General features: G+C 34.3%; 7 protein-coding genes across 11 annotated transcripts in view; 2 read left to right on the top strand and 5 right to left on the bottom strand.

The window, feature by feature from the left end:
- Positions 1–2,326, bottom strand: part of LOC145313243 (guided entry of tail-anchored proteins factor 1-like) — a 24,957-nt gene extending 22,631 nt beyond the window's left edge. For both annotated transcript variants that reach the window (XR_013877287.1, XM_080152554.1), the window contains exons 1-3: positions 2,239–2,326; positions 1,650–1,717; positions 1,441–1,509 (exon numbers count right to left, since the gene is read on the bottom strand). Coding sequence is in view for 1 of the 2 variants with exons in the window: in XM_080152554.1 (XP_080008680.1) it covers positions 1,441–1,509; positions 1,650–1,717; positions 2,239–2,311 (210 nt within the window). In the remaining variant the exon portion in view is untranslated. The remainder of the gene's footprint in view (positions 1–1,440; positions 1,510–1,649; positions 1,718–2,238) is intronic.
- Positions 2,327–12,284: 9,958 nt separating this feature from the next.
- Positions 12,285–18,647, bottom strand: LOC145313241 (uncharacterized). The gene is made up of 8 exons (XM_080152552.1): positions 18,559–18,647; positions 16,903–17,011; positions 16,514–16,604; positions 15,835–16,031; positions 14,635–14,767; positions 13,624–13,770; positions 12,869–12,929; positions 12,285–12,627 (listed from the first exon to the last, which is right to left on the bottom strand). The coding sequence occupies exons 1-8, from the start codon at positions 18,603–18,605 to the stop codon at positions 12,450–12,452; spliced, it is 963 nt and encodes a 320-aa protein (XP_080008678.1). The 5' UTR covers positions 18,606–18,647; the 3' UTR covers positions 12,285–12,449.
- Positions 18,648–18,650: 3 nt separating this feature from the next.
- mRpS17 (mitochondrial ribosomal protein S17) lies at positions 18,651–23,897 on the bottom strand. The gene is made up of 7 exons (XM_080152553.1): positions 23,780–23,897; positions 22,944–23,020; positions 22,125–22,176; positions 21,616–21,672; positions 21,168–21,227; positions 19,618–19,721; positions 18,651–19,050 (listed from the first exon to the last, which is right to left on the bottom strand). Exons 1-7 carry the CDS (start codon positions 23,870–23,872, stop codon positions 19,002–19,004), a joined length of 492 nt encoding a protein of 163 aa, XP_080008679.1. The 5' UTR covers positions 23,873–23,897; the 3' UTR covers positions 18,651–19,001.
- A 3,161-nt stretch (positions 23,898–27,058) lies between these two features.
- Duba (Deubiquitinating enzyme A) lies at positions 27,059–32,885 on the bottom strand. The gene is made up of 8 exons (XM_080152551.1): positions 32,636–32,885; positions 31,327–31,968; positions 30,309–30,465; positions 29,677–29,799; positions 29,197–29,357; positions 28,443–28,504; positions 27,596–28,247; positions 27,059–27,207 (listed from the first exon to the last, which is right to left on the bottom strand). The coding sequence occupies exons 1-8, from the start codon at positions 32,738–32,740 to the stop codon at positions 27,190–27,192; spliced, it is 1,920 nt and encodes a 639-aa protein (XP_080008677.1). The 5' UTR covers positions 32,741–32,885; the 3' UTR covers positions 27,059–27,189.
- Positions 32,886–34,590: 1,705 nt separating this feature from the next.
- LOC145313238 (aminopeptidase O-like) lies at positions 34,591–36,716 on the top strand. Its single transcript, XM_080152549.1, has one exon. It carries the CDS (start codon positions 34,621–34,623, stop codon positions 36,589–36,591), a length of 1,971 nt encoding a protein of 656 aa, XP_080008675.1. The 5' UTR covers positions 34,591–34,620; the 3' UTR covers positions 36,592–36,716.
- Positions 36,717–36,753: 37 nt separating this feature from the next.
- Positions 36,754–46,741, top strand: Wdfy2 (WD repeat and FYVE domain containing 2). Its single transcript, XM_080152550.1, has 15 exons — positions 36,754–36,938; positions 37,272–37,410; positions 37,740–37,805; positions 38,508–38,604; positions 39,452–39,485; positions 40,109–40,189; positions 40,643–40,810; positions 41,123–41,204; positions 41,554–41,661; positions 43,063–43,131; positions 43,501–43,560; positions 43,976–44,068; positions 44,435–44,537; positions 45,304–45,998; positions 46,497–46,741. Exons 1-14 carry the CDS (start codon positions 36,842–36,844, stop codon positions 45,325–45,327), a joined length of 1,221 nt encoding a protein of 406 aa, XP_080008676.1. The 5' UTR covers positions 36,754–36,841; the 3' UTR covers positions 45,328–45,998; positions 46,497–46,741.
- Positions 46,742–48,172: 1,431 nt separating this feature from the next.
- Positions 48,173–65,884, bottom strand: LOC145313245 (uncharacterized). 4 transcript variants are annotated; one of them, XM_080152561.1, is made up of 14 exons: positions 65,704–65,884; positions 60,588–60,677; positions 59,948–59,996; positions 56,581–56,692; positions 55,119–55,249; positions 54,498–54,604; positions 53,764–53,840; positions 52,578–52,659; positions 51,614–51,735; positions 51,157–51,303; positions 50,123–50,190; positions 49,501–49,591; positions 49,004–49,111; positions 48,173–48,499 (listed from the first exon to the last, which is right to left on the bottom strand). In XM_080152561.1, the coding sequence occupies exons 1-14, from the start codon at positions 65,741–65,743 to the stop codon at positions 48,464–48,466; spliced, it is 1,260 nt and encodes a 419-aa protein (XP_080008687.1). In that variant the 5' UTR covers positions 65,744–65,884; the 3' UTR covers positions 48,173–48,463. The 4 variants fall into 4 exon arrangements, with proteins under 4 accessions (XP_080008687.1, XP_080008686.1, XP_080008689.1 ...); XM_080152560.1 differs by having other exon boundaries at positions 60,582–60,677; positions 65,704–65,882; XM_080152563.1 differs by lacking the exons at positions 59,948–59,996; positions 60,588–60,677; positions 65,704–65,884 and adding an exon at positions 57,548–57,610.
- Positions 65,885–70,486: the final 4,602 nt, after the last annotated feature.

The raw sequence follows: 70,486 nt of genomic DNA, 5'->3' as shown, positions 1-70,486 counted from the left end.
ATTTAAAATGTACACGTTTTTGCACACCCTATACTTTAATCTTTTATGATTTACTTGCAAGTCAAGTATTAAGTCAGATGGGACATTCTACCATGTAGCTCCTAGACTTTACGTAGCACATGAAACGTTTGTATATTTCCAGAAAATAGACATCATACCGGTTCTAACGGTATGCATAACGTTTTTCTACTACTAACATAAGCCGCGCAATTTTAATTTTAAAAAGGTACGTATTTTTTTTGTATACTTTAATTATTAATGATTTACTCGCAAGTCAGGTTTTAAGCCAGTTGGGGCATTTTAACACGTAGCTCCTAAACTATAGCACAGGATTCGTTTTTATATTTCTAAAAAATAGAGTTCATAACGGTTCTAACGATATGCATAACATTTTTCTACTATTAACACAAGACGCGCAATTTTAATTTTAAAAAGGTACGCATTTTTTTTTGCTCACTCTTTATATAAAAGTGTAAGTAAATTTGGTAAAAACTGCTGAAATACAAGATATTGTTTAAGGACATACTTACATTTTTAGGACTTGGTTATAGGAATGCTTCGCTTATAACATTGTACCTATTGTTGTCCTATATAGTTGCTACGCTTTCTAATTTGTACCTAACTACTATAGGAATCACCATGCAAAGTTTGAAATCGATAGGACAACTCTAACATGCCTAAATCAACGAAAAGAGTTATCCGTTCCGGACGGATCGACCGACCCTAATTATAGAAAAGCTGCGCATTTAAAAACTATATAACAGGTTAGAAGAAAGTGTCTTTCATTTGGTTTTAATAAAATCAAGAATTCAGATATCCAATTTTAATTTTAGGCTGTTTTTCGGCCCTCTGACTCTATCTTTGAAAACAGAGCTCCTAGATGCTAGAGCAATAGCGTTGGTAAAAATAGTTATTAGAAGCGTGGCTACTCTATAATTAAGTCATTGTCAGTCAGTACGACTTGGTCCGTCCGTATGTCAAGTTTTTTTAGATTCTACTATATCTGGATTTTCCTATTTTCTATTTTACTGCCCTTTCTATGCTGCGCTTCTTATGGACACGGTCATAATCATTTTGGTAGGGTTGGCAATCCGTTTCCGAATCCGCCCAATTTTTAGGAAATTTTGGAATCCAGAATCCGAAATACATTTTTTAATAGCGGATTCGGATTCTTAATTTTTAGGCTAAAATTAACGTCTTGAGTTTTTTTGGTCCGAATATATATTTTAATTTTTAACAAAGTCATTTTGGCCACTGTAGGGTCTAGAAATATGAAAAAACGCAAAAAAGCCTTTTAAAATATTGCTAGAATCCGGAATCCGTCAAAAAATAAGAATCCGGAATCCAAAGAGAATACGTTTTATTTTTGGACGGATTCTTGTAAGAATCCGAATCCGGTCCAAAATTAGACGGATTGCCAACCCTAATTTTTAGTTATACCTTATTAATTCTTCTTTCTGTTTTAGCATAAGCAGCAAACTCGTCCATCATTGATATTTTAGATAACTCCTTAAAAGATAAATGATTAAAAAACATATAATAACTGTACCAAAATTCTTATAAAAAAATATAAAATAATAAGATCTGAAACAATATGTATATTTTGATAAAAAAAAATATCAACATAAAATAAATAATTTAAAATATACCTTTTTTAAATCTCTGATTTCTTTGATAATTGCAATTTCTGAATCTGTTATTTGTGATGAAAAAGAGACTAAAACACAAATTTATATTAAAAATAATCAAAAAAAGTAAAATTATTTCCTAAGATGCACTATGAGACGAAAATCATGTTTGCTATTGGCAGACGTACATAGTTTGTTTCAAACTAGCGGTTTCGCCCCTAGAGGCTCTTAGGGGCACTTGAGGAGGGGGAAACCAATTTACCTAATTTAGATTTTTTAAAAAAATCTTTAGGGGAGGGGTGGGTGGGGTCATAACCCCCCCCCCCCAATCTTCATATTTATTTTAGTTTTAAAAACTTTTTTTGGGGGGAATTTTTTTTTCTAGGGGCGATTTCTCTTGGGATGGTGGTGGTACCCTCCTCCAAAATAATTATAAACCTTCCCGGAACCTATGAGAAGCTACCCTTTTAAGAAGAACCCGATCAGTTCAGCGGTTTGCGAGATCCTTCGGTACAAACGCGACAGACAAGACATCGTTCTACTTTGTATTATAGATAGTTGCTCCGACGTATTTTGTAACAATAAATTTAAAAATCATAATCTAATTTACCTAGATATTTAGTTAGTGGACTAATAATATAATTTAGAGAGGAGAGTAAAGCTCCCCACAACATTAGCAACATTTTTAATTCTCTGAAAGTAGACAATTAACAATTTATTACCAGCTATAATGGATCATACCAATATGTGATAGAATGCTAAAAATATTTAGATAGAGAGTTCAGAGTAGAGGTTTACAAAAATGAAGTCCAACTTTATAAACATATGAAGTTAATCATTAAAGGGTCTATTTATTAAGGATAGTCGAAGATTATGACTACTTTATAAACTTTTAAATAGTTTGTATGATAAAATATACCTATATTTTTAAAAACTAAGCTCTAAGTTCAATTAAATAATAAAAAAAGTTTAAAACTTTAAAAAGTAGGTATTACACAAAGCAATCAATTCTTTTCCAATTCATGCTTTACTCTAAATCATATTATTTCTCTTAATATTCAATTTTAAGTACAATTGTTAAAATTTGTATTATGCATATAAGTAAGTGTATAAAACGCATTATTCAAATAATGCATTCTGTTACAATACTCTATTTATAAATATTGCTAGTAGGCAGACCCCAGGCTAAACTGGTGAATAATTATATTTACATCATAAATTCTGTTAAGTCTCAAACATGCCAAGAACATGGTATTTGAAAAGCTTAAAATACTTTTTTAAAAGTTAATAGATAGTACTCACAAATATGAACTAAATACCTAACTGAATTATTGTTCTTAGGTTTTGATATATTTTAAAATTGATAATGGGCAGGTTCTTGGCTGTTTGGGAGGAACCCTAAAACTATTTTGTGAGGTGGAGCCATTAGTTATTGTTATAACAGCAAGTTTGTTTTACTTTTTTTCACCTGTTACCCAAAACAAAAAATAAAATCAAAAGAAATTTAATAAAATGACATTGTAGCACTTGAAAAACTAATATTATTATCCCATACCCTTGAAAATTAAAATTCTAGGCAAAGTCACACCTGGTCTTATATTACATAATATATATTGTAACATATCACAAATGTATTTTATTCACAAATCAAAATGCAATTTTGAAGGATAAAATCTAGTTCATGTAAATTTCCTCCCCGGCCCAACATCATCTTCCCTTATTCTCAATTTCTGATATATTATTGTGCAGCAGTATATTCTCACAGGGAGGGGAGGGGACATTTGACTGTTTATTACACTGGTCACTAAAGTTTTTAATAATGTTTTCTTATTCTTTGACTTTTGGGACTTGTATTAAATTTTGATTGGTTGATTCACTAAGTTGAGTGTCCAGTCCAAAAGTTTCAAGCAATAATTATATTCTACAAAGAATAATTTTGTTTATCCTCAATGGGGATGTATATGTCAATTAATCGGACATTGTCTTATCCCTTTAGATCCCTGATATTCTCATTCTCTCTCTCCTTTATCCCACCCTCTCCAAAACTCTTTTTGAGACTTTTTTCACTAGAGAATTGAGCTAAACTAAACTAAACAGAATTTATAAGTAGGTGTATGCAATTCTAATTTCTAACTAGGGATGGTGTGTAATTTTGCAATGAAAATTATTTCTAAATACCTTGTGGACTTTCTACTAAAATAATCAAATAAAGTTTCAGGAGTAGGTATTTTCTTCTATAAGTTGATTGATACAAGAGCAAAAAAATGTTTTTTTTCTTAAGACTTTAATTTTGCTTAAAAAACTACCTAGGTAATCTAGTTTGTATTTTTTTTCTATTGAGATAAAGATTTGAAAAATTCCAGCCTATGTTTAATGGTGAAATGCCTAGTGTAGTGTACAATGTACATATATTGTACACTATACCAGCCCCAAAATGCAAAGCTAAATTTGAATGCAGAAACAGGATATTAATCTGCAAAGGATACATTTATCAATTCTATGCAAAATAACCACATCCACCTAACTAAATCCACTCCCTCTCTTTCTCTCTTATTCCTTTGACATGTCAGACTGTATTATTATAATACTAACCACTACCTTCCACTTCAATTATTCACCATCTCCATTATCCCCTTATAAACTAAAACCTTTATACATCTATAATAATCATGAATGCATATGTATGATAAAATTATGGCACATTTTCTCATACGTTAAAAACAATGCACATTGGGGCATATCAGCCAAAAAGGTGATTTAATTATTTAGAGCCCGAATTTCTTGTTCAAAATGTCAAATTAGAATGTTTGAGGTCAGGGAATGCATTTCTTAACTTATCAGAGTAGTATGAAAATTTTCCAGTAGCGCAGCTACTCTATCACTAGCTTTTTGGGCCCTTTAAAGTGTATCTATGTCAATTGTAGTCCGATTTTAGTGTTCAAAGTGTCAAATTAGGGGTTGTTGGGGCCTGGGAATTCATTTCGGTAGAAGGGGAGGGGATGGTGTAAAGGGGGTGGATGGGAAATCCTTATTTTAGTCAGCTACAAGTTTGTTCAGTGATAATAAATCCATTATAAATGTAGGCATGATTGACATCAATTTTTATAAACTAATATCTATGTTTATAATGAAATTATGATTCTTGTTTACTGTTTATCTGTATATTAACCCTTAACAGTTAGGGGGAGGGGGTCGTTTCCCCCCCCCCCTCCTCCCCACCGTTTTTTTCTATCATATTTTCTGTGTGTGAAAGATAGAGGGCTATAAATGAGTGACTTCTTAACTATGGCTATGCCACATAACTGAGAGTTGGAATTTTTTGAATATCTCCAGCCTGGCGGGCACTGCATGCCAGCAAACCTGGCAGGGTCATCCAGATAAAAAGCAAAGCATTTTTTCTGACTTAAACAAAGCCTTTTATCTTACTAAAATATCATAAACCCTTATGTAAAATATAGGTATTCAAGTCAATTTTAGGTTCCAGGTATGATCTTGAAGGTCCTGATCCTCCAGGTCTCTGTTGTTGTTGTCTTGGCTGTTCGTAGTCCGTTTCCGTTCCGGGTTGTCATCAGTAGGATGAGGGGGGGGGGGCGTGGGCTTATGGTGGGGGCTCTGGAGGGGGGCGTTGGAGGGGAGGAAGGCTGGTGAAACTTGGATGAGAGGAGAGGAAGGCAGCTACATGGGTGGGATTTTGCCAAAGGTCCATAGGAGTAAGATTTGTAGGATTATTTGGGCATGAAAAGAGGTGTTGGACTGTTTCTGGGGTAGGATTAGCAGGACAGGATGGGCAGTTGGGGGTAAGAGAAGCGTTGATGGAATGGAGGTAGCTTTGGAGTTTAGGACAATAGTTGGATCTTAATTGGGAGAGGATGGTTCTGTAGTGCCTGGGAAGTTGGATTTCAGAGGGGTTGATGTCAGGGGGAGCTTGATTAAGGACAGGATTAGGGGGGTAAGAATTCATGGCTTGGGTGACAGCTGAGGTGTGGAGTCTGGAGATTGTGGATTTGTAGGTTGTGGGAAGGAGGGTGTTGTCGGGAGAAAGAAAAGGTTGGAGGGTAGGAAGGAACATGGATTGAAGGGTTGATTTTTTGGATCTAGGGCCAGGGGGGGTTGTGACGTTGTAGAAGGATGGGTGGGAGGGGCGGAGGGAGGAGGCCAGGTATTGGGAACAAAGAAGGGAAAGGTGGTTCCGTACTGGTAGGATTTTGGTTTCTTGGTGGAGGTGGCTGATGGGAGATTTTTTAGTGGAACCAGTACAGATGCGGAGGGCTTGGTTTTGGAGGACTTGGAGTTTGTCAATGTTGTTTTTGGAGGTGTTAGGGAACCAAACAGGACAGAGAGGAGTTTTTAAATAGCTTAAAATGAGAATACACGGCCCCCCCCCCAAAAAAAGAGTATGGGGGCCCCCATACTCTTTTTTACTCCCCTCAACCCCCCATCTCTTTTTAGAGGCAGAGAATAGGGAATGGAGAAGGGAGGTGGAGACAAGGGGCAAGGGATTTGAACAGCGAGAAAAGGGATAGTCAAATATTCTAGCCAAGCAGGCAGGCGTGTCGGGCCAGTTTCTTGCCACAGGCAGGCAAGCGTGCTGGGACAACATCATATGTTGATTGAGAAAGGGAGAAGGGAGGTGAAAGTAAGGAGCAAGTGATATGAAGTGGGAGAAAAGGGGTAAGCATTCAACAGTTGCCAACTAAAAATTACATTTTCTAATAATGTAAAAGCATGTGGTATTAAAATATTACTCGTAAGATATAATAGTAAGAGAAAGCTAGAAGGATTATAAAAAGTATTAGAAATCTTATTTTCATTTTTAGTTGGCAACCATTACTTGTATTAATGGCACCTTCCCCTTTTCTCCCTGTGTATATCGCTTGCTCCTTACTTTCACCTCCCTTCTCCCTTTCTCAATCAACATATGATGTTGTCCCAGCACGCTTGCCTGCCTGTGGCAAGAAACTGGCCCGACACGCCTGCCTGCTTGGCTAGAATATTTGACTATCCCTTTTCTCGCTGTTCAAATCCCTTGCCCCTTGTCTCTACCTCCCTTCTCCATTCCCTATTCTCTGCCTCTAAAAAGAGATGGGGGGTTGAGGGGAGTAAAAAAGAGTATGGGGGCCCCCATACTCTTTTTTTGGGGGGGGGCCGTGTATTCTCATTTTAAGCTATTTAAAAACTCCTCTCAGGCATAGGTGGTGATGGGGCGGAGGAGGGTGTTGTAGGTGGTGAGGAGAGTCTCCTTCTGGTGGCCCCATTTGGTGCCAGCCAGACATTTGAGGATTCTGAGGCGGGAGGAAATTTTTGAGGAAATGGTGGAGACATGGGAACTGAAATTGAAGAAGGTGTCAAAGGTAACTCCAAGGATTTTAGGGGTTTTCTCAAGGGGAAGGGTGGAGCCGTTGATTTGGACTTGAGGATGGAGGTTGGATTGGTGCTTGCGGTCAGGAGTGAAGAGGGTGACAGTGGATTTGTTGGGGGCTATGGAGAGGCCGTTGGTGGAGGCCCAGTCAGCGATTGAGGAGAGGTGGGAGTTGATGGATTCAACTGACTGGGGGATGTTAGGGGAGGAGTGGAAGGAGTTAAGGTCGTCGGCATAGGAGGAGGTGAGGGCAGGGGGGAAGTGGGGGGCATCTGCTATGTAGAAGTTGAAGAGGACAGGGGAGATAACAGAGCCTTGGGGGACGCCAGTGTGGACAATTTTAGGAGAGGCATTGGTGTTTTGATAGGAGCAGAAAGCCATCCTGCCATGCAAGTAGCAGGACAGCCATCTAATGATGTTGGGATGAAGGTTGGAGGAGGAGATTTTTTGGAGAAGGAGGTGGGTGGGAATGCAGTCAAATGCTTTGGAAAGGTCGATGGAGGCAACAGTAGTGCGGCTGGGAGGGAGGTTATGATTGAAGCCATTGGCAATGGTGGTGGAAAGGTTGAGGAGGGAGGAGGTGGTGGAGTGGAGGGGTTTAAAGCCGTGTTGTGAGGGGTGGGTGGAGAGGGATTGTTTAAGGTAGGGAAGGAGTAGGCGTTCAAGGACTTTTGCTGCAGGACAGAGGAGGGAGATTGGGCGGTAGGAGGTGGAAAGGTCAGGGGGTTTACCAGGTTTGAGGAGGGCAATGATTTTGGATAGTTTCCAAATGGCAGGGATGTTGGCAGCGGAGATGGAGAGGTTGAAAAGTTTGGTGAGGTAGGAAATGCCATTTGGACCAAGGTGTTTAAGGTGAAGAATGTTAAGGTTGTCGGGGCCAAGTGCAGAGGAATTGGAGGAATTTTTAATTGCTTCAAGGACAAGGGCAGGGGTAAAAGGTTGGAAGTTTCTGTTAAGGTGGTTTCGGCGGCGGATTTTACGGATGATTTTTCTGGAGAAAGGGTTGGAAGTGTGACGGGAGACAGAGGTGAATTGACTGGTGAAGGATTCGGCAATGTGGAGGTGGGAGGTGTGGACTTTGTTGTTGTTGAAGGAAATGGGTTGGTTGGAGGGAGGGGAGTTGTTTTTACCGGAAAGGGACTTGAGGAGGGACCAGAATTTGGAAGGATTTGTTCTATGGTCGGATTTAGAAAGGGTTTCTTGCCATTTTTTGTTGGAATGTTGGTTTACTATTGAGGAGATTTGGTCATTAAGGATTTGAATTTGAGGGTCATGGGGGTTGGTTTCTCTTAAGGAGTCTCTTTGCTGGATAAGGGGTTTAGCAGACTGAGGGAGGGTAGGGTTGGAATTTTTGATGAAGCCAGCAGGAACAGTGTGTTTGGAGGCAGTTTGGAGGATTTGGCGGAAAGTGGCTTCACCTTGGGAGCAGGAGGAAGGTACAGGAAGGTCTTCAAAAAGGGTTTCGGTTTCTAGGGTAAAGGTGTCCCAGTCTGCTTTATGGAAGTTGTGGAAGGTTTTGACAGGACGGGGGGTTCTGGTGATTTCAGGAATGGAGAGAAGAATAGGGAGGTGATCAGAACGGAGGGTGGTAAGGGTGTGCCAGGAGAAATCGAGGGCAAGGTGGGCAGAGCATAGGGAAAGGTCAGGGGAGGTAGGTTGGCCATTGGGGGGAAGGCGGGTAGGGGAATCCTCGTTGAGGAGGCAAAGGCTGCTCTCATTGAGAGCTTCCAGCAGAGCCTCCCCACGATTCATGGCAGATTGGTCGAGGGTGATGGAGTTCCAGGCAGGGTTGTGGGCATTGAAGTCACCGACTAGGATAAGGTCATTTGGATTTTCAAAAAGGAGGTTAAAGTCAGGGGTGTATTGTGGGGGGCAGGAGGAGTGTGGGGGGAGGTAAAGGTTGATGATTTGTAGAGGGGAGCCATTGCGGGAAATTTGGATGCCATCAACCTCAAGGGGGCCATTGGAGAGGTGGTTAAGGTTAAGATGGGTAAAGGGGATGTCTTCGGCAATGAGGAAGGCTATTCCTCCACCAGGTCGGTCTTGTCTATCCTTCCTGATGAAGTTATAGCCAGGGAGGGGTTTAGGATTAGATTTGCAGGAGAGTTTAGTTTCTTGGAGGCAGGTAATTGGGATGTTAAGGGTTGAAATAAGGTTGTGGAGTTCATCTTGGGTGGTAAGGAGACCATTACAGTTGAATTGGAGGATGAAAGGTTTACCGGGAGGTTTACGGGGGGCAGGGGTGGGGGGAGGAGGGGGAGGGGGTGATTGAGGGTGTGGTGGTGATGGAGGTGCTAATGGGGAAGGTGGGGGAGACGGGGAGTTGGGTGTGGAGGGTGAGGGAGGGGGAGAATTTTGGGGGGAACAGGAGGGGCATATCCAGAAGGGGGAGTAGTGGGTGGAGGATGGAAGGAGGGAACATTTGGGGTGGACCCATTGGAGGCAGGAGTTACATTGGAAGGAGCCAGTGGATTTTGTAACACCTAAGGAACAGATAGGACATGGAAATTTGGGGCTACGGGATTTAGGTGGGGGTGTTGGTTGTTGAGGGGAGATAGGTGAGAAGGGGGCAGGGGAGGCAGAGATGCAGGGTGGACAGGACCAGTTAGAATTGTATTCGGATTTGGATGAGAGGAGGGAACATTTGGGATGAACCCAAAGTTGGCAGGAGTTACATAGGAAGGCACCAGAGGAGCGGGTAATGTTGCGGGAACAGGTAGAGCAAGGGTATTTGGGACCAGGATTTGGATGGATGTCGCCAGAGAGGAGGAGGGAAGGAGGGGGGGTGATGTCTGAGGGTTGGAGTTGAAAGGCCTCCAAGTCCTCCAGAGCTGACAGGGGCTGACTTAAAAGCCCTTTAGGCCAGCCCCGTGGGGGAAACCCGGACGGGAGACATGGCTGTCAGAACAGGTCTCTAGAAATCTTTAAAAGCCTCCTGTGACCGCAATTTTTGACTTAGAGACTTCAAATTTTAAATTTAAGCTTTTCTTGTATGTCTACATAACGTATTAAAATTTCCTAAAGATCCGCCGCCGTTTTCCCGCCACCCGCCGACTGCGGCGGCTGGCAGCTGCCAAGTACAGCTGCAGCCGCCAAAATTTATGTTTTGAGATTTATAATATAAAATTTACATAAAGATAAACATTTTCTGGAAAAATTGTATTTGTAGCTTCAAAAAAAAGAAAATAACAGCTTTTTGAAATTTTTAAGTAAAAAAGGACCTAAAAACAAAGGTTGTTGAATAAAAGAGCGAAGTAAGCGAAAATTGACTTTGAATCACTTGTAGTCGGAAATTCATTATCAATCAGAGGACCTGCAAAAAGAACCCCCTCCCCCCCGACCGATAAATGTGCGACAAGGGGCCCAACTGTTAAGGGTTAATTAACAAACAGGGATCTAAGGGACAAAACAATGACCAATTAATATATGTATCATTGTATATTGTATATACCTACTACATAATATTGATACATCAAATTATATTACGAAATTGATTACTGTAGATGACAATTAGTGATTAAAATATTTCAACACTCTACTTAATGAACCAAGCAATAAAAAATCAATAAAACTTCCTAAAGTTTTTTGGCCAAATAATATAAAAATTTTATTTTAAAACTTTGGAGACTAGTGTAATAAACAGCCCAATGCCCCCTCCCTTCCTAAATAAAACTGCAGATTTTAAAATGAAGACCAAGTAATTACATAATTTAAAAACAAAGCATTACCAATAGACAGACACATAACACTTGCTAATTCCAATTTCAATTAATTATAAGAACACAACGTTATTTGGATATTAACTTAACCTTTGGGACATTTGGCTGTTTATAACACTAGTCGCCAAAGATTTACAGTTGTGTGTTAAAATGTTTTGAATACTAATTTTTATCTATACAAGAGGTAATTTTGTGTTTTATAATTGGGAATGTACATCAATTATATTGACCTTTGTCTTATCCCTTTAGATCATTGATAATGGTAATAATCCTTAGAAACAATTATTTAGTTACATTAAAACTTCGAACATAAAAAGCCCCTCCTCACCAATATCTATCATCTATCCATCTATCTAGTGTGGTAAATTGCAAAATTCATCTATCTATTCATTTATATATCCATCTATCTATCCATCTATTTATCCATCTATCAATCCATCTATCCATCATCCAACTATCTATCTATCTCAACCTCTAAGGAAAACAATAAGGATGATACAATTCATATGTAACGAAGCACAAAAAATCTACTGTGATAAATTGCGAATATGGTCAATTAAAGGTCAAATGCTTAAATTTAATAGTAAATTACATACTGAATAGCTTTTATAGTGTTTCCAATTTATCTAAACGCTCTAAATAATAGATATAATATACGTGGATATTATAACTGGGTAAATTTTGTTGTCAATTTAGGTTGCTAATTTGGTCCTCATTTATTGGTCAGTTCTTACGTCCAGTATGAGGGGAGGGGATATCGTTATATTAGCATGCTGGAAGACCATTTCATTTTAGTTGGAGAAAATATGGTGCAACATGCAAGTAATTATATATCCCTTATTAAGATTCTAATTTCGGGTTGTTACAATATTGACAGGAAGAATTATCTAATAAATTAGCGCAGCAATATCAAACTTGAAAAAACTTATATATTTTAGAGGTAAAATAAAGCAGGGATTTAATGAAATAAAACAACTATGTTATTAAATTTTGACTTTAAAAGCGCCTTTAAAAGCATTTTCTTACAAAGTTTTTGTGCACCCACCTTCAGAAAACAGGCAAAAAACGCCTACGGGGGCGCGGGGGGGGGGTAAATGAAACCAGTACTGACGATTATAATATGTCTTTTGGTAATCAAATATCGCTTTTTTAGCCGGTGGCACCCGGTGAAAACATGATTCCTGATACTGTCTACTTAAATGTTGATTTTAAAACAAACAAAAATAAACTAAAATCTTGACTTCAACTAGAATTATGTAGGACTAATATCTTCAATTTGTGCTTTTTTCTTTTATATTCTCAATATACATGTAATGCATGACTCAACAAAAGTTATTTTGTCTAATTACGTTAAATCTAAGAGATTTTATAATACTTTTAAAATTGTTGGTGAAACACACAAAATATGCCTTTTTCTGTAAGAAATTTTTTGCATTCCTTAACTTCCAGGCATTAGAAAGCTTACCTAAAAAGCGTAATTTTACGATTCCTTTGAAATCTGATGTAATAAGGATATAATAATACTCATAGAATGATTAAAACTTGATTTGGGGGTGGTGAATAAAATCCCCTGGTTGCCCGTATGTGCAATGTTATGGACCTTTACAAACTTTTCTTGATACAGAAACAAAAAAAAATTAAATGCCTAACATCCTTCACCTATGATAAAATCTTTAGTTTAACATTAAAACCCTTAATATCTTCATATCATGGATATTCTCTTCTCAAAGTTTCAAGTACTTTTCAGTCATTCTCTTTCGTTTCTATATTGAACTGAATGGTAGTAATATCTTCATAATCCTTGGCAAGCTGGAGTGATTCTTTGGTTGTATATAGTTTTGTACTTTTTAAGTTAGTTTTCTTTGATGAAATATTTGATGTTTGATTGTTACCACTAATATTTCCAACGGGATTGCTCTTCCTAAAAAAATCTTTCAGTTATTTTTGTAGACAATTTTCCGCGGATAGAAAATGAAAAATTTAGGATTAATTCCAGCTTTGTTGGCTCTGAGGAACTGAAAGCCCAGGCCATAAAAACATAACATCATTTTAACTTATTTTTAATAAAAAAATTCTTTACAATTATATTTAATACAGCGAAAATGAATATATTTTGGAGCCATCTGTTTTAAAATGAAAATAAAAATTTAAACAAAAACTACCTTTTATGAGATTCTCTGGGTCTAAACTGTTTATCTTTGGCATGTACAAACTTTATATGTGCTAAAAATAAATATGTTAAATCTTAATAAAATTATCTAGTTTAGGTAATAAATCAATAATTAGGGTTTGCAATCCGCCGAATTTTTGGGTCGGATTCGGATTCTTACAATAATCTGTCAAAAATAAAGTGGATTAATCCGTAGATTGCGGATTCCTTTTTTTGCGGTTTGCGGATTCCGGTTTCTAACAATATTTCAAAAGGTCTTTTTATAAATAATAGTTATTTCTCGCATCGTATTATAAACAGCTTTTCGCGGATATAGAATGTACAATTATAAGATTAAAACCAGTTTTTTAGCCCTTAGGTGCCGAAGGCTCGGGCTAAAAAAAACTGGTTTTATGATTGTACATTTTTATATTCGTAGAAAGCTGGATATAATACGATGCTAGACATAGATTTTTCGTATGGATGAGAACCGCTTCCTATCCACTGGATTCGAATGAATACGAGAAAAAAATTATAGCCCCTACAGTTTTTTTCCAACCCTTCCTTAACCTAACCTAAGCATGAAAGGCTACTGTAAAAATAAAATAAAAATTTTTAAGTGCTTCAAAAGTCATAAAAAATAACAATCCGAATCCGTTATTTAAATTGTGGATTCTGGGTTCAAAATTTGCACGAATTGCGGATTCGAATTGCCAACCCTATCAATAATATTATATTGTTATTGTAAACAAAAATGTAAATATTTACTTTTAAGATCCACAATTACTCTAAAACTTTTAGTGCAGAGATCACAGCTGAAAGATTTTGTTGTACTGTGGCGTTTTGAGTGTTTTGTTAAGGCCCCATGTGATGAAAATTTCTTTCCACATTCAGAACATTGGTGCTTCTTCTCACCTGAATTGTTAGGTTAGGTAAAGGATACATATCATTGCAGGGGTGTATATTCTGCACAAGATTTATTTTTTTCCCCTGCTGCAATTTTTTTTACCCTCCTAGTTTTTTTCAGCAAGGAAGGAGAAAAATTGAAAAAATATTTTCAGGGCTCTTTATTTTATTCATATTATCCCCCCTCCCACATATTCTTTTATTTTTTCACCAAGGAGGGAAGAAAAATGGAAACAAATATTTTCAGTTCTCTTACTTTTTACATTACCCCCCCCCCATATTTTTTTTACCCCCCCCTCCCCCTTTAGCCGGTTCAAATTTGCAGAATATACACCCCTGTATCTTTGTTTTCATATAGTAATTTTGTGTAAAGAATGGTTGCTTCGCCCATGACATCTTGGTGATCTAGATACGATTGGGTATGGATGGTGCAGAAAATAGCCTAAAGCCATTTTAATAGCACTTAATAGCAAAAGTCAAATACCATAAAACCATCAAAAGAGCTATGTAAAGCTTTCCAAGAATTGAGCACTCAATCGAATCAGTGGTTAACGAGATTTCAATGGACAGAAAAATCTTTACTACTTTATACCTTTTAAAGATTTATCCAGTAATCTAAGTATCAGAACATACAGAAACTTTTTAGCAAGCGAAACATTCATAGAAAGTTGCTTAATCCTATTGATTTTTGGAGGCCTGTTTCTTCTTATTGAGTGCTAGAATCCTTATTTATTTATATATATTGATTTCAATTGAGCTTCATAAAAAATAAGTTATAGGAAACTATTAATAATTTTTTGCTTTCTAGGATGTTATTGTATTTCTAGATACTTGTAATAAAGGTATTCTTCCCTTTTTAAGAAACATACCTACCCGAATGATAAGCCATGTGTTCTTCCAGGTAGAAACTATATACAAATCCTTTGTTACATATTGTACATTTGTATGGTCGTTCTAAACTATGCTTCTGCATCACGTGACATGTCAGGCTACGCCGCTGAATAAACTAAAAATAATACAACATAATTTGAATTTATATTTGCTTAAAAAATAAATAAATAGGAAATCCTATGATATACAGTAGTAAGGTTTTTGTTTCGTCCGTTAAGATCTCGCAAACAACTGAACCTGTAAAAATCTCCATGACATGGAAGTATAAAGTGGGTTCCGAAATGGTTTAAGGCTAATTTTTAGCCCTCTTGCTACCGCATGATACAATAAATACTATTAAATGTCACAAGCTTTCCTTGAATCCCGTAAACATTGTTGCGGAGCCGTTTGATTTTAGTGCGGCTCCGGCTCCGCTGCTGAGCCGCCTGTGAGAATAACGGCTCTGGATTTGGCTTCGGCTCCGACCTAAAATGAAGCAAAACTCAACATATTTTTTGGCCAAGTCTATTTTTGACTTTAGAAGGTTTTAAAAGATTAATTTTTGATAAAAATGGACTTGAAAAACTTAAAAGGTGCATTTGCACACGACACAACAGAGTTACCAAATTATAATTAATAAATCTCTTTTTTTAGCTAACCCGGAGCCGGAGCTGTTTTTTAACGAAAATAATGGCTCCAGCAAAATATGGCGGCTCCACGGATCCGGCTACACAACGCTGCCCGTAAATATTATTTTTTAACGTCTCCTGAACTGATGTGAACCAGACTCTAACTACAACAACAATTGAGCGCTATTACTGTTGGTTTATATTAATCACTAAAAAAAATTTTGGGCGAAATACGTAAAAGGACCAAGGAAATCTTCTACAAAAAAAAGACCAAGGAAATCCCCTACAAATAAAAAAAATGGGGGGGGATTTTTTTGTTTTTGGGGGGGTTGGGGGTGTCCTACCCCCCAAGGAAATAGCCTAAAACCACCACAGGACCAGTAGGTATATTCCCTAAAGAGTAGAATTCGATCGGTTCAGTGGTTACCGAGATCTTAAGGGACGGACGGACAGACAGACGGACGGACGGACAGACAGACAGACGGAAAGACAGACAGACAGACATAGTTCTACTTTGTATCATAGATAACTAAAATATGTTAACCAAATAAAAGAGAGAAGTCACAAAGCTGACCTGAGCAGGGCAAAGATGGCACTGGTGGGGTTTATCTCCAGAATGAAGAAGCTTGTGCTTAGCTAAGTTACCCTTACTGCTTAGCACTTTTTGGCATACATCACAGGAAAATGAGCGTATTGTGTCTTTCATGGGTATTTGGTTAGGTTCTTGTAAATTTATTGAAGGAGAATTTATTCGAATTGGATCAGTATCTTCTAAAAAAAATATATTTTTGACAAACAACTTTGAATATTCATATAAGTATTATTATTTGGTTATCATTTATTACATATATTCATCAAATGATTCCTTTGAAGTTTCGCCATTGATAGAAGATTACACCCAAGCCCCTGCAGTGGGTCTAAACCTTGAAGAAGCCTAGTTAACGCGTGGGACTAGCCTTAATCAATTATGACAAACCTTATCTAACCCAATTTAATCTAACCTTTATGATTGCTGTTTTGTGAACCACGTGAATCCTACTATTAAAAAAAATAACAATACAATTAACTGGGAAGTATGTATATTCTAATTAAAAAACGGCAGAAATACCAGAATTTAAAATGGGTTAACATCAGACAGTCATACCAAATTTTTGGAGACCATTCTTTTAGAGGTCCTTATGACCAAACATATGACGAGAATACATTAACAAGATTTTTAATTGGTGTAAATGCCTGTTCCCCCCAAAAAATACCTTTAGCATCCTGGTCTTGTTTTTCCAACCGAATTTTATCATTTGATGATTCATCATTATAGATTTCAAAAGGCCTTGTAAACAATTCAACCTAAAAATGATCTGTTGAAGTGGTTTTTAAAAATTTGGTTTCATTTACAAACAAATGTTTTTCTAAAAAGTATCCTCTTATACAAGAAGCAAGCTTTTTTGGTGTGTAGTGAAAGATCTCGCTAACCGCTAAACCGATATGGTTCTTCTTTAGAGTGAAGCTTCGAACCCCTTCCCCCCTAACCTTAAGTGCCCCATGAAGCTTCTAGTGCTACTAGTAACACATAAAATATTAAAGATTTTTACAGAATAAAAATAAATGTACAGAGAAAAACTTTGCACTAGCTGTAATATCTAACCTGTAGCTTGGTTAAGGCTTCAGCTAGCTGGATTAAAGAATGTGTAAGATAATGACAGGTTAATTGTATAGAATCCATGCTGTCCAGGCCACATATAGAACATTCAAATCTATAATAAATATTCCAGTATGGCTTAGAAACCGATAAACTTCCGCTGGATTAGAACCAGTTCACAACCATACTAAAATATCGTATACAAAAAAAATCGGCTCCTCGGGCTAACAAACTGGTTTTGATTTTATAATATCAGCGAAAATCTGTCTGTAATACGATGCAAAATAAGGATGGATATGGCAGGCGAAACAGAAGTAAAATAGTTTTTTTTCTGGTACTATATCTCAAAATTTTTATCATTTATGCTCTTTGCTGCTCTTCACTTTAATAAATTAAAATTGTGAATTTGATATTTAACGTAATTCAATTATAAGTAATTTTAGATTAATCATTGACGAGAGAAATCTCTATAATTTCAGAAATCCTAATTATGTAGAAACAAATTCTTAATATTGAATTAATTATCAATTCAATAGAATGGATTTATTTTTAATTTCTTCCATAAAAGTTGAAATATATATAATCTAAAATGCATGACAACACTTATACATGAGAAATATTTTTATGTACAATTTTAAATATTTTGATTAGAGCATGTTATTGTTAAATCCTCGCTCATCACTAAACAGATTGAGTTTTCCATTTTAGGAGGTGTAGCTTCACATGGGTCCCGGCATTGTTTTTTAACTTTATTTATTTCAAAATTTAAGTATTGAGAAGGCTTCAGGATGCTTTAGGAATGTTTAAGGTTTGAGCTCCATGTCCTGACATCTAAAGAATGTTTCGTCGTCGGATGTCAGATCCCCTTTTCCAATCAGAGCCTACTCACTATCAGGAAAAGGAATGTGATTCTGACAAGACAAACAAAATTTCTCCTTCCCTTTGTTCTCCCCTTACTTACCCACTTCCCTTTCAGGTACATCAAAAAACAAGTTTAACTCCAATAAAATATTTAATTTTCGTCAATTTCAAATGGAATTAATTGGCTGAATAGCAGCCCCTGCAGGGTTGTCATATTGGGCACTTTTTTTATATTGGGCACTTTTTTTATATTGGGCGGCCCAATTGCCCAAAAGTGGTTTTGGCCACCCTTTTTGGGCAAATGTCGTAAAAAGCATATAAAAGGATATAAAATAGCCTTAAACCATACCGAGACTTATTATTAGAAATAAAATAGCCTAAAACCATCTCAGGACCTATAACAGCTCCACTGGAAAGGAGAACTATATCGGTTCAGCAGTTAGCGAAATCTTTCTCTAGATACAAAAAAGCTTTCTTTTTTCACCCCCTCCCCTTTTTCTCTCCCCCCAAAAGGGGGGTGCCCAAAACGACCTTATATTGGGCGGCCCAAAACCGCCCGCCCAAAATGACAACCCTGAGCCCCTGACTTACTATTAACTAACCCTGGCCTGTGTGTCAATGGAGTGTCCTACTTTATAAAACCTCAACTAGGCAGAAACTAAAAGTGAGGCGAAGGGAAGTCAAATAATCACATCTTTGTTTTGCTGGTAGTAGGATGGAATAATCTACCCCCCAAAACAAAAATAATGTGCGTTCCAACCACTCAACCACAATGCTGTCCTATTGGCTTGATTAACTTACTTTTGACTTAGCTGTAATTCTGCAAATTCTAGTTTTGATTCGGTCATTTTTAATTGATGTATTATCTGATTCTCAATTTCATTTTTTAAATATCTGAAAAATTATAAAATATGATAAAAGAAACAAAACAATCTCTAACATATTTATTTCATAAGCATATTGTGAAAAAAAAATTTTATTTAAAAAAATTCTTCAATAATATTTTGATAAATTGTTACGTTACAAAAGATTTTTTTATATTTGCTAATTAAAGTTTTAAAATAAAATGAAAGAAATCTTACATAAAATTAAATCAATTGATTTAACAATAGAATCTTGTTAAGCTAATTTTGTCTTAAATAACAATGTTCACTTTATGTTTAAAATTACTTATCTTTTTCTTTACCTATTCATTATTTTAGAAAAAAAAATTAAGTTAATTGCATATAAACATTGAAAAATATTTAGTTATTAATACCATAAGGATCATTCTTTTCAAACTCATGCCATTTCCTAAAATAAAAATAAGTAATATTTGAACATTTAAAATAGGGTTGACAATCCAAATCCGAAATCCGTCTAATTTTTGGACAATTTCGGAATGCGGAATCCGTTATTTTAATAGCGGATTCGGATTCTTGATTGTTAGGCTAAAATTAGCAACTTTAGTTTTTTTGGTCCGAATATTTCATAGTAGCTTATCATGCTTATTTTAGGTTAGGTTAGGGCGGGACGATTTAATGATGAGATACAACACAGTTACGATAATTTTGTAGGAGCTCTTTGTCTTGATATCAAGGTATGAAGCTCTTTATTCGTAGAATATTCGTTACATCATAACCCTGCCCTAGTTGCGGCAAGTGTCTCAGTTTAATATATTCTAATAAATTAAACTCAAAACAGTGGGGCATAGGGCATTCATATTATACAAATACAATACTTAATGTTAAAGTGGGCAAAATCAAACAATCGACCAACACAGCGCTATAATCGAGCACCTTACTACAAACCTCGGTATTCAACTTCCTTTTAAAAAAACATTGAGGATAAAAAGCCTGTTCGGTCTAGTAGTGTCTATACCTGTAAACTGGTTTATCTGTAAAATCTCTGGTTCCCTCAAACCGTCCTCTTTCTGGAGCTTCCTCGTAGTTAAAGTTTTTATTTGTACCATATAACTCATCAATCTAAAACAAAAAATCATTTTATTTAATATTACCAAGATATTATTATACACACTGACACCTTCTACTTTATAATTCTAGTTGAATTTTTCAGTTAAAAAAATGTTATTTATAATCAAAACTTTTCAATTAAGGCCACTTTTTTTGAAATCCTGTTAGATAAAGTATTCAAGTTTTTATGTTTGTTCGTTATGATTTTGCTAACAACTGAACTTAATAAGTTCTCCATTTCACAGAAGATTGTTAGTTGTGCGTTTTTTATTTTCGCCCGGCCCTCCCTTCCCGTTGGAAAAAAAATCACATAGATGCTATTGGCGCAGCCTTTAGTTGTAAATAAAAGTATAAATGGGCAAATGAAATTCTTTTCAGTAAAATGTGGCTAACCAGTGGGAAAGTTGGCCATAACTCACAAACTTTGTACTTTGGATAAAAAAATTAAAATTTATTGGTTTTCGGTTTTAGAGTAAATATGTTACAATTACTTTCATTTTCAAAAATAGGATTTATTTTAGGATGTAAGGAAAATTATGGAAATCATGACCCTATCCTCACACTATACATTCATGAATATGTTGCACAAAGACAGACTGACAGCAACTTACTATAGAGTAGCTACGCTTCCATCAACTTGTTATATTTGTTTAAAAGATATAAGGCAAGGCTGGGCAGCCGCGACTAAGCCTTAAACTTAAAAATTTTCAAAAATTCAATTTAATTTTAAAATCTAAAAAAAGAAATTGGTTTTTAATCTTATGCTTTTTAGGTTTTCATACCACATTATTTCAAAGTAGCTGGATGTCAGATTATCCATTAATATTTCGATTACTGACCGATGGACTCAAGTGTATAAAATTAGCTTATTATTGCACTTCCTTGGAAGGTTTAGAGCTATTTTGTTTTCTTATCCTATCCTATTTTATAAAGTAGAAAGGTTTTTTTCTGAAGCCAAAGATTTCGATAACTAATATGCAGATTGAGATCTCTATTTTAGGAAAGCTTCACATAAGACCCTTGATTGTTTTAGGCTGTTTGATTTAAGTCTTAGGATGGTTTTAGGCTACATCTCTGCTTTCCTTACCCTTCGAATACAGAGCAGCTAGGGGCACTGTCGCTAGTTAATTAATATAAGAGACTTTACAAAATGGTTTATAACGCAGGGATCTAAAGGGATAAGACGATTTCCGATAAATTGTTGTACATCCCCAATAAAGATACAAAATTATCCCTATGTAAATTACATTTGGGGGTTGAAACGTTTGGACACTCAACTTAATAAACCAAACAATCAAAATTCATTAAAATTCCCTAAGTTGTTAAGCTTCTGGAGGTCAAGGAAATTTTTAATTGTAAACCTAAATAAATTTAATGTGGAGGGCCGGCTTATCCCCCTACCCTCAAGTGCTCTAGATGCCTCGGAATGCGTAGACGCTGGTTAAAAAAATACTATACCTGTGATTGTATTTCTCTGTATTGATTTCCAACTACCATCTTACCAGAAATAGGATCCTGCAACCAGATTGAAAATTTTTCACATGGAAAAGAGAGAAAAATGTATTTTTCTATTTCTTTACAAATCCGTTGAAAATGCTCGATACCTACTGTAATTTTATCCTAATTCTTCATCCTACGGATATAACATTGAAGTAAAATAATAGAGTGGGAATGGGTAAAATAACTGTATGTCCCCACACAGTGAACCAAGTGCCGACTTTTCATCGAGTCTTTGAATATCAGCCAATAGCGTCGGAAATATTAGCACAGCCAAGTCGCATCAAAAAAGCAGAAAAAATTTGCTAGCAGACGAAAAAGGTCCCCAGGTAGTTGTCTGGACTATGTATACATCTATACATTAATGTGCTAAAATTATTAATTTTGGTGTTTATTTTCATTTTTCCTGAACGTCTCCACATTTAAAGATGGTATCTGCCACAACATGAGTTATTTCTTTCTTAAACTAAAATAAAAAGATTAATTAGGTATAAAAAAGTTAAATACCTTCCTACCTAGACAAAACTAATTTTTAACAAGAATTATATGAAAACAAGATTAAGTTGTATAAAAACTGGTGCCTCTGAGAATATTGTCCTAATAGAACATCTGGAAAATATTTTCTAGAATCGCTTTAAAAACTGATTATTATCCGCTGGATTAGAACCGGTACATAGCCAAGAAAGCTTATTTTAATCTAACTTATATTTTTTCATTTTATTATCCACGTAAAGCTGTCTATAATACGAAGAGATATATAAATAATTTGATACTTTTAGCCAAAAACTGGCAACGATAGCATTAGCCAATATTGTAGTCGGATTGCACCTAGACTTTGCTACTAATGGTCCAACAATTTGGTTTAAAAATGGATTAAAAAATAAATTTTTCGAAAACTTAAATAAACATTAAACCTACCTGTTTTTCTAATTTTTGAAGGACGACAACGTCACCAGTTTTACAGCTATTACTGTTCCACAAAAATCATATTTTAATTTTATTTTTACCATCAAAGATATTATAAAAATAGGATAGTGCGTCCGCCAGCCGCCTCTATGTATAAATAGATACAGAATATAAGTGGATATTGCGACAGGGGGAAAATTGTCGTCAATTCATGTTGCTAACATGGAACTCATTTATTGGTCAGTTCGTCCGTTCAGTAGGATGGGAGGGGAGTGGATAAAGGAGGGGTATCGCTATATTAGCGCGCTGAGAGTTTCACATTATTGGAGAACATACTAATCTGGCGTAACATCTAAGTAAAAATATATACATTAGGTCATAGTACTTAAAAAGTATGTTTGTGTGTGTGGCCATTGTTTCTTAGTGTTTGGACCCAGAAATAAGGTATAACCAACAAGTGAAATAAATATAAAATAATATTTGGGGGGCAAATGGAGAGGTCGTCAATTTTACGATGTATTGCCCCCCAACGACAGCTAAAAAACACGTATAGGTTTCGTGATTTTTTTTCGAATTAATTTCGTTATTGGTAGAAGTTGGTTTGGACCTAAGTAGTCAAGTCATGGAGTGGACGAGACACTTTAGTATGCTAAAACCAGGGCCAGCTCAAGGTCCACGCTCAAGTACAAGTACTTGACCCACAATCTCAAGGGACCTACTCTTTATTACCTCACCCTCGCCGAGTATGGCAGATGTCCCAAATTAAGTCACCGTAATGAATGACGCTCCCCACAAAGAAAGTATGAAAATAAGTTTGTGATATGATTTTGCCTGGGATCTGTAACAATCAGGTCTTCAGTCTTCCTAAAGAAAGCTTTTAATCTTTCGTCAAATTCGAAATATGGAACCTGAAATCAAGATTGTTTAAAGCATCTAAAAGAATCTTTCTGCATTAACATTCAGGGAGGAAGGGAACATTGGGCTGTTTATTTCATTATTCCCCAAAGATTTATGATAACTTTAACTAATTCGTTGGATCAATAACTTTGGGGACTTTTATTTCATTTTGATTGGTTGGTTCATTATTAATCAAGTGTTCAAACGTTCCAAACACTAATAGTAATCTACAGATGGGATAATTTTGTTGGTGATGTACATCATTTTATCGGCCATGGTCTTATCCCTTGAGATCACTGATTTATATCGATATAAACCTAGTTTTTCAAAATAAACAAGTTGTATAAATTTGTAACCCCAGGAAGAAGGGAGGATATTGGAGTGAATTTTTAAAAATTTATCTCATTCGTAGGCCTTAAACTTTGGGTATTTGCGATGTCTTAAACACAAAGAGAGGGGGTTTCTGGTAAAATCCGTAAAGGTTATGTGTTATAAGTTAAAAAAAGTAGTAGAACGACAAAAATTTATATTAACTTTTTTAAAAAATTGTTGTCTATAGTTCTTTTCAATAAGAAATACAATATTTAGTGAATATTATCGTTCTACTACTATTTTTAAGCCTTAAAACACACACCTTTACGGATTCTACCAGAAACTCTTTATTGCGAATCTTCTTCAGGGTAAGTTGAAAATAGGTTAGGTTTGTTGAACATTTAACACGAAAAAGCATAGAACTTCTCCTCAAGAATATCACGAGTTTCATTACCTACCTCAACTTTTAATGCATTTTGTAAATTAGAAGTTACAACTTGACCGACAAGCACGTGATTTTTCAGCAGACCAGCTGCTAATCTTCCTGCCATTTTTAAATTATTTTTCTTTATTTTCTGAAACAAACATTTAAATAACTTTAGTGATCAATAATCAATTAGAGTCTTTTGGCACCAAAAATACTAATTATAGTTGATGCTTTAATGACTTACTTAAAGCATCTTCAAATTCATCATCAAGACAAAAAATTAATAATCCAAAAGGATAATATCAAATAATTAGACATTGCATAAATAAAACATGGAACATAATTGTTAATAATAAGCAATGAAAGATATTTATTTTGATAATGTATACAAAAATTTAGCACGCGGTATTTTTCTAGGATAGTTTACTTACATATAAACAAAATAAAAATTCATTTTTTACACAATGACAAATTAATAGTATTAGACTTATCAATTTATTTTGCATTAATTTTTGATATTTAAAAGAGCTTAGAATTCAAATTAAAACAAAATTAAAATTGTATTGTTTCTCCCATGTTAATTCTTCTATTCAAAGCTCAAATGAAAAAGTTCTTATAATTTTAGAAATATTTACAATTATAAAAAGTTTAAATATTTTGATTTTTGATACAACAAAGGGGAAGGGGGCAAGTGCAAAATTTTAAAAACACAAGCCAAAGAAACTCAGTCTAAAAAGGAGTAACTAACTAATAGATTGTGACTTTGTATGGTGGTGGTTGCTTAAATATGTATAACTATATCAAACCAACCGTCCGGTCGGTCGCCCAAAGTAAATTGCTTAGGTATCTGAGTTTATTTGTTTTGGTTTCAATTAAAAGTTGCACTTCCTCCCATTTCCTTTTTAGCTACTTAAAAAAATACGTTTCAGTATGGCTACGGATCCGATCAAAATCCGCTGGATGAACACCGGTTCTGAACCACACATGAAACATTTATCGTATCGTACTACAGACAATTGTCCTCAAAATAGGAAAAAATTCATACGATTATTGTTAGCCCGGGCCATCAGAACAGGGTTTATTAATACAGTCATATTATTTTCCTATCCGAGTAAAACTGTCTATAATACCATGCGATATTGTTTAATCATCATAAAATTAATTAGGTACTTAAATTATTACAAAATTATATTTTAAAAATTCATAACTTTAGAAATTATTGGCCATCGCATTTATCATTGACTTAGATTGTTAAAAAATCATTTTCTAAACTTAATAAGATAATGTTTATTTTATGCAATAAGATTTTTGCAAGTACATACATAAAAATTATTAACTAACTGTTTCATAACAAAGTAAATAACAAAAATAAGTTCATAATTATAATGTAGAAAGACTGAAAGAACTTAGATATAATCTATAATAATAAGTAATTCATCATGGCAAATATAAAAAATATCAAAAAATCATGTTTTCTTTACACACAAAGAAAAAATTGAAGATATTTACAAGAAATATTCTAGTTTAATACAGATTAATAAGGCTCAAAATTACACTTAAAGGAAAGTATAATTCGATGTTTGAAAAATATTTGCTATTAATATTTCTAATTATTATTTATACTTAATAACCATTGAAACAACCTAAAAAATATGTTTTTCTATGAACACTTTCAACTGGAAGAATTTGCACGATGATTTTGTATAGCACAAGCTAACAAACAAAATTTTGATCACTTTTTTTGTTGACTAATTCTATTAATAATCCGCCATTTATGGCAATTATACAGTCGGGCAAATTAAAAAATTCTCTTTCTTAAAATAACAATCAAACATAGTAGGGTCAAGCGGGGCATTAACCGGTTAGGGGCATTACCGGTAATTTTTTACCCACCTTCAGAAAATGACATTTTTCTCCATGTTCTAATCGACTGACAGAAAAAAATATAAAAGCAAATTTGTTCCTTATTAAATTGCCTACAAAACAGTAAAATTTTTGTGAGATGAATTTTAAGGGTACTTTTTGGGTCTCAAAGTCGGACAAAAATTTTTATTCTTCAAAAATTTTTTCACCTAGGTGTATAAAGATCGACCTACACAAAAATTGGTAAGACCTAGAACTGATCCGTAAAAACCTTTTGAACTAAGAATTGCCCGCTTTTTCCAAATCCGTTGAGAGCTTAAATGTAGAGTTAATATTTTTTTCAAAAATGACCAAAGTTCGCGCGGGGTATTTTTCGGTAACGTCGAAAAAAAAATTCAAATTCGATTTTTAAGATCAATTTTCAGGTTTTCTTTGGTAAAATCTAAAATTCAATATGGGCTTTTAAAGAAATAGGCCAAAAAGTGAATAGAACAGGTTTTTTATATAAAAAAAATTAAAATTTTATTTTTAAAGAAAATTTTTGTGAAAAAAAAATCGAAATTTCTCGTCTTTTAAAAAAAATGATTTTTGACATAGAAGGAATAGTCCGATCTTTATGAATTTTTTTGTGGATAATCCCTATAACCTATACTAATTATGATTAATTATGTTTGACTGGCCGTTTAGCCGTTTTTCATCGATTTTTTTAGGTTGAAAAGACGTTACCCACAATGCCCCACCGTGGGGCATTTATCGGTAATTTCTTTGAGTCCAATTATGACAAACTTCTAAAAGTCCTAGGATAACGTCCTATTAGGACCTGATAGTCCTTTCCGTAAGCTTTCTAATGGTCTTGGTCCCATTTAAAAATATTAATATTTACCCCATTTTTTTTCAAAAAACCAAAAAAATTACCGGTAATGCCCCGCCTCACCCTATGAAAATATTAATTGAAACTTTTGCAAGAAAAGTTTATAAAGTTTTTCTATAATACAAAGTAGAATGATGTCTGCCCGTCTGTCCCTTAAGATCTCGGTAACAACTGAACCGATCGTATTATACTCTTCAGGGAATATAGCTACTGGTCCTTTGGTGGTTTTAGGCTATTTTGTTGGGGGGTGAAACACCCCCCCCCCTCAAAAAAAAACAACAAATTTTCCCGCCATTTTATTTTTAATTATTTAAAATAGTCCCCCCTCAAAAAAAAAACAACAAATTTTCCCGCCATTTTATTTTTAATTATTTAAAATAGTGGTGGAGTGGGGGATTTCCAGGTAATAAAAGATATAATTATGCCTCTTGGGGCAAAGCCCCTAGAGGCTAGGGGGGAAGCCGCTATTAATTGTATATTTTAATGTTTATCTGTTTTAATAAATAAATGGATAAAGCTCGAATGCTTTTTTAAGAAAGAAGAAATATATTAATCTGCCCAACTGAAAAAAAATTGTTTTATTTTTTTATTTTCACTAATTTTGGAATAACAGGAGAGGCGGTTGGCTGCAGCATCTTTAGGTTTCATTTTTGTGGCATCTAGATGAGATTTGTGGCTTGGAGTGGGCTGTACAATACATACAGGTTTTAGGACTTTCCATCCGTCTATAATAATATTTAAATAGATAATAAATTAACATATTAGGCTCAGTTAAATTGGCTACTGGGTAGCCCTGCAAGGTTAGGCATTATAAAAATAGCCAGCCTCTATTTCCAATTTATCTAAGAGTAGGGGAAGGATGTTATCATTGCTAAGTATATGAATATATATAATTCTTTAATTAAAGTTCTAAATGAGAATCCTTTTATACAAAGTAACATGTGCTTTTTTTTCTCTTAGCGAAGGATTTCTCTAATCGCTGGACCGTTATGGTTCTCTTATAGCTCTAGGTAAAAAAATCTTCCTTTTTCTTTATAAAACTAGAAGTATCCCTAGAGGCTTTTAGGGGCCTTGCCACTAGTTCATAATATAAAGCAAAACCTTAAAATCTACCTTGTCTTTGTCTTGTGCTTTTCGCTTCAGGGAATTGAGGTATTCTTGCTGAGACTCGAGCATCACCCGTCTCAGAATACTATCACCGTCCAGGTCGTCGAACCCAAACATCTCTACTGGCAACCCATTCAGATATGATGCAGTCTCTCGCAGCTGAAAGCCAGGTCCAAGGCCGTGATTAACGCTACTGCTACTACTGCTTGTAGCTGTCGACGGTATTCGACTGCTACACCCAGCCTCGCATTCATCCCGACTGCTGCCAGGTTTAGGACTCGCGCCGCTGTCGTGTTGACTGGAGCATCCTGCTTTGGGTGACACTTGACCGCTCAATACCGGTCGCGGAGAGGCAGTTGCGGCACGAGTCTGCGGTCTAGAAGTACTTCCAGAATTATTGTTACTATTACAGCCTAGATGATGTACAGGGGACGAGGCACCGGTTGATGAGGCTTGGGGGCGGGGAGATGTTGCCGCCAGGGGCCGAGGTGAGGTGGCTTGCAACGGCCTGGGGGAGGAAGCACCGAGTGGCCGAGGTGACGGAGCCCCGACAGGTCGGGGCGAGGTTGCGCCCAGCGGGCGCGGAGAGGAAGGTTTGGAGCAGGATGTTCCTGAGGCACCACGTGGCGAGAGTTGACTAGGGGCGCAACCAGGTCCTCTGCAATTTTAAAATGTTTAGTGATAATCAATTTTAAAATACTATCTTAATAATTCTTTTAATAAGGGCATAACTATTAGTTCAACCCTTTATTATTTGTATTTAACAAAAAAAATGTTAATGATACCTAAATGAAAATTGAAATGTATAATAAAAATAAGGTGAATTAAGAAATAAGACTAATAGTTTTCCTACCTAGAATTTTTGGTTTTTCTCTCTTGGTCTTGAATCCAAAGCATATAACTTTCTCTTGCAACCTAAAAAAAATCAGCGTTAATAAATCCTAAATCATTTACAAAAAGTGGAACAAAGTGGAATGAAACCTAATAGTAGGGTTACCTTGACTTTTAAATGACATGAGCCGCTACTCTATCATGAAAACACTTGAAAACATTTAATCCTCAAACAGTTTAGCCAAAATTACAGTATAGAATTAGGTATTATAATTAGTGAATCATTAATGACTAGGGTTGGCAATCCGTATCCGAATCCGCCCAATTTTCGGTAAATTTTGGAATCCGAAATCCGTTTTTTTAATAGCGGATTCGGATTCTTAATTGGTAGGCTAAAAATAGCGTCTTGAGTATTAGGCGTCTATTCAACTGTTTCAACTCCCCTTTTTTGAAGGCAAAGATTATCATCATTATATATAAAATCTTTTAAAATCTGGTTCGATTTTCGGAAGTGAACTATAGAAAATGCCAAGAACATTAATTTTTAGGACATATGTAGCACTTAAATTTTTCAAATTAAAAAAAAAACTTTTAAAATATTGCTAGAATCCGGAATCCGAATCCGCCAAAAATAAGAATCCGGAATCCGCGGGAATTTTTTGGACGGATTCTTGTAAGAATCCGAATCCGGTCCAAAAATTTAACGGATTGCCATCCCTATTAATGACTATAAGATGTTCCTATCCAACGAACTATTGATCATTAAATATACTTACATGCTCCTCAATGGCCTCATTAGTCGCCTCCCAATCTGTAAATTTAATTTTGTCCTCCAGCATTTGTTTTTCTGTTAAGTTATTGTCATTTTTCGAGAGTAAACTCAACAAGTCAGTCTTGTTTAAGCCGGGCTTCAAACCTGGTAGGCCAAGGCCGACACCTAAAATATAATATTTATTATTCTTTCAGTGAGTGAGAAGGTAGTATGCTCAATTAATTCGTTAATTTAAAACCCTTACCCCTGACAGTAAAGGGGACTACTATACTATCAACAGTAAATAAATTCAGTTCAATTGATTAGTGTGGATTAAAATATGACATAATGTCAGATTGCTCATATTTGAATTACAGACTGATATCTACTGAAATTTATCCATTAGAATCTACGACGTGATACTTAAACCAAGCCCCTTTCTTAACTTCCTAATCCTATGATTGTATTCTTTACTATATAACAACACATGACAAATATTACTTACCTATAGAAGTATTATTAGGATCCACTATGCTATTGTAATGTATTCCTCGTTGGTAAGAGAGTCGTAGAGGCACTGCAATCTCATGGTTGTTACGTGATACACATTGGAAGATATTGATTGGCTCTGAAATAAAATTGAAATGTAATCTAATCTTATATGTACTCATTTAAACTTGTAAAAAAATTAACTTTAATTTTTTATAAGCTGTTAAGACAACATAATTTAGCTACAATTCAAGAATTTCATTTTGATAAGCGAAGCTTTTCAATATTAGGGTAGGAAACGGGTAGCTATTAATTTAGGCATGTTAAAATTGTCCCATTGATTTTAAAACTCTGAATGGTGAATCCTGTTATATTTAATTACGATTTAGAAAACGTAGCAATTCTATAGTATTTACCAGAATGTCCGTACGTACATTTAAAACATTAATACTTAATAATAGCAACAATTTTTTATTCAATATAATTATCTGATTTATCTGAAAAGTACAATGTTATAAGCGAAGCATCCCTATACTCAAGTCCTTAAAATGTAAGTACAACCTAATTTGTAAGCAGCATTAATCGAACGTACAATGAAAACACCGCAGCTATAGAGTGATTGCGCTAACAATTCAAAACTATAGGTACCTGAACTATAACAATAAATATGAATAGGTCTATTGTAAAGCTCCGACATTGCTTGAATTTCCAGATGGTTGCCGTGAACTTGGTAAAATCTTTTTCTTGTCACGTATTCTTCAAAGGGTTCAGTCACATATTGTTCAAAATAATCTCGGTTGCTCTCCTACAATTTAAACAAATTTAATATCATAAGCAGAGGGGGAGGGGCAAGGGGATCATTACATCGATCTATTAATCCAAGTTTCTAATAATATGAAAACAGCCCAAAGAACACTAAAATTCAAATACACCTAACTGTCAAGTGTCAAGAAATAATATAATTCGAAATATTGCTTTATAGAGTGTTTCAAAATATACTTAATATACCTTTTGATTAAGAATTTGTTGGGTATATCAAATATGAAAGGGGGGGGGGGGGGGGGTAAAATGTGGTGACTCGGGCCACGACATACCAGCAATTTTATTTTGGATGCTACACCGCCGCTCCCGCCGCCGTTTTCCGCCGCCACCAAAAAAAATTTTTTATTGCATTTCTCGCCGAATTAGACAATTTGGAATCATTTGACCATGTTATTTTTTTACAAAAAATTTTCCCCTTACAAGCATCCCTGCGGGGGGACTTAGTCATTTTCTTCAAATTCTCGTTTATCAAGGTATATCTTAAATTCAGTACTCCTGTGCTTTTGAAGATATTGGAACAAAATAAGGGAAAAACTTTTTGAAAAAAATAACATGGTCTCAAATGATTCCAAATTGCCTAATTCGGCGAGAAATGCAATAAAAAAAAAAATTTTGGTGGCGGCGGAAAACGGCGGTCCCGCCGCCGTTTTTTTTTTTTTTTTTGAAAGATACCAAAACTTAGGGTTATTAGTGACCCAGCCCAAAAGATTTTACCCAATTATCTCTAAAACTAAGGGTGTAGCATCCAAAATAAAATTGCTGGTATGTCGTGGCCCGAGTCACCACATTTTATCCCCCCCCCCCTTAATTTAAACTAAATGTTTGTTTTGATAATTAAACCTACCACATAATCCATGCACTGAGCTCTCACACATCTATGCATATCCTCGTCACCAAACAGCTGATCAGCCACAGCCCTAAACAGACAAGCCCCGTCTTCGCCCATCTTTTTTATCAAATAACCCTGGCGTCTCATAATCCGTTCAAACCGCCGGTCCTTTTCACTCCATTCTTCCTCAGTCAAATTAACGCCAATATGCGAATATTCATCCTCAGAGTTGTAACCGGTCTCGTCTTCCGCCGACGAATGGGGCGGCGGGCTTTGTGTGACCCGCGGCGAACTACATGAAGGCACGTTCACTACACTAGCCGCCGATGTCATGCTGTACGGCTTGTTGCGACAACTGCCGCTCTGATGCCGTCCGACCACCACATTGCTCAGCCCGCGATTGTGCGATTGGCGAGATCGTTTGGCGGCCGGCGGCGCGTCTAAGGAATCTTCATGGTGTGGGTGTAAGGGAGAGGAGGAATGGCGCTTTTCCTCCCGTGAAACAACGGAACTAGCCGAACTTGACCAGTGGGGCGGGGAGCCTGAGCTCGACCAGTGGGATGGCGAGGTCGAAGGGGGCCGACTTTCCCCTCGCACAACGCCCCACCTCGCGTCTGGTGAGACATTTCCCGCTACAAACAGTAATTCCTCGCTTCCCTGAAAATAAAATTATTTTATAATGTGTATTTTGATTTGTGTTTTGCTATTTAAACTTTATCTTAAAAAGCTTCCCAAAGTATCATCCATATGCTTGTTATATTAGGGGAAAACACAAAAAGGGGTTGGGGAGCTATCGTTGATAAAATTAAGCTGTAAAGCAGTTAATCTAAGACAAGATAAGATGTAAAAGGAGTTTGCCATTATCAGGGGAAAATACAAATAAATCAGACTTTCATCTTTCAGAGCAGCTGAGAAATTCTCATATTTGTTTATCAAAGACAGAGGATCCTATAGTTATTGAAGCTGCGCTACATAAAATATTTTATTACTTTTAATATTGTTCTTACTTTTTGATTATTTAGTCCCTAGTATTTATAAATAAAAAGCATGTTTTTTGTAGAATACGACATCAAAAGTTCAACCTACACGCACACACACACACATAAAGACACACACACACATATAGACACACACACACACATATATACACACACACACTGCATTATCAGCTGATTGCCAAAAATTATGATCAATCATGGATATTTTAAACAAAGAACTTTGTATTTTTCATCAATAAACTACACAATTTTCTTGTAAAATATTAAAATTTATGCTATTCTAGTAATGATTATGTAAGAAAAAGTAAGGATAGATAGAAAATAACCTGATTATTTGGTATCCCAAGTTGATATCCGCCACCACCCCCCTCCACACTTTCTGTCTCATTTTTAGACCCTCCGGGGGGCTTTTTCTTGGGCAAAATTGTCATTTTCTAATCGTATCTAGTTCACAGACTGTCTTTTAATTATCTAAAAGGTTTCACTTAACCAAACATAAGGCAGAAAATGTGTCTAATTGAAGACAGGGCTGGGTCCTGCCATTTTGCTTGTTAAAGGATAAATTACGTAGTAAATATCGAGGTTGCCGTAACGGACCAATACATATGTTGTAAAATTTTTGTTTAAATTCAAAAAGTTTATTTTTGTGCTCTTTTAGGGATTTAAATCAAAACTTAATGAAATTTTAAAATATAAATTAAAAATATGGGTATCTTTAACTTTAAATTTGGCAACCTTAAAAACTATATATGGGTGACATGAAGGAAACTAGCGACAATTCTAATACAGCGGCAATTTTATAAACTAAATTTATTTTGGGAAAATATGTCAAGAGAAAAAATGGAATTATAGCCATAGGTTCATTTTTAAAATATCATTAATTTTAAGCATCATCAAAGTGAGATTTTACCTTACAAAAATACTCCCCGTAATACATATTATCTTACTTGTGGGCATTCAATGGTTTTACCTTCTAATTATAAGTTTTTTCTTACTCTATTTTTTGCATTGAAGTTTTATTTTTTAGAGTGGGAGGGGGTCTCTAGTTGCATTCTTAAACTTGCAAAGTACTCAATGATTTAATGTTTTTCTCATTTAGAAAAAAAAATTATAAACCTATCAAGGCATATGTTTAAAAATGTTTAAGAAGAAAATGTCCGGTATAAACATCCTCTCCTCTAATATTTACCCCAACTTCCCTGTTTTTTACTCCCCTTTTTCCTGGTCTGTAACCTTTCCCTTTTTCTTTTGCTATCCATTCGTCTGCTATCAACTTCACCCTTTCCTAATTTTTTTCTTCCATCGTACTATAGACTACTTTCCGCGGATAGCAAAATAAAGAATGACAGTTTTAATGGCCCTGAGGGGTCCAAGGCCCGGGATAGTAATAAAGGTATGAAATCTTTTATTATTTTCACGTTAAATTCTCTGCACAATGATATGATATTAGCTGGAAGTGTGGCTCAGAACCGGTTTTATTCCAGCGGCCACTAAGCGGATTCAGAACCTTATTGGATATATCCTTCCCCTATATGTGTAAGGCAGCTCCTTGTCTACTTGTTTTGTTTGGAATCAGCTGATTAAGAAATATTTATTATTTGCTGCACTCACCACGAAAGAAAAAAGTTGTTGTAAGGCTTTTTTCTAACTCCCACTTTATTGTTTAAAATATGTGACAAATCAAATATTTGGAAAAGTTAAATTATTGAATTTTAAGAACTGTTTAAAAATGTTATTCTTAACTTCAAATTCATGCTAAATTCATTATTACTTATTAAAACTTGATAACTGCGTTATAACCTTTTGAAATACAATAAATGTCGGACCTTTCGTAAACTCAGTTAAATGACTTATTTTCAAGTATAATAGATGAACATATAATCACCATAAATTAAAACAGATAATGTAGGTATATATTTCTTCAATTATTGACAACATCAACCTATACTATAGACAAGTCAGTTAAAAAGTAATGTTTTAGATGTGTAAGCTGAAAAAATGAGGTTTAATATTAATGAGAACATTAAAAGCAGTGATGCCAAAACAAAAGAATGTTTTACTAAAAATGTAGCACAAAAAGCTATAAGTGATCATAATGAAAAAGAAACTCCTGGTGACCAGAATCAAGAAGAAGATTCTGGTGACCAGAATCAAAAAGTAGCTACTAGTGACATTAATGAAAACAAAGATCCTGGTGACCAGAATGAAACAGAAGCTCCTGGTGACCAGAATGAAACAGATGCTCCTGGTAACCAGAATGAAACAGAATCTCCTGGTGACCAGAACGAAATAGAAGCTTCTGGTGACCAGAATGGAACATATGCGCGCTCCTGGTGACCAGAATGAAACAGATGCTCCTGGTGACCAGAATGATCTTCCTCTGATGTCCAATACTGCCGCAGTTACTGCTCATCATTATAGTATTAGCCTTATTTGTGATATTGTTAAGAAAACTTTGTCTGGAAAAGTAGAGATTAAAATATCAGTTATGAAAAATTGTCAAGAAATTATTCTAGACTGTTGCGACATCAAAATATTCAAAGTTTATCAACAAAGTCTTCAAAATAATCAGGAGTTTGTGTCTTTAGAATTTACTCAAACAGAATGGGCTGTTTTTATCAAGTTACCTGCAGAAAGTGTGGAAGGGAGGTGTGATTATGTTGTAGAGATTCATTATTCAACTCTTCCGCATACAAGATCTCTTCACTGGAGGCTTGATAGAGATGGACACATGTGTGCCTACACACCAGCAGCTGCTATCAATAATAGAGGATTGTTCCCCTGCCAGGATGTTCCTGGTTCCATGTCTACCTGGAATTTTACATTAGCCCTTCCAGCAACCAGTAACTATAGAGTTTTTACAACAGGTGATTCTGATGCCGAAATTGAGAATACAGATACGTACATAAAGTACAAATTTAGAACAGAAATGTTATTACCAATGTCGACCTTTGCCGTGGCAATTGGTAACTACACTGTGGTGGACCTACAATCTCCTGGAGGGACTGACATTCCAGTTAGACTAATAGGTTGTCAGTCTGATGTGGAACGTGTCACCTCAATCATGAAGCAGTACATCAGTGCATCTCTGCAGGCTGCCATCAGCATTCTAGGTCCTTATCCACTACCAAAGCTTGACATAGTGATTGTGTCACAATATTATTCTGGCCTAGGTCTGGCCTCACCAAACCTTATTTTCCTGTCCCCCACAGTTTTTCTTGGAGATTTAACTTTCTTGGTGAAAATATCTCATGAAGTTTGCCACTCTTGGTTTGGTATTCTTGTGGGAGCTAAGGACTGGTCCGAAGTTTGGCTTTCAGAAGGATTTGCCACATTTTTGGAGGACTTTGTACATCAAGAAGCTTTGAAATTACTTGGAGTAAATACTAATCCAGAATTGTTAAAGCTACGAGCCTATGTGAAGTACAAGACGTTGTGTTCTGAGGTTGAACATTTTAATCAAGATCTTCAAAAATTAAGGCCTATGAAGGGCGAGAAGCTTAAGGATGAAAATGAAACATTGTTTGTGAAGCATGGTCTCAACTCTGAGGCTGGTCTGTCACAGTCACATTATCTTAAAGGTTTCTTTCTGCTTCATTATCTCATGGAGTTCATTGGCGAAAAAAGATTTCTAGAACTGATAAGAAAATATTTTTTGAAATATAAAGGAGATCTGGTTGATTCAACATGTTTCATCTCCATGTTTTTTCAGGAATATCAAGCAGTTGCAGTGAATGAAAATTCAGAAAGTATCATACAGTCTTGGCTGAACTCTGCTGGTTTACCCTTTGCTCTGACCACAATAGTCCAGGTTCATAAATGTGAAAATACAGAAACATTTAAGCAAATTATTGTTGCTAAAAACGAAATTGTTAAACTATCCAAAGAAGCTAGAAAATATAGGCAGAATGTGATAATAACAGATCTGGTCTGGACAGAGCAAGTTCTCATCCTGTTTGAATTACTTCTCCAGGAAAGTATTCCGGCCAAAGTTATGCAAATTCTGAAAAGAAAATATGACATGTTCATTCAGACTAATCCTGATATTTGTCATGTTTGGTGCGAGTTAATCATTAACAATAGAACAAAACTTTTTTATCAGGATTTAAAAAGTTTTTTGTTAAACCATCAGTCTATGGGGGTCTACCTTTATTCAGAAATGTTGGCGAGTAGATCAGCTGTTTTATCCAAGATGGCGGCTGAAATAATCTCATTGGTTGAAGGAAATCTGGACCCAGATATGAAAGCTGTTTTACTACAGTATCAACATGAAGCATCCTAGCCTTAAAAAAAAATAATTATGGGCTGCAACTCTTGCATTTAAGGTCATATTCCTCTCTATAAGGTCGTGGGAGGGGTAGACTTATTTTATATTTAAATTTTATTTTCTGAATATTATTTATGTGGTTTTTTTATAATTACCTTTACTACTCATTTCAGATATTTAAACCACCGAAAATACAATGAACTGAGTATTGGAAAAAAGACACAAATTATTAAAGATAAAACTTTCTGTGCAATTGGAAATAAAAATGGAGAATTCTAGTCCCACGTCACCCTGTAAACCAAGTTTACTACATAAACTTGAGGGCTCTACTAATGAAATAAATGCAGCAGTTATCATACCAGGTAATTAATAGACATTGAAGTAGAGTAATATTAGAAGGAATGGTATCAAAGAGTATGAAGACAACCGGATGACAACATAATAAGTTAACGAGTAGTTGCTCATTGGTCATTTGAATATTCACAAAAAATCAACAATATATCTGTAATAACAACTAAGAAAAAACACAAAGAATTATTATATCCTCTAGAGTATTACAGCCAGACAGACTGACAGACAAAATAAGTTTAAAGTGGATGATTTATACTTAAAAGAAGGCTAAAATAGATTGGGTGTTTTAGTTTAAAAATGAGTTAAAATTCCTTTTTTTTGTTTAGTAATTCATTAAATTTCAGGTGAAGATGGAGTAATTTCGGTGAGTGCTGACCGCTCAGTGCGTGTGTGGCAGCTGCGAGACAGCGGTCAGTTCTGGCCAAGTATTTGTCATTACATGGGAGCGGCGGCCACAGCACTTAATTACAACCACAGTAACAGGTTGGTAAAAAGTAGAACTGCTATTTAGATTTGTAGTGACACCGCCATAAGAATCTAGGTTATAGATTCTCAATAATATTTTTCTTATGGGATTGACCCGTCATCTCAAAAATTAGCCCAAAACTTGACAGACAAATACCAAAGTCACGTGAACATTGTAGACCATTTCGTTTTACTCTACATGTAATAGAATACTATTGAATGTTAAGATTATATGGAGAAAAAAACGAAAGGCCTAAGCTTTTTTGTTGTTATATAGAGACCTTATGTAAGAAGTCCAACAGGTTTATTTAAATAAATACCTATAGCTGTAAAATTTTATGTTTCAGAAAATTATTTGTGGGTTTGGAAACTGGAGCAATAGAAGAATTTATCCTTTCACAAGATTATAACAGGTAGTCATCAAAAATACACGAAAAAAAACAATGAACTGTTTAAAAAATAATTTTGTATCTAATCCTATTTTAAGTTTGATAGCACAGGTTTTTTAAAGTGCTGCTTTATTCTGGAATGGATGTGTGAGGTTAACCCCAAACACCTATATTTTCAGGGATATTTCACCTTGACGGGAAATGACCCCCCCCACCCTGAAATCTCGTATGCGAAATAGTCTTAAACCTATCATATTGAATACATGAAAGCTTTGAAAATATTTATCTGGTTGATCTAATATTATAACCTACACATTCAGTTTCTTTAAAAGGGATAGTTGCTTGAAGTGCTTTTAATAAGTTTGATTGCAAGCATATGTAATATGTATATGTTACAAGAATACCATCTAACATGTATAATTTTGTGTTACAATAAATAGCAATTAATTAGGTACCACCAAAATAGTCAACATGCTGTTTTTGTAAAAACATGACAGCCATTTAGTTGTACATACAACATATAAAAAATATGATTTTTAAGTCTTGATATTTTAAAACTACGTGGTAGAAAATTGAAATTCTTTTAAATATATGTCCTATAGATGTAGTTTAAACTATTAAACCTAAAAAATATACAATTCACTAAATTCAAGTTTAAATGCACTTCGTGCAACTACCGCTTTAGCTTTTTGTTTGACGAGAAAATTAATCCTGAAATATTTATAGAATGGACAGCCAAAGATTGTATAACTCTCACCAAGCAGCCAGAGTGACACACATTGTTGTGGATCATATAAACCATTGGCTGCTATCCAGTGGCAGGAAAGGATAATACTCAAATTCAGGGGTGTATATTCTGCATGGGATCCCCGGCTAAGGGGGGGGGGGAATTTAAAATAAGTGGTTGGAGGGAAAAAAAATGTAAAAATTAAGAAAACTGAAAACATTTTTTCCATTTCCCCCCTCCCCCCTCTCCTTGGAGAAAAAAACTAAAAAAATGTGTGGTATGAGGGATAAAATAAATAAAATATAGAGTTCTTTAAATATTTTTTCATTTTCCCCCCTACTTGGAGAGAAAAAACTAGGGGGGGGGGGGGGAATAAAAAAAATTGTAGCCGGTGAAAAAAATATAAATCTTGTGCAGAATATACACCCCTGCTCAAATTTTAGATGGACTTTTGTAATCAGTAATATAAAGTTCATTGTTAAGGCGCAGTCCTTTATCCTAATGATTATTAATCTAAACTGTTACTTTCTTTAGTACTACTATTCGTTATGACCAGTGGACATTAGACTGTAAATAATTCTTTACAACCATAGCCCCTCCTCCCTCCTGAAACTTAACCTACTCCCCCGATGGAGTCCTAGAAAATGCCAATTATCGCGGTCATGCGTCACGTTGGAAGGGTGACGTAAATTTCAGATTTCGCGTTTTGAGAAAAATTTAACTTTTTATTATATTGAAGTAAATAATCTTGCAAGCATCGCTTTTATCTTATAGAGAAAAATAGTATAACAAATAGAGAAAACTGAGATCTAAAATTTGTGTCACCCTTCTAACATAACGCATGACGGCGTACTACCGCGAGAATTTGCATTTTTTGGGACTCCATACCTACTTTCAAGTTCCCAGTTTTATTCCAACCATTTGAATATTATTTTTTAACAGGGACAAATATTTTCATTTTCATTGCATACAAACAGGTAAAACTCTTTTATTCTATTTCATAAAGAATCAACGTCAAGTACCTCTAAGTGCTTTATAGAGGTTATGTAGAAACTAGGGATGGCAATCCGTCAAATTTTTGGACCGGATTCGGATTCTTACAAGAATCCGTCCAAATGGCGGATTCCCGCGGATTCCGGATTCTAGCAATATTTTAAAAGGCTTATTTTTTAAAATAAAAATTTAAGTGCTGCATATGTCCTAAAAATTAATGTTCTTGGTGTTCACTATATTTCACTTCCGAGAATCGAACCAGATTTTAAAAGATATTATATATAATCCTGATAATCTTTGCCTTGGGGGAGTTGAAAGAAAAAACTCAAGACACTAATTTTAGCCTACCAATTAAGAATCCGAATCCGCTATTAAAAAACGGATTCCGGATACCAAAATTGGCCAAAAATTGGGCGGATTCCGGATTCGGATACGGATTGCCAACCCTAGTAGAAACATTTTAAAATAAACAAAATACTGATTGTACATTTCAAAATTTAGGGACAAGTGAATTAAGGAAATAAAAAAAGCAAACTTTCATCTGCCAATTAATTTTGGCCAAAATCATATGGCTAGGTACATATTTGTATCAATGCTTTATATTTAGGAAAAAGATTGGGTGGATACATGTGTTCAGCTTGGTGCACCTCATTAGCATATGACAAAGATGCTAAGTATGCTTTCATAGGTAGGTACATGTTTTATATAATAGGTACTCTGATAACATGATAAAATAGTTTCTTTTATAAATATAAAATGTGATATTCTCTAGCTTCATTATATTTACTTGTATTGCCCCTATCATTAATAGGGGGGGGGGGGGGGGGGGGGGATCAACAAAAATTTCACCACAATTATGTTATAGACATCCTTTAATTGCCGAGTTGAAAGTATAAAAAATACATTACTTGTTACCGTCAAACTTTTTCATGTGTTAATTTAAGAATTGACTTCAGCATACTCAAAGCAATCGAAACATATTTCATTTAGATAAATCCTGTCTAAACTCATTGCTATTTTTAATAATTTCACCAATGACAATAAACTTGCTTTGAGGTTAGGGTTTGTTAATTACATTTATGTCGTTTAGTATTTCTTTCTGATTTTCTTCAATATGACATAAATAATTTAATTAATATAGGTGATTACAGTGGTTCCATAACAGTATGCAAGCTGGAGGTGACAGGAGTCAAGTTTATAACAACCCTGAAAGGTCAGGCTGGCAGTATCCGTGCACTAGAGTGGGATGGATCCAAGAACTGGCTGTACTCAGGCAGCTTTGATAATTCCATCTTTGTATGGGACATAGGTAAGAAAATAATCTGTGTCGCAGGTTTTCATAACAATATCTTATTTTAAATTAGAGGGCATGAAACTATTAGGGGGTGAAATAAGAACCTCCCGAGTCCCCAATCTCAAATTTAAATCCCTTAGATCACGCTACTGCATGAAACCCAAAAAGTTAGAATTCTATTTGCTGCTCATATTTGTCTTAATCCTTTAGCATTTTAGACAAAAGCAAAATTGGTTGATTTATACGAATAAGTAGTTAAGTCTTCTAACACCTTTTAAAACATTTCCATAATTAAATTAATAAGATATGATAACCGTTCTCTTGCAGGTGGCAGACAAGGCCGCGTTTGGGAGCTTCATGGTCACAAAGGGAAAGTTACTTCCCTGGTTTTCAGTCATATTCATACCAAGTAAGATATTTTCATAGATGCATTATTTTAATTTTTAAGTTAAATCAAATACCTACATACTTCAAAAATACAAATAAAAAATGAGAGACAAACGTAATATCATATATTTTTAAAAGCAAAGTTACTCTATGATTAACTTTGTCTGTCCATCCGCCAGTCAGTCTGTGATACTATTGGAGATTTGATTTTCTCGGGTCCTATTCGAGATTTACGGCTGATTTTTGTAAGGATTCTCCCTTCACCAGGAGTATTACTTTTTTCTTATCCACATCCCCGATTTTTCTGTGTTTTCCTACTTACGGATTTTGTCATCCTTTTTTATGGGACTCACAAACCCTTCCTTGTTCAGATTGATATCCTGTGGTGAGGATGGAAAGTTGATCTGTTGGGACATGTCAAAGTCCAGGCTAGAAACTCCAGACTGGTCAGAATCTGATAATTGTCAACTATGTAACAGGTAGGATATATGTCTAGTCAAGACTAAACTCCAGATTATAGAATCTGATAATTGTCAACTATGTAAAAGGTAAGATATATGTCTAGTCAAGACAAAACTCTAGACTATACAGCATGACCCTCAAAAAAGTACTTTTAAGCATCTGCAGCCCTTATTTCTCAATGAATTATTAAAAAATGCATATGTCCTTGTTCTCCATAGTATTCCACGTAAGTAGATATAAAAATATTTTTTTTACCTCCATTAACACCGGAGATTTTTAGAGCTAAAGTTTTGAAAAAGTGACTGAGAAAAAGAATTTTTTTTTGTTTCTCTTATTTTTTGGATGGTTATATTATGTTTTTCTGGCAACTGAATAATGAGACACAAAGAAAAACAAGTTAACTAAATATTTCTTTTTTATTCCACCAAAAAATATAAATTTTTAATGGCAAAAAATACTACTGAATGAATTGATTATTTGCAAATTTTAGGTTATTTATTAACCCTTATTTATAGAAAAGGATTAATTATGACTGTTGCTCCGCCTACTTTTCTGACATCTCAATAATTTAATAGGGGGTAAATTAAGCTTTTTAGACTAAAAAATCATTATGTTTATTTTTATTTTCTTTATAACTTTTTTGTTATTAAAGTTAGGATTGTGAAACAAAAACAATTTTCCTGCTATATTCATAGAGATTTATTTGGTTTTTTAATCTTAAACAATTTTGCCTAATAAGTAAGTTTTTCAAAATATCATTAAACTAAAAAGACTCAAAAAATATGTGTAAAAAAATGCTTTTTACTCAAAAACTAAATTTTTTATTTCATTTTTGTATAAAGTTTCTGCTAGTAACAAAAATAAAAGGATTTCTAGCTTAATTTTGCTAAAAAAGTCGTTTCATGTTAAAAGTTACTTTTTCCTCAGTCACTTTTTCAAAACTTTAGCACTAAAAATCTCCGGTGTTAATGGAGGTAAAAAAAATATTTTTATATCTACTTACGTGGAATACTATGGAGAACAAGGACATATGCATTTTTTAATAATATATTGAGAAATAAGGGCTGCAGATGCTTAAAAATACTTTTTTGAGGGTCATGCTGTAGAATCTGATAATTGTCTACTATGTAACAGGTAAGATATATGTCTAGTCAAGACAAAACTCTAAACTTTAGAATCTGATAATTGTCAACTATGTAACAGGTAGGATATATGTCTAGTCAAGACTAAACTCTAGTCTATAGAATCTGATAATTGTCAACTATGTAACAGGTAGGATACATGTCTAGTCATGACTAAATTCCAGATTATAGAATCTGATAATTGTCAACTATGTAACAGGTAGGATATATATGTAGTCAAGACTAAACTTTATACTTTAAAAAATATAAGACATATTTTACTTAATTTTCGTTTAGGCCTTTCTTCTGGAATGTGAAAAGCATGTATGAACAGAAGCAAGTTGGATTGCGGCAGCACCATTGCAGGTAACAATTTAATAGTAGCCACGCTCCTTACATTATAAAACTACCGATTAGATTAGAACAAACCTATCGATTAATATGTTCAAAAAGGAGAAAGAGCAATTTTTTTTTCAACGATAGGCTTCGAAACCATTGGATTAGAACCTGTTCTCAGCCATACTAAAAAATCATGTATAGTATCGTATTATTGACAGGTTTCCGCGAATATTAGAATGAAAATTGATACCAGTTTCGGGCCTTTGGCCCATCGGGGCTAACAAAAGTTGTTTTGATCTTATAATTATATTAATATCCGCGGAAACCTGTTTATATTACCATGCGATAATTCTAAGATTAAAAAGTAGAAGGTTAATGAAAATTATTTTATTTTAGACGATGTGGAAAAGCTATATGTGATTATTGTTCCAGCAAACGAACTGTTCTGCCTGTCAGGTACAGAGGTTTTTTTTCAATCTTCATTGGTAAAATGAGCAGTTATTGAAAAATGAATTAAGTTTAGTCCAATTCTAAAAAATTCGATAAACAATATAGCAAGATTAAGGACAATGCAGGGACAGGGAGAGAGGGGACATTCGGCTGTTTATTACGCTAGTCCCCAAAGTCTTATAATAACGCTTTCTTATTCCTTGGCTTAACAACCTTTGGGACTTTTATTGAATTTTGATTGTTTGGTTCATTAAGTTAAGTGTACAAACGTTTCAAGCACTGATTTTAATCTACAGAAGTTGTATCAACATTGCATTGGGGATGTACATCAATTATTTATCGGCTATTGTCTTATCCCTTTAGATCACTGACGTGCGGAAGGGGATTTCAACACCCAGCTATATCATTTATTTGATTATAGGGGACATGAATACCCAGTTCGAGTGTGTGAGGAGTGTTTTATAGCTGTCAAACCTGAAGAGAAAGTTCATTTGGCTACCATGTATGATACCAAGTAAGTGAAATATTTTTTTTGTATTATTCTCTTTTAGTTGCGTAGCAACTCTATTGAACAGTATGTCTGTTAGTATCGAAGCTACTTTATAATTCACTATGTCTGTCCGTCAGTAACGAAATTGGGGAAATGAGATTTACTCTGTTGCTATTAAAGCTAGTTCTAGTTTGCATTGTATTATAGATTAAATTGTAGAAATACAATACGTTTTAGCTTGGTATTGCTTATTTTTTCTGGGTCAAGGAGATTATGGCAAATATTATTTTATTAGGTATGTCATATCTCGTTGAATAGGTCTGAATGAAATAATGATTGTTCAATTCTTTTATTTAATTTATTTTATTGTGAACAAATTATTAATTACAGACAAGTGGTGACCTGGATGGATTATGACCCAACCCGAGATCATCTGATAACAGTTGGAAAGGACAACCTCATCAAAATTTGGAGCATCAAAGAGGCTTTGCAGGTCAATTCACTTTAACTTGAAAATATGGATCATGGAAAGAAAACGAAGTAGTGGGTTTCGTTGTACTTTCACAGCAGCTTTTCTTCGCGGGGCCAATTTCTTAAACCTGCGTGGCAACCATTAATCATTAACATATACGTAACTTAACCTAAAATAACCTATCAAAAAGTGCAGTGAAAATAGGACAAAACCCGCTACTTCGTTTTATTTCCATGATCCGAAAATATATTACTGATTTTCATTAGGTAAGTTCAGGGTGGGGAAAAACCCAGGGTTTTTTTAAAAAGCCAAGCCCAACCCAACCCAAAAACCCTTAAAAATCCAGGGTTTTAAGGGTTTTTATGGGGGTTTATTGGGTTTTTTTAAAAAAAACCTGGGTGGGTTTTTTGTATGCCCACCCTGGGTAAGTTAGTTTTTTGTTGGTCTCGTTGATCGATTTTCTTAGTTTTATTTTTGAGAGTTTCACATCCTCAATTAAAAAATACAAAATTTGGTTAAGAGGCTTGATAAAAAATGTGTTAGGGAAAGAAATTTTATTTCTTCCATTGACCTGTCAAAACTAACATTAACTATTTTCTATCTGTCTGTATGTATTTCCATTAAGATCTCGTAAACGACTGGACTGATGGTTCCACAAACATCATTACATTGGTCCATGATGAACGGGTACTTCGTTACCCTCCCCCCCCCCCCCCCCCCCGGAAAAAAAGACTAGTGGCTAAGGGTGCAACCACATAAGTATCAATTTGACGAATAATATTTTCAGAATAATGTCGCCAACGGGCCTTAAGAGTTAGAACCAAAGAATATTAAACCGCATCAGAAAGTCTACTCAATAATGCGACCCAGAGTAGAGTATATAGCAAGAACGAAAGACACCAAGTACAGGATAGAGCTAACCAACTCTCAATTATAATATTGCCGCGTGTTTATCGCGTCTTTCAATGCAAATTTTTCTATGTAAGATCTTTTTGTTGTTAAAAGTTAAACATATTTTTAATTCAAATAAAGAAGCATTTGTCGAATTTTTTTGTACTTACCTTTATATTAAAAAAAAAATATTTGAATTATTGATATTTTAGTCTCATTGTTTTCTCATTATGTTAAAAAAATCTGATTTTATTAGTCACAATTCGTGTTAAAAAATTGTTTGCTAAATGTTAATTTAATTTAATTATTTATTAGTACAAACATAATCTAAATTGGTGGATTAAGAGTTTAATTTTTTTTCGAGCTTTGGTTGATTTCCTAATATATCTTTCCTATTTAGGACATATTACCTAGGTACCTAGTCAATTAATTCAACTTTTTAAAGTAAGCTATGTTGTAACTTAACACCAAGTAAAGATTTTTTAGTTAGGGGAAAATTATGATATGATTTCTAAAAAAATGATATTCCTTACTTTCATGGAAAAATAATATTTTATTGTATTTAAAATATTGGGTGTAAAGTAGTTCATGGTAAAAATATTGCTAGAATTCATATATTCTTGTTAAATAGGAACCTCACAGGCCAAAAGGCTAAAAGTTTTGTTGAGACATCGTTAAAAACGGCATTCAAATAATCTGGAATAGTAAAGATTCAAAATGCACAGATAAAACACACCGTTATATTGCGCCTGTTTTCGCTAGTTAGGCGCTGCTTGTGCGTCATTATTTCATACTAGCGGCTGCGCTGATAGCAGCTTGGAGCTTTTTATTCAATTAGGTAGGAAGTGCTGTAAAATAGCTTAAAACAAGTTTCAAATCTAAAAATCAATAGCCCAAAACCATTCCATGTAAAGCTTCCATAAAATAGAGAATTCAATCGATTCTGTAGTTAACGAAATCTTACAAAGAACACCTTACATAATCGGATTATTCTCGTATTTTTTGTCGAATAGCAACTAATTGCCTATATAAATTTCAGATTTTAGGAAAGGTTTGATTAAAGCAACATTTTACCGTGAACTGTACTAGATCCAAAACTTAAGTCTTAATTACTCCTGTATGACTGAAATTGAATGTTTATATTAGTTCAAAAGGGAAACTGATTTGATATTGTAATAATAATAATTATAAAGTAAAATTATAAATGTGATACATACAATAAAAACGCATTTTACCATTTATTTATTTATTTGATTGTGATAGATATATTATTGAACCCCCATGATTTCATTGTACAGTTTTCAAACCAAAATATAAATCATCAAGTAATTTTATATCATAGTTTTTTTGTGCACAAACCGACCCAGTAAAATAGAAGAATTTCTAATTGTGGATAGCGAAGCTACTCTATAATTATCTTTGTCTGTCTTTATGATAGCAATAAAGTAAAGTAAAACAATAGAGGGGGAAGGAGTTATATAACTGTATGTCTCAACCCCGTGGACCCTGTGCCGACTTTCAATTGGGTTTTTGAATAACAGCTAATAGAGTCGGAAATATTAGCACAGCCTAGTCGCTACAAAAGAGCAGAAAACAATTTGTTAGCAGACGAAAAGGTCCCCAATACTGGTTCTATGAAGTTATCTGGGTTATATATACAGGGTGGGGCAAATAAGACCGGACAAACTTTAAACGGCCATAGCGCCAAAACTACTTGACCAATCAGGACGTTTGACCACACTATAAAAAGCTTAGGTAATGACCTTTTAGCACAAAAAAATCTTTGGACGAAGATGGACGTGTACAACAAGCTGGCCGCGCAAATGTTCAACAAGGCAGATTCCAAATGCGCCGGTGGTTTAAACTGGATTCTCGACTAGGGCACACTAAATCTGACCTCAGCCCATCTGTAGGTGAGGTAGAGTTATGTAACTTGCTGGGGATACTGTTAGATACATAAGTAAGACACTAGAAAAGACTAGAGCTCTCTATCTGAAATGGCTTGGCCGTAGTACTCCAGCAAAGTGAAACGGGGCAGATTTTGAGAGATAAAAAAACGTCAAAAACCGTGAAAATTCATGAAAATTTCTCGGTTCTTGACTTTAGGGACCCATATTGAACTTAAAAACTCATTTTAGACTATGGGTTGCGCTGACAACCCTAGCTGAAACTTCATGCCATTTCAAAAAATGTAAAGAACGTCGTTCTAGCTCAACTATGGTCTAAATAAGAGCTTCCGTGTATAAGGATAGCTTGAAAGTTGGGCGAATTTGGATCCTGCGGTTACTCACGTTCCTAAGGAAATGTGGCCTCCCAGCAACCCGATCTTAATTCAATGGACTTTTGGGCCTGGGGCTACTTTGAAGCATGCACCAATAGACGTGCCCATACCACAAAGACCTCCCTCATTGACACTATCAAGGAGAACTACACCAGGTTGGACAGATACATTTTTACCTGGACCTGCCGGCGGTTGTGAAGGCGGTGATTAAGGCTGGCAGCGATTTTATTAAATAATCTAATAGTCAAATACCTATTTTGCTTGCCAGTTTTTAAAATTCAAGAAAATCTTTTAAATTTACGATTTTATGTTCATTTGTTTAGAAGTTAGAATTTGTCCGGTCTTATTTGCCCCACCCTGTATATACTTAATACATTTATTATTATAGCAGGACCTCTAAATTTTTTAAATTCTCACTAGTTATTCTGTTGTACTGACGTATAGAATTAAATAATAGAAAAGCGCCACGTGCAAATAAATCAGAAGAAAATATTTATTTACATTATTAGAAAACAATATTTATCACAAATAACAAATATTTAAAAATATCACAGAGTATGATATTGTTATTATTACGTATATCACTCTAATACACAAAATATTAAGGTATATTTAAATTTTTTTCAAATAAAAAAAAAGCTCTAGTAAAAAGGTCTCAAAATGCTTTTAAATTTTTTATTACTTTCCACTAAAAATCTACTAAAATATAAATAAATTGACATAATAGATCTTAAATATGTACACTAACTGATACATAAAATTATTTAAAATTTGTTTAAGCATTTGTTATTAAAGGTGCTTTTTCTTCCCTGATTACAGAATTATAGTTCATAATTATGTAATAAAATGTGTCAAAAAAATACACTGCGAAAAAAAAGTCTGTTATTTTAAAGTCTGTCAGTTTTTCTTTCATTAATATTAAACAAATTTGCGTTTAACTTGATCAAATTTACCCATATAAATTCATGGACGTCCTTGTATACTTTCATATCTCTAAAGTGGGAGGAGGGAACATTGGGCTGTTTATTACACTAGTCTCCAAAGTTTTATAATCATGTTTTCTTATTCGTTAATAACTTTGGGGACTTTTACTGAATTTTGATTTTTTGGTTCATTAGATTAAGTGTCCAATCATTTTAACAACTAATTGTATTCTACAAAAGGGTTAATTTTGTGTAACATCATTGGGGATGCATATCAATTTATCGACAATTGTCTTATCCCTTAAGATCCCCGTGTAAAGGTCTGACTATACATACATTGTTTGCAAATAATTTATGACCCTAATATATTAAATGTAAAACTATAATTTCCTTGATTCCGGTGAGACAGAAATAATTGATTTAGGTTTTGGTTTTCTAGTTTCGTACAGGTAGATTCCAGAGAACAGCAGACACATCGCCATGAAGATGAAAATTGTAAACTGAAAAAACATTAAATGTAGGTTTCCCTCTTACCATATAAATAACTAGTTTTTTACCCCTAGGGAGGTCAGGAAAATAGCTAAAAACAACCCCAAGATATTAAGAAAGCTTGCTCGAAAGGTACAATTTATTCGGACCAGCAATTTCCGAGATCTTTAGCTTCAGACAAAAAACATTCTACTTAAGGGCCATTGAGGAAGGGGGATGCGCGAGGTTTAGGTCAACCATCTACCTTCCATTTTGGTTTATTAAAGGAGAACCATATCGGTTCAGCTGCTAGCGAGATCTTGAGCTACTCACAGACGGAATGACAAACTTTAATACAAGGATTTCAGACACCAAACGCTTTGTTTATATCAAAACTACACAAAAGAAAAATGCCAATTACCTGAAACTTTTCTGGAAACAGAAAGCTGCAGAAGACAGCTGTAAACATATTAGCAGTTGCCCCGCTGTATTCCTTCACAATATTGTCCAGCCTAAGAAACAAAATAGTTTAAACAGGCCTTTTATGGTTATCTTTTCATACTTACACTGGCTGTAAAAAAAAATCCCACATTTTATTACAATAATTTACTTAAATTTGCATGAAAATGTGAAAAGAAAACTCAATCTATCTTTCAATCTACAAATCCTATTTATTGTTGATTCCTCTATAAGATATTTATTTCGTTTCTGTATAAATAATTTTTAAGTGTTTGAATACGATTCTCTTTATTTCCCTCTAGGTGCCTACCATACATCGAACCTCCAACCCATTTTTGACTTAAATTGAAGAAAAAATGGGTTAGGTAGTTTTTTCTCCAATGCATTATCCTGGTACATAATATAACCTAACCTAACCTAGGTTCTAAACTAAAAACTAGGGTTGGGCCGAATATCCGGCCAAACCCTTCTAAAAACTACCTCTTCTCTTCATTTTCAAATTTCAATTTATTTTAAAATAGGGAAGGTGGGGAGGTTTTGCTCACATAAGAACTTTGATGAAAACAATATATATTTATTATTACCTCTTAAGAATAGCAGCTACAACCATACCACCGACACCACCTAGCAAAATAGCCAGGCACAACATAAACTAAAATAAAAGAAATTTAAGCTTCCTAATTAGCATTCGGCTATTTTAACAAATTCGGTAGTAATTCAGGGAGGGAGGGGACAATGGGCTGTTTATTACACTAGTCCCCAAGTTTTATTATTACGTTTTATTATTCGATAGCTTAACAACTTCGGAGATTTTTATTTGATATTGATTGGTTGGTTCATTAAGTTGAGTGTTCAAACGTTTCAACCACGAATTGTAATCTACAGAAGGGGTAATTTTGTGTATCATTATTCGGGATAAACATCAATTTATCGGCCATTGTTTTATTCCTTTGGGTCCTTGGAACTGCAAGCAATGGTTATAGAAAATAAAAGTTAGCGAAAAGAAAATTTAACCCATTGAAATATCTAAAATCCTATCTTTGTCCCTTGAAGTAACAAGCTATTTTAGTTACAAGAGACCTTTAGGGACACAGAGGTGGGCGAGGGTTGAATTTGTCCCCCCCCCCATTTTTTATTCTTGTTTCAAAAAGAAAAAGTAAAATCCCTCCCAAATAATTACAATCCTTCTTAGGACCAATGAAAAGATTCATTATTAAGGAGACCAATATCGGGTAAGCGGTTAGCGAGATCCTTCGATACAAACAGACAGAGATCTTGTTACTTTTATGTAAGGACTAGCGGTTACACCTCTAGAGGCCTCTAAGGGGGGGGGGGGGAGGGAGTTAGCCCAACTTTTTATTTTTAGATTTAAAAAGAAAAAGTAAAAAAAATTCGTATTTTTTTTTTTTTGTGGGGGGGAAGGGTCGACAACCCTCGTTTTTGAATTGTAGTTTTAAAAGTATGATTTTTTTGAGGGTGTGGGGTAATTTTTATCAAGGGTTAAATTTTCTTGGGAGGTTGATTGTACCCTCCCCTAAACTAGTTATAAACCTTCTCAGGACAAACAGACAGACAGACAGAATCCTGTTACTTTATTTTAAACAAAACATTTTGTTGCCTGAACAAAAGTAGTTGCTTGAGCAAAGTTGCCTCCAATAACATCTAGAGCAGCACTGGTGAATGTAACACAGTGGACTGCGCTGGCTACAAATATACCATAAAAGTACAGCCAAAACTGCTGGTCCAAAAAGTTTTCTCCCTCTTTCTATAAATAAAAAGGAATATTTGAAAATTATTTCTTTCGTGGCTATCAATTATTTTTTCAAAATACATACCGGTTCGGATCTGCAGTGAAAATAGAATTATATTGTTTTTGAAGAAATTGTCTTTTGAATCATGAATAAAAATCATAGAATTAGTCCATTTCTTGTAGGCATGGTGCATTGGGCCTTCAAAGCTTATTCTTGAAAAATATCAAAAGAAGGATGCGAAATGTAAAGAGATTATTAATTTTTTTAATAATGTTTTTGGACACATCTTCCAACCATTGAATGTGAATATAGCTAAATTATCACCTTGAACAAAGATTCAGTATAAACAGCTGCACAGACAGAGTTGATAGCTGCAATGACAGCTAACAGAAAAGCTGCTGGTGGGATGGCGGGAATGGTGCTGCTTCCGCCATTTGCAATATCACCTGAAAGTTAATAACATGCATTACAATTTACTTTATGTACTACTGAGTGCCCCTAGAGGCATCTAGGGGCCTTTGAAGGAAGGATCGACCCTAAACTTTTAATTTTAAATTCAAAAAAGAAATTTTTTTGATTATGACTAACTATTTAGGTCCAAAGAAGTTGTAGCTTATCAGACAAATGCAAAGAAGTATCTAAACTGAATTTTCGATTATTTTCTTTACTTTTTCATCTAACATTTTATTTCATAATTAGACATATTCAAATTTATGAATATTATTAAATGTATAGAAACTGCATGGCGGTTGCGCTCCTAGCATCTACGAGCTATGTATTCGAAGGAGTGAGAAAAGTAAGAAAATAATAGCCTAAAACCAATAGATATTAATTAGCCTAAAACCTTCCAGTGGCCTATGAGAAGCTTTATAAAATTGAGATTTAATCAGTTCAGTAGTTATCAAATTCTTTAGCTACAGTTAATAAACCATACTACTTTATATAATACTAGCGGCTTCACCCCTTGCCTCTAGGGGCTGTGCCCCAAGAGGTGATAAAAAAAATTGGGCGAAATACGTAAAAGGACCAAGGAAATCCCCTACAAAAAAAGGGATCAAGGAAATCCACTAAATAAAAAAAATGGGGGGGGGGGGGAATTTTTTGTTTTTGGGGGGGGGGTTGGGGATGTCTCACCCCCCAAGAAAATAGCCTAAAACCACCACAGGACCAGGAGGTATATTCCCTGAACAGTAGAATCCGATCTGTTCAGTGGTTACCGAGATCTTAAGGGACGGACGGACGGACAGACAGACATCGTTCTACTTTGTATTATAGAAGATGTATTTACCTGCTTTGGCTACAGCAATGCTGACAACAATAAGAAAAGCTCCAACAAATTGTCCTGTTGTTACCTCGCGTTTCAAAAAGAACTGAAAAAAAAAATATTTTATGAGCACATTTGATAAAGAGTGTTTATAAATTATTGTTTATTTAATTACAAAGGCTAATTTTGTTAGAATTGTCTTATTGATTTAAAACTTTGCTGATTTAAATTTTTTGGACAAACATTTTTTATGATATATTTATCCTTTTTTATCTGATTTTTAGAACAATTATTCCTAGGACAACAAGGTACAATATTCTAAGCGAAGCAACTCTATAATCTAGTTCTAAAAATTTATTATGCCCAATATGCATTTAAGCAATTTGCCTCGAATCTGTATATTATATTAATTTAACATAATGTTTATTAAGTTCTGACACTCTTCAATTGGTAATGTTGGTTTGGTATTATCCTCTTAGAATTTTTTAAAAATTTATAAATTTTTTTTACCTCCCAGACAGAACTATGACTCTGGCCGCGGCGCTTGGCACCCTTGCCTGCGCATTAGCCGCAGCGCTTGGCCCATTAGCATGCCTAGCCGTAGGCGCTCGGCCCCCTAGCCTGCCTAGCCACGGGCGCTCGGCCCCCCTAGCCTGCCTAGCCGCGGGCGCTCGGCCCCCTAACCTATAACCTAACCTAACCTAATTATAAAAAATGTTTGTTATTTGCCAGTCATAGTCTGATATTATAGATGTTGTCCTCCTTGTTTGCAAAAAATAGAAATACTTTTATAATTGGAATAATCAATTACATTTTCTATTTGATTAATCAAAAGCTAGTAAAAGAAACATATTTTTGAAATGTGGTAACAAGGATGAAAACATTATTAAGGGAAGCGAATTGTTAAATTAGGACGAATATATCATGCCTTTGATTTTATGATTGCATCCTTTACAATACAACAATAAACTTCTATTTCTAACTTGCAAATTATTGACGAAGACAATGAAAGTCTCCCCAAAAAAATTCTGACGTCATAAAAATTAGGGATGAAGAGAGGAGGAGTGGGAAAGAAAACCCCTAAAAAAAAGAGATGGATAATCCCTCATTTTTATGACGTCACTTCTTCGTCTTCTTATTTACTTGACACACTATCGAAGATAATAATTATAGAGTAGCCTAGCTAGAAAAATATGATTTGAATAGTTACCTTATAAATAGAGGCAGTAACAACTGTTCTAAATGAACACAGAATTAACCAGACAGGTGGGGGAACAAGAATCAAACCTGAAATTAACTTGTTTTTATTTTTGGACTTTAGAAATGCTTTTGATAAATAGTTAACTTGGATATAATAACATATAGAGGAAGGGATACACCAAAAAAGCTTATTTGTAGTATCTCTAAACAAGATCTTGCTTAGAAAGCGCATGATTATACGGTCAAACGTCCTGACGACAATCAACCCTTTGATTGCACGGCCTTTGTCTGGAAGCCATAACTGTGTGTGGTAATTAGATGCGACTGTTTTGGACCAAGGCATTTCCCCTACTATAGCTACAGCCGTTGGTTCAACAGTTGAGTAAAAAAATTAGCGCCATTCTTTCACTTATCATTTCGTATAATACCTTTGAAAGACACAAAATGGGGAGGATTTAAATTTTAGTTTTTTTAATAAAGGGAGAGGTAGGTTTCGGGTAAAATCCGTAAAGGTGTGTGTTTTAAGGCTTAAAAATAGTAGTAGAACGATAATATTCACTAAATATGTGTATTTCTTATTGAAAGGAACTATAGACAAAATTTTTTTTTAAAAAGTTAACATAAATTTTTATCGTTCTACTACTGTTTTTAACTTATAACACATAACCTCTACGGATTTTACACGAAACCTACCTCTCCCAATTACTATGATTGATCAATTAAAAGACCTAAAAATGTTATAACCTGCAAAATATATGTTGTTATTTACAGCATACAGAACTGAAGGTAGAAGATATTTCAGTGATTGCTTTAAATTATCTGAACGGAATGAGGGGAGCTGAAATTTTGACCTAAAAAAATATATGTAATTGTACCGGCTTTTGCTAAGCAGGTTTAAGTTATAGGGGTTTTGTAAAGATATTCCTAAAATATTGCCTTTCTCACACCCCTGATTAAGAAAATGCATGACAAAATAATATATAACCTCAATTTTTATCCAATATTATTGAAATATAGTTAGAGATCTAAACCCTAAATCTTTCAGAAAAAAAATAATTATTTATTATCATAAGTGGAAAAAAGTTTACAGATTATGTCTCTCCAATATCAATTTCTTGGAGCTAACATGAAACTCCCAAAAAATAGCTTAAAACCTGCTCAAGCTATACCAATTTGAAGCTATAAAAACAGAACGAACGTTTTAGCATTTTTAGAAGTCTTCAGAAACACATGGTTATAGACATCTTATTACTATAATACGTTTATAATAATATTTCCACTATGGCTTCAGACCGCTAGGTTAGAACTGGTTCAGGACCATGCTGAAAAATCACGTATTGCATTATTCAATATAACAAGGTATACCTGGCAATAGTAAAGCAAAGTTTAACAATTTCTGTGAGGACGACAATAACAGTCTGAGGGATGGGATATTTGCCCTGGTTATAATACTGTATCGAATAGTTTGTCAACTGTTTTCCAACCTCACATCCAACCTAGGATAATTAAAAATAAATCATGGTATCCTTATTATTTCTGAAACAACTGTTCTTGTAGATCCAAAAAATAGGAAAATTACACCCATTTAAAGTGGAAAAAGCAGGGATTTTGGTTGTATAAAACATAAGATTACATTGCCGGATATCCGGCCGGATAGTTTCAATATCCGGCCAAATATTAAAAAAGGCCGGATATCCGGCCCAAACCTGCTAAAAACTTTACAAGCAACCTTTTTTAAAATTTGCACCTGTTTAATATCTACAACATACCCCATTATAAACTATTAAATAATTTTTAAAAGCGAAGATTTTCTATAATCAGGGTCGGTCCGTCCGTCCATCCTGACTTAACAAGAGTTAATGTTCATTTGTTCTACCGTTTCAGAGCTTCACTTCTATGGATGTTGTCATCCTTGTTTTTATATCAATACGTGACAAATTTAGAATTATACCTGACAGAGGACTATAACAGCTCCAGCCACTGTGAAGAGACTGAGTTTTTCATACCTGACAGAGAACTATAACAGCTCCAGCTACTTTGAAGAGACTGAGTTTTTCATACCTGACATAGAACTATAACAGCTCCAGCCACTGTGAAGAGACTGAGTTTTTCATACCTGACAGAGAACTATAACAGCTCCAGCTACTGTGAAGAGACTGAGTATTTCATACCTGACAGAGCTCCAGCTCCAGCCAATGTGAAGAGACTGAGTTTTTCATACCTGACAGAGAACTATAACAGCTCCAGCCACTGTGAAGAGGCTGAGTTTTTCATACCTGACAGAGAACTATAACAGCTCCAGCCACTGTGAAGAGACTGAGTTTTTCATACCCGACAAAGAACTATAACAGCTCCAGCCACTGTGAAGAGACTGAGTTTTTCATACCCGACAGAGAACTATAACAGCTCCAGCCACTGTGAAGGCTGAGTTTTTTTAATAACTGACAGAGAACTGTAACAGCTCCAGCCAATGTGAAGAGACTGAGTTTTTCGTACCTGACAGAGAACCATAACAGCTCCAGCCACTGTAAATAGGCTGAGTTTTTTTAATACCTGACATAGAACTATAACAGCTCTAACCACTGTGAAGAGGCTGAGTGTTTCATACCTGACAGAGAACTATAACAGCTCCAGCCAATGTGAATAGGCTGAGTTTTCATAACTGACAGAGAACTATAACAGCTCCAGCTACTGTAACGAAGCTGAGTTTTTCATACCTGACAGAGAACTATAACAGCTCCAGCCACTGTGAATAGGCTGAGTTTTTCATACCTAACAGAGAACTATAACAGCTCCAGCTACTGTGAAGAGACTGAGTTTTTCATACCTGACAGAGAACTATAACAGCTCCAGCTACTGTGAAGAGGCTGAGTTTTTCCACCATTTTTCCAGGGGAGGCTTCCTTCTCTGTACTAGGAGTCACTGACTCAGGGTTAGCCCTAAATATTTAATGTTTTTACATAACTTGCGGCTACGCACCTAGAATTACTTGAGGGGGAGAAAAAGTCGACACCCCTCTTTAAAATTTAGTTTAAAAAAATGAGAGTGGATCATTTTTATATTGGGGCGATTTCTCTTGGGAGAGTGGTCGTAACCTCCCTCAAAATAGTTACAAACGTTCCCAGGACCTATGAGACGCTACACTGTGGAGGATTCAGTGATTAAAACACAGACAGACAAACAGATAGACATTATGTTACTTTTATATAATGATAGGATATGCTATGAATTTTGAAACTTTTCAATGCTGAAATACAAAATGACTGACTGGACTTCATAGTCTAAAAGAGTTACAATGCAAAAGGAGTTGGGATGTAAATGGAAAACATTGGGTAACAAATAAGAGGAAATGGTTATAAATGAGGGGGACTACATGAAATATTTAAAACATTATTGGTTTTTTGAAGGGATTTTTTTTCAATTTTTGCCCGTTTTGTTAATTTTTACTAATAATAAAGATAAGGTAATATATCATAGAAACTGTTTTGTAACTGACCGGGGAAAACTTGGCTTTAAGGAGGATAAAAAAAGTTAAAAAAAAACATCTCTTGTCCCTGTGAATATCTTGCCCTTTTATTGCAAAATAACATATCATGTAAAAAAAAGTAACACAAACCTTAGTAATAAATAAATCTAAATACTATTCACAATATATACTAATAAAAATTGTTATAGTCTAAATATTGATAGGAATTATAAAGCACTGAAGTATAATATATCACAAGTGATTTTCAAAACATCTGTTCATTTACTTATAATTACTTAACATGTAATCATAAACTTAATAACTACACCTGTCTATCACTTTTTAACTTAAATTGGTCAAAATTATTTGATTTCATTGAACATTTTAACATTTATATTGTTTCTTTCTTTAATAACTTGTATAAAATAGTATATATATTTGTATAAAATTACGTTATCTTTCACATTAGCCATTGTTAGGAGTGCGGTTAAATTCAGATGAGGTTTGTCTGTCTATCCGTCTGAGTAACCTACGCTTACACCTATAACTGTTTTTGTCAAAATATAAATCTATACATTTTAACACACTACATGTTTCTGGTCCGTAGGATTACACCTTTAAAGACTGGTACAAACAAACACAAACATACGCTTACAGTGGCTGTGCAATTGATTTCCTTATAACAATTAAAACTAATATTTAATAACTATTTTAGAAGCCTATTTATATTAATTCTTTAATATAGTTTCTTGTTCTATTTTCTTCAAATTTTTGTCAGGTTATTGCTGCTGCGAACATTTGAAAAAAAATGTCCTTGAGACTTTGTTTGTTTTTGATTATGGAATCATATGTTTCTATTACATTAAATCAATAAAAATAAATTTTAATTATTCTATAAAGAGGAAATGAACTCTCTGCACGGTCTGGAGTATTCGGATATGGTTTTAGGCTATTTTCTATTTCCACTCTCCTATCAGATTTTAGTGCATACACCCCTTTATTTGTCTAATCGATTATTAAAAAAATGATATTCTGTTTTAGCAATTTTGGAAATTTTATCAGTGGCGTTCACATGATACCTCCTTACACTAAAATCTGGGAATGGGCTTTTAAGGGAATGTATTACAGACAACAAGAGGAGTGTGAATGTGAATAACCCCCCATTCAAAAGTCAAACAAGCGTCCCTGAATTGGTTAATAGTTTTTAACAAACCCCTTAATTTTTTTAAAGAGGGGATGGATATGATTATTTATGCACGCACATCGTTTTCTATAGAGCTAACTTTTGGAATTATTCCTTAATTGTTACGGTATAACCAAAAAGCAAAATAAATCTAAAATAATATTTTGGGGGCAGATAAAAAGGTCGTCTTTACTACAAAGCGCTACCCCCCAAAATCACGGAAAAATAAACATAAATTACCAAATATATTTTTGAATTAATTGAGTTGCTGGTTACAGCTGACAATGATTACCTTGAATTAGAAGGGATTAAGGAAGAACATACTTTTACTTCCATAATTGATATATTTTTTTTAATTATTAAAGTAATTTCACTTGATTATGTTTAATCTAATAAATATCCGGATTTAAGATTTTAATTAAACAAAATTATTTAAAAATACGACAAATTAAAATTATAGTTTTAAGGCATTAGAAAATGTTGCCCAGTGCTTAACCGGGAGGGAGTTGTCAAGACCTAATATTTTACAAAAATAATCATAATCACCCCCAAGAAATTTCCTTTTGCTTTGACTAAATCACTTAAAAAACTGAATATGAAGTGTTTTTTTAATTACAACAAAATTTATTACTAACAACTGTTTTTTTACTGCGAGTAATATAATACTACTACCTATTAAAAACATTTATACAGGGCTCGGCAGCCAGGCAGAAGCTGCAAATTCAAATCCTTTTGGGAGCCTAAAAAATACTGCCAGGATGCCTTACCATATAAAGTATTGGTTTAAATATCCAGCAAAGCAAAAATGTTGAGTTGATAGGGCTTTTTGGTGGCTTAAGTGCGGCTGCCGAGCCTTGCAAGAAACAGACAATGTGAAATATTAAACTTTTTGCATCAAGAATGATTTTATACAAAAAAGATATTCCAAATATTTTTCTTGTAAGTTGTTTTAAGTCTCTGCATAAGATCCTGTGTTTGGAAGCTAGTACATTAATTGTGAGAATAGCTATTTATAGCATCGTAGTATAGACAGCCTGATATAAAAATGAAAACTATAAGATTAAAACCAGCTTTGTTATGCCTGTGCTAACAAAAATGATATTAATTTTAATATTTGTGGAAAATTGTCTTTAAAACGATGCTAAACATGATTTTTCAGAATGGCCGGTTCTAATCCAGTAGATATTGATCGATTTCGAAGCCATACTGGAAAGAAGGGTTACAAACTTGTTAAATTGACTTGGTTCCTTAGGTTAATAAGGGGTAAGGGCCATAATTGATCCAAATAAGAGTACAGACACAATTTGAACATATTTACAGGGATTCAGGGAAATGATAAGGATGAAAAATAATCCATCCTAAAATATCATCCACGCAAAACTGTGTCTTTCTGAGTTTCTACTCAATTTGAAGTTAAAAGAAAAGGGAATAGGTTATATATTTATAAATAAAATATCATTTTTGAAGAATTCTTCACTTATACTCTAACCCTGCACAATGACTATTATTGAATACTGAAGATATCATAATCACAATAATAGTTACCTCTCAGATTTCACACGGTTGTTTTGAAGCTGGTAAATGTCGTCATTGTCTGAATAAAAACAAAAATAAATTTCTTCAAAAAATGTTTGGTTAGAGTGAAAAAAATCTATTTAATTTAGACAGAAAAGCTTTAAATATAAGTAGAAGTATTCCTTTGAAAAAAAAATCTATGAATTTTAGTTTGATTCATATTTTAAGTTCCTTTTTTAAGTCTAAAGTCAAGATTATTTTCTTTTTCTTGTTTCTTTTGTTAAAGATTTAAAGCTTCAAAGCCCAGGGACAAGGGAACAAGATTTTGGCAAAACATTTATCTATCCCCTTCATACTAACTTCAATTACATCCCAACAACAGTTTTACTCAAAGTTTAAGATTTTAAAAATTATCCTCGTATAAAAGTAACAGGAACTATATGTGTCTTTCTGAGCCAAAATGGTTCTTCTATACAAGTTAGCTTCTTAAATATCCTTGGTTCATAACTATTTTGTGGTAGGGCACCCCCCCCCCTCCCCCCAAATTTTTTTGTCCTTTTTCTTTTTAAAACTAAAATACAAAATATTCTAAATCAACCCCCACCACCTAAGGTACCTCTAGAGTCCTTTAGGGGCGTGCTCGCTAGTACTGAATAATTGTCACCTTTACTTGGAAAGAGGGTTCTTTTCCTGAGTTGCATATGTGATGTTGTTGTGCACTCACCACTTCCCAGCCCTCCTCCTGAGGACAATTCAATCTCTGAAATCAAAAATTAAAGTTTATTGTACTTTGGCTTATATAGATGTGAATAAGAAGAAGCTGAAGAAAGGCTCTAAAAAAAATCAGTATGTGACGTCATAAAAATGAGGGATTATCCATCTCTTTTATAGTGGTATAATGGTTTTCTTTCCAACTCCTCCTCTCCTCGTCCCTCATTTTTATGACGTCAGAATTTTTTTTTGTGAGGCTTTCTTCAATAAGGATGATAATATCTATAAGTAGCGAAGCACAAAAAAAGCATGGTTTGCAACAAACTTTCAAAGTGAATTATTGAGCAAATATTCTGTGCCTTATAACATAAAAGAAGAAAAAGAAAGAATAATTGAAAATCACTAAAACAAAATAAAAATATGCATATGTCTTATGTTGCAATTTGGATACTATTACTGGATGCTCTTTCGAAAAGTACATTTTTAACAAGAAAGTCAGTAAACTATCTTATATAGAAGATGAGAAAAAAAACATTTTCACATAGAGTTACGGACGGACAGAAACAGCGAATAGTAGACTAGCTTCGCTATTAAATAGAAACAAATATTTATGGATAAATAAAGATGTTGATCAGTAATAGTAAAAATTCAAAAAAAATTTAATTCTGGTTATGAAAAAATTGAAAGTAGTGGGTAGAAAATCGATCATAATTTTATTTTTTCCTTGATTGATAAATTGATTACGGAAAAAAAACATTTATCTGCTTTTATAATAATTTAAAACTTAGAAAACATTGTTAGTAGATTCAAATATTTATTTTTGGTGACTTTGGTTTTTTGGTTCAGTGGTTTCAGAGATCTTAACGGACAAACAAAAACCTTAATATTTTATTAAAAAAAGGATTGTAGATTTTGTGAAATAAATGTTTTTACTTGTGTTAGTATGTGTAACTAGCGGCTACGCCCCTAGAAGAAGTAAAAAAGGGTTTTTTTGAAGTAATTTTTTTTTTTTTTTTTGGGGGGGGGGGGTTCTAGGGGCAATTTCTCATGGGAGTTTGTTGGTACCGTCGCCCAAAATAGTTATATACCTTCCCAGGACCTTTGAGAGGCTACCGTGTAAAGGAGAACCATATTGGTTCAGCGGTTAGCAAAATAATATTTCGATACAGGCCAAACAAACATCCTGTTATTCTATTATAAGGATATCCAAAAGTGAAAATAATGGTTAGCTATAACTAGTGACTACTAGTGCTAGCGTAAGCATGACAAGCAATTTTATATACACACAATTCTGTATAATCATTTAACCAAAAAAAAAAAATGTTTGACTTTTTTAGAAACCAAAGAAACTGAGAAATCAGAGTATAACTTTATATTATACAAGCAGAACGCCCCTTGCCTCTAGAAGATTTGTTTTCGAAGATGCTTAGATGGTCTATAAAAATAGTATAAAACCATCTCAAGATTAAAATCTGAAAATATAATAGCATAAAATCACTACAGAAGCTATGTCAAGCTTACCTTAGAAATTAATAGGTTTAGTATTCATTGATTACTTAAGCTTCAGACCAAAAACTCTTACTACTTTATATTTTAGCATTTTAGGTTACAGTTGACTTTTAATAATCATAAACGAAAAATCTAATAGTTGGCAAAAAAAGTGAATACAATCAAGAATTATTGAACTAGATTTGTCTATTGGTTCCGGGAAGGTTTTGTGCTATTTTGTGTAGGGATTATTGTTGGTAGGGCTTTGAGATAAAATACATCTATGCTTGTAAATTTAGCTTTTATATGAAATCATATTTTTAAAATTTTGATAAGTAGACGTATCAATAAAGAAACAAAAAGGATGCAAAATAATGTAATGGAAATTTTATATACACATTAAGAATGTTTTTAATGTTTTTTTTCATTATTTCTGTTGTTACATTATAACTACAAAAATAAGGAAAAAATAACATTAAAATCCGCATAAAAACAAAAGCCAAGAATTTTATATGCATAATAATAGTTTCAGGTGCACTATTCACAATGTCAATTCTAAGAAAACATCCAGAATTAAATTCAATGTTGAAAAAAATAATATAAAAAAATCATGGATATAAGGGATAAAAAATTTTTTGGAAAAAATCTTATAAATGACCTAATTTAATAACTTATTATCTTTAAAGATAAGGTTTACAACAATAAAGCTAGAATTAATGCAAAATGAAATTTAAAAAGAGATTGTTTAAATTTTCGTTGTTTTTTATTTATAAACACTTCTTATAAGAGTTAATTTATCATAAACAATAGTAGGTAATCATATTTATTAAAAGTTTGCAGTCTTTTTAGAAAATATAGGAGGTTCTAAAAAGATTAGCATTCCTTACTTTATCTACAACTACCTTGTCATAATTGTTAGCATATTATCTTTGCTACTTGACACACAACGAATGGTCTATAAAGCTTAGATTCTCTCACTATAAATGCTACAACTTTTTAGAATTTCAAGGGTTTATGAAATGTAGTAGTCTATATAGTCGTGGCTGACATACTATCGATATGCTTTTTAAAAAAATAAAACACAACGGATGTTCTAAAATGATTAGCATCTCTCATTAGGTCTATAACTATCCTGTCCAAACTGTTGAAATAATATCATTATACAAATTTTAATGGCTTATGTCGACTATATGGCTTAAATATTAATTGGGCATAGACAAATAAATATTGTAACTTCATACTTATGTTGAAATAATAACGACACAATTTTTTGACAAGGTAAATAACTAAATATTATGTAACGCTTTAGCTTTTTTTCTGAAATTAAAAGGTAAAACTTAGAAATTATCAAAAGGGGCCAGTCAAATTTACAAAACTTGAAAAATATAAATGCTAATAACCTCTACGCTTAAATTGTTTAAACAAAGATTTTTGCTATTTCACGTTTTACTTCCCTAATCCCTGGTAGAATAGATGTGTATGATGTTTATTCAGGGTTTAAGTTCTCATCTTTCTTCCAGTTGAAACTATTTTAATTTCCTCTCAATTCTGTGCACACGTACAACAAGAAAAAGAACTTACATCGGAGCAGAACTATTTTAATTTCCTCTCAATTCTGTGCACACGTACAACAAGAATAACATCTTACAACGGAGCAGAACTTGTTTTTAGCGTAGCACAAGTCCGTCCAAGCTTTTTTAATTGAGGGGGGGGGGGGTAAAAAGTCAAAATTAATTTTTTTTTTTTGGGGGGGGGGGGGTAATAACCACTTTACCCCACCTCCCATTGGACGGCCTTGGCGTAGCAACTCCTTATTATATCCTATAATTTAAAGCAGTAAGGTTTTTTGTCTGAAGCTTAAGATCTCAATAACTATTGAACCGATTAAGTTCTCTTTTTTTAGGTAAGCTTCCCATATATCCTGTGATGGTTTTAGTCCATTCTATTATCAGATTTAGGTCTTTTTTAGGCTTTTTTTTAGCCTTCTCTCCCCATAGATGCTAGGGGAGTAGCCTCTAGTGTCATAAAATTACATATATTGATTATATCTTATAAAATGAAGGATTTAAAAATTTAAAAAAAAAATACAATAATTACTAGAAAAATGTTATTATCATATTTGATTTAATAGAATTACCCCTACCAATAAAATTTATCTTATTGGATTTGATATTGCTGCGCTACTAATAAATCTAACTATCTTGGTTAAAGAACCAAAATATCAAGAAAAGTTTAATTAAACAATGACAACAACTTGTAAAAATTATTTAATAATAATATTAATACTATTAAGATTAAAATAAACTCAGTACAAAAAATAACACTTTACCTTTATTCATTTGCTATAAATGTTTTAAATAAAATAAATATTTATGTATTAAAAATACACTGAGGATTAAAAAATGAGGACACTTGTTAATGAATCAATAACTTTGGATAAACTAAATGATTAAAAAAGGAAGTAGTGGTAACCCAGAGCTGAGCAAGGCTGCGAGTTTACTGCTTTCTATTTCTTTAGTTACTGGTGGCAGTGGTAGCCTGGTCATTTTTTATTAGAATCATTTTAGCAATGCAAATTAATGTTTATTCTTATGCCTTTTGAAAACAGGCGTATTGTTTTCACCTTTCCCATAAAATCCTGAAACTTGAATAGTTTAAAAAGCTTGTCTGTCTGTATGTCTCACTTTTTAAAATTTTGTTTTATACTAAAAGTAAGAGTATAAGACATTCTTCAACTAGCGGGAAGTCTTAATGCCTACAAGCCTCACTAAAAAAATTTGGCATATTTTAGTTTTTAAATTCAAAAAGCATATGTTTCATGTAATCTAATCTTGTTAAATGTTTAGTTTTATGCTAGGTCTTGAAATATATTAGAGTCAGGGATATGGTAAAGGAAGAAATTTTAATAGACTGTCAACGTCTCAGCTAAGGAAAGGCGACAGTTGAATCTAAAGATTGTATTCATTTATAAATTGACAATATTTTCAACAATCAATTTAATTATAGACAATTATACATTTCAGATTAATTGTAGAGTTAAATGAAGAATTGTGATATAATATACTAGCAGCCTTGCCACTATAGGCCTCTAGGGGCACTTGAGTGGAGATAGGGAGTTAAGTGGGGATAGATATTTTGCTGATTAATGCGTAGTTACTCTATAAATCAATTGGTCCGTCGGTCTTTCTGTAATGCTTTGGAAAACATGTGTTTTCTATGCTGTTAGAAAAATAACACTACTAAAATTTTGTGTTAATATTTATGAATACTGATCATCTACTCTACAATTTCGAATTGTTATTGCTTTATCTTTATATCTTTTATTAAAACAAGTAGCAATAAAACACACATACACGTAATGTTAGTACACAGCACAAATTTGTTATCAAGTTCGTGTTACTAACACTATACAAAACATATTAAAATCATCAATTTTATAGTAGAATCGTTAATTTGCTTCACTGAAGTTTATAACTTTCATTATAACGTAGTCAGTAACTTGAATAAATATGTGTTAATGAAAATGAAAACAAGCAGACGAATTTTGCCTGGCTTAAGTGAGTGTCATGGGACGACGTACTACTGACCTGTAGTTGTGGTAGTGACAGTAGTATTTTGTACCGGCATGGCGCTACTCTATGACTCGCGCACACAACCAAGGTAGCTCTCGCACCAGAAGAAATTTGAACGCGCGCGCACACAATTACATGCACTTTACAAAGAGTTGACAATCAAAACAAAACAGATTTCTTGCACACAAACTGTCAAATTATTTGAATCAGCTGTTTTAAATATTCGTAGATTTTAAAGATATTTTAAAACAATTTAACAGTTTTGGTGGATTTCTTTTAATTGTACGTACAGATACAATTTTCCAGATGTAACGATTAAGAAGTTCACAAAATGACTGAGTAAAATTTAAGTGTAAGAGAAAATAAACAAGGATGACAACATCCATAAAAGCGAAGCACTGAAACGGTAGGACAAACGGACATTAACACTTGTATAGTGTCAGAACTAAATAATCAGAATATAAATGTATTTGAGTCTATATTAATTGTAAGTAAATTTGTTGAAAAATTGCTTGATGCAGGATAATGATTAAGGACATACTTACATTTTTAGGACTTGATTATAGAGTTGCTTCGCTTATGATATTAGACTTTGTTGTCCCAGGAATCAGTATACCACAAATCAGATCAATCGGATAATTAGATCATATAAAAATTTGTTGTTAAAAAAGTGAAAAAATCAACATGTTGAATATGGACGTACGGACATTCTGGTAACGATTATAGAGTTCCTACCTCAACTAAATTGTACCTAACTACTACAGGGATCACCATACAAAATTTGAAATCGATACGACAATTCTAACATGCCTTAATTAACAGAAAAAAGCTATCCGTTACGGACGGACGTACGGACCGACCCTAATTATAGAAAAGCTTCGCTTTTAAAAATCGCGTTGTCACGGTTCTGCTTTTAACATGAGATCTTATCAACTAGCTAAATGTCAATAAAAATGCTGTTTTCTAATTTTTACTAGCCCAAGCCATAAAATAAAGAAAACATGCTATTCATCTTTTTTACGAAATACTTTTGCCTTCGCCACTAGCATCAAGATCAAGTAGCTCTGTATTCGATTGGAGGGGAGGGGAAGGTACGAAAATTGTTATAAAATCTTCTGAAAAATTGATTATCCTTATAATAAAGGATGACTGTTTGTATGTACCGAAGGATCTCACAAACCGCTAAACCGTTATGCTTCTTCTTTACATGGTAGCTTCTCATAGGTCCCGGGAAGGTTTATAACTATTTTGGGGGAGGGTACCACCACCCTCCCAAGAAAAATCGCCCCTAGAAAAAAAATTACCCCACCCCCACCCAAAAAAAAATCATTTTGTCTTAAAATGAAATTAAAAATAAAGGGATGGTGTCAACCCTTCCCCCCCCCCAAAAAAAATAAAAGTAAAAATCGAATTTAACTCCTCCTCCTCAAGTGCATCTAGAGGCCTTCAGAGTGCGTAGCCACTAGAAATAAAGGAAAAAAATACCCCGAGAGCTTCCCTAAAATATATCACAAATCTTAATTAGTTCAGTGGCATCGAGATCTTAACGCACAGACAAAACGTTAAGTTTACACGTTAAGATAAATTAGCATTGATAAAGGCTAAACCCTATCTTAGTCCTTATATTTGACATTTGACTTTTAATATTAAGTAAATGTACGCAATACGCATGTAAAAGTTACAGTGTACATTTTACTTAAATTTTTCTAAAATTATAGTAAACAATATAGAAGCTTAGATTGAGATTTTAGATTTAAAAAAAAACAAGGACGTTCTTGTCAAAAAGCTAATTTAACACATAAAAATATTATTAATTATAATAATTTAGGGGAGGGTTGGAGGCTTGTATATCCCATAACTACATATTTAATAGTACGAATTTTCTATTATTTAAGTTAGTTGGTAAATTGGAGTTATCCCCCCCTCCCCCCAGCAAAATAATATTTTTATTTAAATTTGGTTAGGTTAGGTTATAAGTCTATGGGGCCGAGCGCCCATGGGTAGGCAGGCTAGGGGACCGAGCGCTGCGACTATTGTCATAGTTTTGCCCCCTTCCCCCCATTCTATTTTAAAATAAATTGAAAAAATGGGGGAGGGGGGGTATCTTTTTTCTATCCTAATAACAAAAGAAAAAATTTACACCCAGCACACCTTTTTAAAAATTTATTTAAAAATGATACTGGGGGGGGAGGGGCATCATTGCTTCAAAGGTACTTTATGTGTGACTATAATGTACGAGGTTTGGTGAGCAAAGATTTGATGGTGTTCTTACTGGTTCAGTGGTGTAGGCAAAATATGTTGTGGACGTTTACTAGTTCGTCTACAATTGCTCAATGACAATGCACTTAAACAAGGATGTTAAAAATAAAATTATCGGGACGAAATGGGTTTAAAATTCAGTGGCGTGCGAACCGAAGGGGGCATTTGGGGCAATCGCCCCCCCCTAGCGACCAAAACGCCCCCCCTGCCCCCCCCTAGCAACCGCCCCCCCTGCCCCCCCCTAAATGTTAAAAAATGCCCCATTTTGCCCCCCCCTGGTCAACAAAAATGCCCCTTTTTGCCCCCTACCCTACAAAAAGCAAAACTATCCCAGTTTCCAAAAAAAAGATCAAGAAATACTCCAAAAAAAAAAAATTTTGGCGCTTCGCGCCAAACCAACAGTTACTATTCATTCAACCTTACCAAATTTTTAAATTAGTGTAGAAATTAGGTTATAATCTTTTTTCACTGAACATAACAAACCAGGTTATAGGAAGTATTTTATTTTGTATAATATAAACTTTTTACCAACGAAATTTTGTACATCCCCAATAATGATACACAAAATTACCCCTTATATAGATTACAATTAGTGGATGAAATGTATGGAAACTCTACTTAATTAACCAACCAATCAAAATTCCATTAAAGTCCACAAAGTTGTTGAGCCAACGAATAAGAAAATTGTATATGAAATATTGGGGACTAGTGTAATAAATAGCCCAAAAACCCCTCCCTCCCTGCATATTTGAAGAAAAAAATTTGCGCTTCGCGCCCTTCCAAATGGTTTCTGCTATGAAATATTGGGGACTAGTGTAATAAATAGCCCAAAAGCCCTTCCCTCCTTGCATATTTGAAGAAAAAAATTTGCGCTTCGCGCACTTCCAAATGGTTTCTGCTATGAAATATTGGGGACTAGTGTAATAAATAGCCCAAAAACTCCTCCCTCCCTGCATATTTGAAGAAAAAAATTTGCGCTTCGCGCCCTTCCAAATGGTTTCTGCTATGAAATATTGGGGACTAGTGTAATAAATAGCCCAAAAACCCCTCCCTCCCTGCATATTTGAAGAAAAAAAATTGCGCTTCGCGCCCTTCCAAATGGTTTCTGCTATGAAATATTGGGGACTAGTGTAATAAGTAGCCCAAAAAACCCCTCCCTCCCTGCATATTTGAAGAAAAAAATTTGCGCTTCGCGCCCTTCCTAATGGTTTCTGCTTTTTATCACAATGAAAGGACAAGTAATTTTTTTTAAATTTTTACATAGTTCATTATATCTTTGGTTTTTATGGTACGATAAATTTTTTTGTGGATTATGATATTAAAAAAATAAAATTTCTCGCTGTTTCGAGCAACCAGTATGTAATTTACTTTGACTGTCATCACAAAACATACAGGAAAAAGGATTTGTGACTTTTTCTACCTAAAATATATATTTATTTCAACAGATGCTCTTTAAATCTACTTGTCTGTATTCTTATTAATGATTTTTTGTGCTTTGCTACATAAAGATGTTGTCATCCTTGTTGTCATACAATAAAGAAATATTTAATATCATTTTTTCATATTAGGTTAATTTTTGGTAAATTATTTCCAAAATGAGTGTTTTTATCTCCCCCCCCACCATTTTTTTTTAAATGGAGTTATTCATCCTTCCTGCTGAGATTTTATAACATCCCCTTCCACCCATTAAAAATGTTTTGTGGTGGAGGGGGGGGGGGGGAAGAATAATTTGTCTTCTGTACTTTTTTTTCAAAGATGCTTTCTAGCTCCCTTCCCTTCGGTCATTGCAGGGTGGGGAGAAGGGATGGGGGAGAAGGGATGGGGGGGGGGGGGGAAGAGATGGGGGATATAAATGGGAAATAGGAATAGGGGAAGGGATTGGGAAGAAGGGATAAGGACTAGAAGGCCCATAATCAAATAATCCCACCCCTTAAAACGCCCTTATTTAAAATTAGTATATATAATCAAAATGCCCCCCCCTAAAGCAAAGTGCCCCCCCGGGGCACTTTGATTTAGGGGGGGGCAAAATTTTACAAAATCTTCAAAATGCCCCCCCCTAGACAAAGTGCTTCGCACGCCACTGTTAAAATTAAAATCAAATTAATGTAATGTTTGATTATCAAGGGACCCAAAGTCAAGCAGAACAAAGATGAATGTCTGTGATGTTGATTGGGAGGAAGATGTTAGAAGATTTGGATCTACTGCAGTTCACGGTAAAATATTGCTGTTAACGAATATTGCCAAAAATCTATGAATTTTTAAGGCTGCTAGCTGCCAAACGGCTGAACGTACAGATCATGCCCGCACACTATTTTAAGCAGCATAAGAAGGCCTACAAATAATCTAGAATAGCCATAAATCAATAATGCATAATTATCTCGCAGTGCAGAGAAATGCGCGAAAAAGGCCTATTTTACGCATTTTTTCTTCAGTGAAGCTTTCCCTGTGCATCATTGGATCTTGGCTATTCCAGATTATTTGTAGGCCTTCTTATACCGCTTAAAATGGTGTGCGGGCATGATCTGTACGTTCAGCCGTT

The sequence above is a fragment of the Acartia tonsa genome, chromosome 3, assembly GCF_053477335.1.
Source record: "Acartia tonsa isolate MP-2025a chromosome 3, ASM5347733v1, whole genome shotgun sequence".
Classification (NCBI taxonomy): Eukaryota; Metazoa; Arthropoda; class Copepoda; order Calanoida; family Acartiidae; genus Acartia; species Acartia tonsa.
Note: the sequence above shows the minus strand (reverse complement) of the source record. Positions and strands in the feature narration are given on the sequence as shown.

Bases quoted from the DNA above. Each gene is read 5' to 3' on its own strand.
- LOC145313245 (XM_080152560.1), bottom strand. From the start codon at position 65,743: ATGCCGGTACAAAATACTACTGTCACTACCACAACTACAG. The intron at 59,997-60,581 runs GTGACAATTATT...GTTTTTATTCAG, and splicing joins AACCCTCTTTCCAAGTAAAG to ACAATGACGACATTTACCAG. The intron at 56,693-59,947 runs GTAACTATTATT...TTAAATATTTAG, and splicing joins AACCGTGTGAAATCTGAGAG to GGCTAACCCTGAGTCAGTGA.
- mRpS17 (XM_080152553.1), bottom strand. From the start codon at position 23,872: ATGGCAGGAAGATTAGCAGCTGGTCTGCTGAAAAATCACGTGCTTGTC. The intron at 21,673-22,124 runs GTAGGTTTAATG...TTTTTATTTTAG, and splicing joins TTCAAAAATTAGAAAAACAG to TTTAAGAAAGAAATAACTCA. The intron at 21,228-21,615 runs CAGGAAAAATGA...TCAATCTGGTTG, and splicing joins TCTTTAAATGTGGAGACGTT to CAGGATCCTATTTCTGGTAA.
- Duba (XM_080152551.1), bottom strand. From the start codon at position 32,740: ATGACAATTTTGCCCAAGAAAAAGCCCCCCGGAGGGTCTAAAAATGAG. The intron at 30,466-31,326 runs GTAGGTTTAATT...TTTAAATTGTAG, and splicing joins CTCAGTGCATGGATTATGTG to GAGAGCAACCGAGATTATTT. The intron at 29,358-29,676 runs GTAAGTAATATT...ATTATATTTTAG, and splicing joins TCCTAATAATACTTCTATAG to GTGTCGGCCTTGGCCTACCA.
- LOC145313238 (XM_080152549.1), top strand. From the start codon at position 34,621: ATGGAACATATGCGCGCTCCTGGTGACCAGAATGAAACAGATGCTCCT.
- Wdfy2 (XM_080152550.1), top strand. From the start codon at position 36,842: ATGGAGAATTCTAGTCCCACGTCACCCTGTAAACCAAGTTTACTACAT. The intron at 43,132-43,500 runs GTAACAATTTAA...ATTTTATTTTAG, and splicing joins TTGCGGCAGCACCATTGCAG to ACGATGTGGAAAAGCTATAT. The intron at 44,069-44,434 runs GTAAGTGAAATA...TATTAATTACAG, and splicing joins GCTACCATGTATGATACCAA to ACAAGTGGTGACCTGGATGG.
- LOC145313241 (XM_080152552.1), bottom strand. From the start codon at position 18,605: ATGACCGAATCAAAACTAGAATTTGCAGAATTACAGCTAAGTCAAAA. The intron at 16,032-16,513 runs GTATTTTTTGGG...TATTTTTTTTAG, and splicing joins ACAAGACCAGGATGCTAAAG to AAGATACTGATCCAATTCGA. The intron at 14,768-15,834 runs GTCAGCTTTGTG...TATTATTTTTAG, and splicing joins GCCATCTTTGCCCTGCTCAG to TTTATTCAGCGGCGTAGCCT.